General features: G+C 41.1%; 1 protein-coding gene across 1 annotated transcript; it reads left to right on the top strand.

Moving 5' to 3' along the window:
* The first annotated feature begins 19,401 nt into the window (after nucleotides 1-19,401).
* LOC145351506 (histamine H2 receptor-like) lies at nucleotides 19,402-48,972 on the top strand. Its single transcript, XM_080201105.1, has 3 exons — nucleotides 19,402-19,411; nucleotides 19,599-20,715; nucleotides 48,556-48,972. The coding sequence occupies exons 2-3, from the start codon at nucleotides 19,601-19,603 to the stop codon at nucleotides 48,710-48,712; spliced, it is 1,272 nt and encodes a 423-aa protein (XP_080057231.1). The 5' UTR covers nucleotides 19,402-19,411; nucleotides 19,599-19,600; the 3' UTR covers nucleotides 48,713-48,972.
* The last annotated feature ends 23,117 nt before the right edge of the window (nucleotides 48,973-72,089 follow it).

Below are 72,089 nucleotides of genomic sequence, written 5' to 3'. Positions count from 1 at the left end.
CCAGTCTGAAAAACAACCCTCTACTACCCTTCTCTCTTCTATCGGCAAGCCAATTTTGTTTCCAATTGGCTAGTTCTCTCTGGATCCCAAGTGATCCACCTTACCAACGAGTCTTCAATGCGGTACCTTGTCAAAGACCTTGCTAAAGTCAATGTAAACAACATCTACCACATTGCCCTCATCTATTTTCTTGCTCACCCATTCAAAAATGATCAAATTTGTAAGACACAATTTCCCATGCACAGAGCAGTGCTGACTTTCCATAATCAGTCCTTGCCTTTTCAAATGCATGTAGATCCTGTCTTTTTAAATCCCCTCCAACAACTTACCCACCACTGACATTAGGCTCGCCAATCTGAAGTCCCCTGGATTTACCTTGCTGTCTTTCTTAAATAATGGCACATTTGTCACCCTCCAGTCATCCAAAAACCTCACCTGTGGCTGTCGATGATAAAAATATCTCCGTCGGGGGCTCCAAAACTTCTTCATTAGCTTCCCACAGTGTCTTGGGATACTCTTGATCAGGTCCCAGGGATTTATCAACCGTTATGCATTTTAAGACCTCCAGCATTTCCTCCTCTGTAACATGGATGCTTTTCAAGATATCCCTATTTACTTCCCTGAGTTCCCTAGCTTCCACATCTTTCTCCATGGTAATTACTGATGACAAGTATTCATTTAGGATCTCACCCATCTCCTGTGGCTTCACACATGGACAACCTTGTTGATCATTAAGAGGCCTTATTCTCCCCCTCGTTACTCTTTTGCCCTTGATTTGATTTGATTTATTATTGTCACATGTATTAACATACAATGAAAAGTATTGTTTCTTGTGTGTTATACAGATAAAACATACTGTTCATAGTGAAGGAAACAAGAGAGTGCAGAATGTAGAGTCACAATCATAGCTAGGGTGCAGAGAAAGATCAACTTAATGCAAGGTAAGTCCATTCAAAAGTTTGACAGCAGCAGGGAAGAAGTTGTTCTTGAGACGGTTGGTACATGACCTCAGACTTTTGTATTTTTTGTTCTGAAAGAAGAAGGTGGAAGAGAGAATGTCTGGGGTGTGTGGGGTCCTTAATTATGCTGGCTGCTTTGCCGAGGCAGTGGGAAGTGTAGACAGAGTCAATGGATGGGAGGCTGGTTTATATATTTGGAGAATTCCTTTGGATTCTCTTTTATCTGCCAAAGCTATCTCACATCCCCTTTTTGCACTCTGATTTCCCTTTTAAATCTATTCCTCCACCCTCTATACTCCACAAGGGATTCATTTGGCCCCTGACAAATGGTTCCTTCTTTTTAGAGAGCCTCAATACCTCTAGTCATTCAGTGTTCCCTACTCCTGCCAGCCCTGCCCTTCATGCTAACAAGAACATGTTGGCCCTGAACTCTCGTTAGCTCGCTTTTGAAATCCCCTGACTTGCCAGGCATTCCTTAATGGCTTTTGAATTTGTCGCAATACAAATATTCAACCATTTTGAAGCTGCAGTTTCAAGTAACTGAGATTTAGTCCCAGTCCTTTTAAAATTCAATCAGTGGTTTCCAGTCAGTAAATTCATTGTCATTTTTTCTAAACCATGGCTGCATGGTAATGTTTCTACCCTGAAGTCTTCTTCTTCAAATCAATATACAATGGTTTTCTTTCAGTGGTGCATTCTCAGTGAACCTCATTTCTTGTAGCTATTTCATTGTTCAGCTGATCAAGTTCCATGTCAATCACAGCTGGATTATTGATCAGTTGCAAGATGTCTGTCAGTCCTGTGCATATGTCCCCGATGTTTGTGCTCGCCAATCTCAGAATTGGCATCTTCTTTCCTTTTGTGTGCCAGGTGCAATGGATTTGATCTACTTCTTGAGCAGGGACTCTAAGCTCTAAGCACCCATTGAAGCAGCTGGGCCATAGCTGATCAGCACTTTGCCAGTCAAGGACTTGACCTGTGGCGCATGATGGTCCCTCCTACCATCAGAGAGAGCTCCCGGCACTTGCTCCCTACACCACTCGAGTTGGATTTATCACTTGTAACTGATGTCACCAATGCTGTGCTAACTTTCTACTCTGGAACTGGAGTTCATTTCCAGAGTGCATGCTGAGAAAAAACTTTATGGGAGCCTGCCCAATCGTCAGATGCCCCTTTCCAACGGAGTCCAAGCGAATGGAAAACACTAAGGAGGGGATTTTCTCCCTCTCCGTGGCATGTTTGGCAGCAGTGAGAGGCAGCATGCTGCTTTCTGGCAGTGGGATCTTATGGTCCCACTATTGTCCTGTTGACTTCACCCCTTGCCACTGGGAAACCTACTGTAAAGCCATAAGGTCCTGCTGGTGTGGACAGCAGCAAAATTTCAGCATATCTTTGGCACCAGCTGGGCTGCAGGAGTTGCCAGAAAGGTGACATATTTAGGCATCCATCTGCCTTTGGGCTCCAATCCAGCGTGAAAAGGTCTATTGACATAGAAATTGACAATAAGAGTTCCATGACCACCACTGGCAGTGCTATCTTCACTCTGCTCTGAAGCTGCTGACCTGGGTCAAGGAGATTGTAATGTTCTCTGACTGCCTCCTTGGTGAAGCACAGCCAAAACACAAAATCCCAGGCTGACATGCAGATAGTATTGCCCTCTGAAAATCCAAGATTGGTTATGACCTCCTACTGAGAGGCTTCCTCTGGAAAGGACTTGTTTTCTCTCCTGCCTTTACTGCCCGCTGTGATGCTGCACCCCAGGGAAAACAGAAAATATAACCCCTGGGGGTTAGTGGAGTAACTGACATGCTCAGAGACTTTACCAAAACATGTAATTCTTTCCAAAAGTCTTGTACCACTCCCTTCTGACGTACTGAACGTTTGCCAATTTATCCAACAGCACGGTGCTTCAACTAACACTGCAGCAACGAAAGGAAAGCCAAAAGCACCTTGCCTGAAACATGAATGGCCCTGTCTTTAAATAGTGCTAATAAGGGTGCCTTGTGTAACTGAATATATGTTCAGTTCTAGTTGGTTTAAGGTAATACATTAACAGGAATGGTGAGATCCAAAATGGCATATTAGCTGCAGTGTTCCCTTTCAACTTGTTGTTCCCTACAGCTTTTCTTTAAGTGTGAATCCCCTTTAAATGTTATTGACTGGCCACAAAATGGTGTGATCTATCACAGGACATGCCTTTCATGTTGCTTGCCAGGAACATTGGCCAAGGCTTAAGTCTGCGTTATACACTGAGTGATATCACGATCTGCGTACTCTGCATGCTCTGGCACAACACAGGACAGTTGTGCTATCACCTCTGGCAATCAGCACTAGCTAACTAATGTGGTCGTGTTTCTCAGAGACAAACCGTAGCAGGAGAAGAGCAATATTTCATCTAAAATAGAAAGAGAAAATGTTGGAAATGCTCAGCAGGTCAGACAGCATCTGCAGCAGACAGTAGAGCAAGGTCACTGAGCTGAAACATTCACTGCTTTTCTCTAAAGAGATGTTGTTCGGCATCTATTCTTATTTCAGATTCCCAGCAACTGCATCTGCTTTAGTTGTAGCAATATTTCACCACTGAATTTACAACATTCTCATGAAGGGTGAAGATGTTATGTAGGCTGACCAAGGTATGTGATCAATCATTCCAGTTATTGGCTTCTAATGGTATTACCATACCCAAAACAAAATAAAATATTTATTAAGTATAACAGTAACTCCCACTTCTAAACAAGTGCATCCCCATCCATATTTCCTATGAATTTGCCTGAAGGTGAGAAAACTATACCCTCCCTACAAGAGTTTGCATTCCATCATAGGCCATCCTTGTAATATATACATGACTTCCTGGTACATATGGTGTATACTTGACATTTGTGGTGGCCAATAATTCAACTTCCATTAAAGGTATAGAATGATTCAATTAACCATTTTGTATGAATTTCAAATACAAATCATCCATGTGCTCAAAGCATTTTGAACATTTGTCAAAGTAAACACTAATACTTATTAAAACATTGTTAAAATAATTTATATTATTAATCACTAAAGTTTAAAGCCTCTGCAGTCAAATATCTATTAAGTAATTCCCTTGTCCGGGTCTTTTATTAAACTTGTTAAAAACATGTATCATCCATTTACATCTTCTATACCTCTAGCCTAACTAATCACTTATAATTAAATTAATATGCATTAATTATCAATACTCATGCATTAATGTTCCTAAGAGTCCAATCTGCTGTCAGTTGCTCCTGATCTCCAATCAATTGCTCCTATTTATAATAGCTTAGTTTGTATTAGTAATAGTTTTTAAATCCTTTCAAATAATTAATATTCCACTCAATTTAACCACAGAACCAGCATTGAACCCTACAGTGCAGAAGGAGGCCATTCAGCCCATCAAATCTGCACTGACCACAATGCCGCCCAGGTCCTATCCCCATAACCCGATGAATTTACCCTAGCTAGTCCCCCTGACACGAAGGGGCAATTTAACATGGCCAATCCACCTAACCTGCTCATCTTTGGACTGTGGGAGGAAACCCACGCAGACGTGGGAAAAACATGCAAACTCCACAGTGACCCAAGCTGGGAATCAAACCCAGGTCCCTGGCACTGTGAGGCAGCACTGCTAGCCACTGTGTCACCATGCTGCCTATTGAATCCCTGCAGTGCAAAGAAAGGCCATCTGGCTTGTTGTTGAGTCTCTATTGACCCTCCGAAAGAGCTTCCCACCCAAGTCCTCCCCCCTACCCTGCTCCTGTAACCCCACACATTTACCATGGTGAATCCATCTAATCTGCACATTTTTGGATTATGGGAGGAAACTAGAACAGCCAGAGGAAATCCACGCAGACACAGGCTAAATATGCAAACTCCACATTTGCACATTGGGTCAACGAAGGATCAATTTGTAATAATCTAACAGTATATATGAATATATTATAAAAGTAGTCAAAATAATTAATTTTAAAGAGTTACGTATTAAAATGGAATTACACTTTTCTATTTTGAAGTTTTATTTCATGATAAACACATTTAACAATAATTCATCTCTGTCCAGAAGAATGTTTTCCATTACTTAAAATGGTAATACTCTGTCAGAAGGATCATTCTAACAGTTTTGATCAAAATCTGTAGAATTTGTATCATTATTTATATTTTCTTTGAAATTTGACAGGGATGAATGGTACATCCATTTTCAACATGCTAGCAACAAGTAATACATTTTCATCTCAGTAGCACCTGGACTGTTTTTCATTATTTCATAACATTGAAGAAGAGAGTATACAATATTGATGCAAGACAGTTGCCATGAGTGTAATTCATCTGTAACTTGATTTTAAAGCCCTTTAATCATTTAAAAAATTAGATAAAACCTATCTTATTGCATTTGTTTTCGTGATTTCCAATAAAGTCTGCACATTGATCTAAAGTGTGGCTGATGTTTTACTTTTATTTTACTTGAGAAATGACACATAGTAAGTCATAATTTTAATCACAAAGCGTGGGATTTCCTTCCTGATGGGCATGGTTCTCTCTTTAGCAATTATGAACAGTTATCAACCTGAAATGTTGGATCTCTCTCCCTCTCTCGCCCCAGATTCTGCTTGACTTGCTGAGTGTGGCTCTGTTTTTATGTTTCTACTTCAGATTTCCAACAGATACAACTACAGTGATCTCATTTTCAAACTGAGATATCTGTTCCAAATTACATTGAAAATTGTAACAAGGCAATTCAATTTTTGTTAAGGATTTTCTATAAGTAAGCAAATCATAGAATCATAGAATCCCTGGAGTGCAGACTTGGCCCATAGAGTCTGCACCAACAACAATTTCACCCAGTCCCTATTCCCGTAACATTATGTATTTACCCTGCTAATCCCCCTGACACTAAGGGGCAATTTTAGTGAAGCCAATCCATCTAACTTGCACATCTTTGGAGTGGGGGGAAAACCCACACAAACATGGGGAGAACATGCAAACTCCACACAGATAGTAACCCGAGGCAGGAATTGAACCACATTGCTGGGTAGATGCCAGCGTTACTGTACTAGAACAACTTGGTTAGGGGCATGGCAAGTTCTGGAGTGCAGATCTTCAGGACTATTACCAGAAGTTTGCCAGAGCCCAAAGCCTTTGTGTCTGGTGTCTTCAGCATTTTCTTGATATTATGTGGAGTGAATCAAATTAGCTGAAGACTGACATCCATAATGCTGGGGTCCACTGGAGTAGGCCATGATGGATCATCCACTTGGCATTTCTGGCTGAAGATTGTTGCAAATGCTTCAGCCTTGTCTTTTGCATACACAGGCTGGGTCCTCCATTGTTGAGGATTGGGATATTTGTGGAGCCTCCTCCTCTGGTTAGTTATTGAATTGAATGATGAGTCCAATTGTCGATAGGTTGTAGCAGGGCTGCAGAGCTTTGATCTGATCTAGTAGTTGTGGAATTGCTTAGCTGTGTTTATCACAAGCTGCTCCCAGTGTTTGGTATGCATGTCACCTTGTGTTGTAGCTTCAAGGTCCACTGAGTTTAAATTCCGCAGTTTGCCATGGTGGGATATGAACCCCAGAGCATTACTCTGGATCTCTGGGTAACTAGTCCAGCGACAATACCATTGTGCCACAGCCTCTCCCATGTTTGCATGAGTTGCAATTTTACAACTGAATAGTTTCCTGCATGCACGTTGTAGCAAGATATTTTCTTTATGAACACGTCTATTTGCTTAGTTTTGTTCTTATCCCATACTCAATGTGCAGAAGCTCTTGAAAAGAATCCTAATTTAAAAGTCATAACACGATAGCTAAAAGAACTGAATATTTTAGGAATGTAGAAACAGGAAGCAGGAGCCGAAGTAGACCATTCAGCCCGTCAATCCTGATCTACCATTCAGCTACAGCCTGATTGATATTCAATGCCATTTTCCTGCACTGTCCCCATATCCCCTTGACATTTTTAATAACTAGAAATCTATCCATTTCTGGCTTGAAGATACTCAGTGACTGAGCCTCCGCAGTCCTCTGGAGTTGAGCATTCCAAACATTTACCACCCTCTGAGTGAAATAATCCTTCCTCATCAGAGTCTTAAATGGCCTTTCTCTTATTCTGAGACTGTGTCCCCTGGTTCTCGACTCGCTAGCAAGGGAAAAAGTCCTTCCTGCATTCACCTTGTCGAGCCCTGTAAGAATTTTGTATGTTTCCATGAGATTACCTCTCATTCTTCCATGACATAGCACATTTCACAATCATAGGGCATCCAATGCATTTTACAAGCAGTGCAGTCACTTTTAGAATGTTGTTTTGCAGGTGCAGCAGGTAATTAAGAAGGTAAATGGAATTTTGTCCTTCATTGCTAGAGCGATGAAGTTTAAATTTGGTAGAAATAATAGTAGGAGGGATTATTATTTAAAGGGAGAAAAGCTGCAGCATGCTATGGTGCAGAGGGACCTGGGGGTCCTTGTGCACGAGTCGCAAAAACCCAGTCTGCAGGTGCAGCAGGTGATCAAGAAGGCGAATAGAATGTTGGCCTTTATAGCGAGGGGGATAGAATATAAAAGCAGGGAGGTCTTGCTGCAACTGTACAGGGCACTGGTGAGGCTGCAGCTGGAGTACTGTGTGCAGTTTTGGTCGACGCACTTGTGGAAGGATATTTTGGCCTTGGAGGGAGTGCAGAGAAGGTTCACTAGTCTGATACTGGAGATAAGGGGGTTAGCCTATGAAGAGAGACTAAATAGACTGGATCTGTACTCGTTGGAGTTTAGAAGGCTGAGGGGGGATCTTATAGAGACGTATAAAATAATGAAGGGGATAGATAGGGTGGAGGTAGAGAGATTCTTCCCGCTTAGAAAGCATAGCAGGACTAGAGGGCACAGCCTCAAGATAAGTTGGGGGGGCAGTTTAGATCAGAGTTGAGGAGGAACTTCTTCACTCAAAGGGTGGTGAATCTCTGGAATTCTCTGCCTGTTGAAGTGGTGGAGGCTACCTCACTAAATATATTTAACTCATGGGTAGATAGGTTTCTGATAGACAGGGGAATTAAGGGTTTTGGGGAGAAAGCGGGAAAGTGGAACTAATCCACTTCAGATCAGCCATGATCTTATTGAATGGCTAGATGGCCTACTCCTGCTCCTATTTCTTATGTTCTTATGTTCTTAAAAACAGTGAGGTCATGTTGCAGCTGTATAAGATGATGGTGAAGCCACGCCTAGAGTACTGTGTACGGTTTTGGTCTCCTTACTTGAGAAAGGATATGCTGGCACTGCAGGTGGGGTGGCGGGGTAGTGGGGTGGGGGAGGTGGGGAGCAAAGGAGATTCACTGGGTTGATTCTGGAGTTGAGAGGGTTGGCTTATGAGGAGAGATTGATAGACTGGGGCTATACTTATTGGAATTCTGGAGAATGAGGGGAGATCTTATTGAAACATAAAAGAATATGAAGGGAATAGGTAAGATAGAAGCAAGGATGTTGTTTCCACTGGCAGGTGAAACTAGAACTAGGCGGCATAGCCTTAAAATAAGGAGAAGCAGGTTTAGGACTGAGTTGAAGAGGAACTTCTTCACCCAAAGGGTTGTGAATCTGTGGAATTCTCTGCTGTTGAGGCTACTCCATTGAACGTTTTTAAGGCAAGGCTGGATAAATTTTTGAACAGTTAAGGAATTAAGGGTTATGGTGAGTGGGTGGGTAAGTGGAGCTGAGTCAATTAAAAAAATCAACCATGATCTTATTGAATGGCAGAGCAGGCTCAAGGGGCCAGATGGCCTACTCCTACTCATAGTTCATATGCTCTTATGTATATTTTTCTCTTCGGTAGAGGGATCAATGACTATTGGACATAGACAAGGTAAGGGGTACTAGACCCCTGACAACACACACTGCCCATACTGTTCACAAACCCCCAGAAACACACACTTCCCATACCTTCCCACAGACCCCCAGTAACACACTCCCCATTCCCTCCCTCAGATCCCCAGAAACACACGCTCTTCATATTCCGCCCCCCCCAACAGATCCCAGAATGGCAACATAGCCCACCCCTCCCCTCCCCCACCCACACCCAGAAATGCAGTAGTGGCCACAGACAAGTCCTCAGGCTGCAGCACTGCCACTTCAGAGAGTTTTGAGCCCATTCCCCACCTGTGTCTGTGCATGCTGCTGCCAGCACTAGGATCCAGAGTCAGCACTCTGACCCAGATCTGTTCTGGGAGTCTGAGGTTGGACCCCATGAACAACAACCCTCCACGACCCTCCACACACTCACAGACCCCACCCAAGCCAAAATGCAACATGGCTGCCACAAAACAACCTTCCCTGAGCAGCGCGGAGCAGTTTGAAAGAAGAGACTTACCTCCTCCCTCACCCACACTGATCAAGCACCTGAATGTGACTTTTAGAGAAGAAGTGCTTTCCTGACCCATCCAGCTGCAGTGAACAAGGTGGTTAAGGCAGGTGAACTGGGGTGGTTGGGAGTGAAGTTCACTAATTACATTGTGATGAATGCAAAAAATACAAATTGAAGTTTTACCAGTTTTGAGTGGGCTAATTTTTTTTCCTCAGTAAAATGGGAATGGGTGCAAAAACAGGCATCAGGCCCAATTTTAGGACATTTTCCCACTGCAAAACAGGCAAGATGAGGTCATAAAATACCATCCATTGTATATTCCATAACAGCAAAAACATTATCCCTCTTTTTAATGATTCAAAGTTCTTTTCACACTTTCCCTCTTAGTCAAGAGCTATAACCTTGAATTCTCCTAATGTGCTCAGGGTTCATTCTCAGATTCCTAGAACTTTTTTTGCTCTTATTCCTAACCCACAAGCTTGATCTAAACAGATCCAAGAGTAAGAACGCTGATTTGCCTGCTGGTTAAGGACTATTGAGGATTATTACACTACAGTAAATCCCACTTTCAGAGACTCAAGCACGGACATATCTAAGATGAAACTCCCATTTCAGTGCCCAGGGAGTGCTGCAATGTCAGAGGCACCATTATTTGGATAAGATGTTAAACCAAAGTCCTATCTGCCTTCCCAGGTGAACTGTTTCTTCAGTGCTGGAATATCAAACCCTGCAACTTCCATTCAGGAAATGCAACATGGCTTCTGACATTTCTAATACACTAGGTTTGAATAGAGTATGGGAATGTTTCCCAGTGCCTATTCAGATTCAAAATTAAAATGGTATCATGTTACTATTTTGAACAAAAAGACTACGTGAGATCTCCCTGGTGTCTTGCCCAATATCCATTGATAACTTGTGCTGCCCACAAGTTATCTGTCATCCTCCACACATTTCAATGACTACACTTTAAAAGCACTTCGCTAGTTATAAAACACTTTAGGCAGGCGCCATATGAATGCTATTTTCTTTATAATGGGGCAAGCTTGGGCCAGTTGACCTTTTTCCCATATGCACATTGTTGAAATGCTCATATGATTTTCCTATACACCTAACACACAGAGGATATCTGCCCCTTGTCTTTTAAGAATTAAGTAAAAAGTCTGACAACACCAGGTTTTAGTCCAACCTATTTATTTGATAATATACTCACAAGCTTTCGGGGTTAGTCCCTTCGTCAGGTGAATGGTCCCTGACGAAGGGACTAACCCCGAAAGCTTGTGAGTATATTATCAAATAAATAGGTTGGACTAAAACCTGGTGTTGTCAGACTTTTTACTGTGTTTACGCCAGTCCAACGCCGGCATACCCACATCATGACTACTTTTAAGAATTAACCCATAGAGGTATGGGAGCAATGTGGCACTAAAAACATGAAACTAAGATTGTCACTGGGAAAACTTAACCCATATTATATTCAACTTTGTAGTTTAAAATCATCAGAAAAGCACGGTGAATTTCTTGAATAAAACGGTCTAGAGTGCATGATGCTGTAACTGCTAAGGAAACGAGCCGAGCAATTTTCTGGAAAGGACTTGAAGAAATCACACTCAAAGTTGCAAATCGACTCCAAAGATGTCAAAAGGTCATTTGAAATCAAATAAAAGAATCTCGTCTGCTGTGGGTAGGTGGAACTGACATCAGTAGTATGCACGGTGTTGTAGTTCTTGTGGACAAGAACAGAAGTACAAATGTAATGAAATAGAAGCGAGGGAAATCAGAGACTTCAGACAGAGAAACCGCTTTGTCAGATATACTGTCCCCGAGGATCAATAGGGGAGTAGGACATGCCAGAAAAGGGGCAGTATAAGCTTACATTCAATAATCGTGAAGATTTATGGATTTTGTTCACGTTCTAAACTATTGTACAGTAAATATGCAGATGTATCCAGTAAAATATTAAAAATCAGAGGTGAGCACACCCTGTACATGGCTAGTATTAAATTATCTACTCAATATAATTGTAGTACTGCTTAATTCCCCTTGTACAAGAGGCTGTCCCAGGTGTACCCAAAAACAAACAGCATCTTTCACATACACTTATGTTAGCAGAAGGACAAACGCGGACGCCTTATTTGAGGAACGCACATGCGTACAGCTCCCTGTCAGAGCCACTTGGAAGTAGCGAAAGGGATTGACAGCAGAGTCCGAAGTTCAGCAGTGATTACACCAAGCAAGGGAAATACTCCCGGCGCTCTGTCCCATGTGAGTTGCTGCCGTCCCGTCAACACCAGGAATCCAGGTAAGGTATTCCCCGCAGTTTATTATAACTTCTGTCATCCTGACTGTCCCGCGAACATTCCGCCAATTTGACCGGGATATTCGGGGAATATATTATATACACCTCTGAACGATAAGTAAATAAATAACAACTTATACTTGGAACCAGAGTCTTTCGGTTGCTTGGAGCGTGGGTTCCAGTCCCAGCTCATTTCTTATGGCAGTTCATTTTCAGCCTAGCCTGTCTTTGTAAGTTTTTTAACAAGTCTCACAACTCCAGGTTAAAGTCCAACAGGTATATTTGGTAGTAAACGCCACTATTTGTAAGTTTTGCCAGCCCTTGGCGAGGCAGGAGGGAAGCTTTTCACACTTGCTACACAATCTCTTAAAATCTTCAATTTGAGGTGGACCTCTTGGGGAGTGAGGGAGAGAAAGAGAGAAACAACAAGAACTTTAGATTTATGCTTCTCACCAGGAAAGTTTTCAGATCTAACCGAATCCCCTGCCAAACGCTGCTGATGGTTGGATATGTTGTGCGCCTGTTGGACACCGCCGAATGTGTTTGAGTCAAGGTGTAATAATGAAGCTTGAATGAATCAGTTAGGTTCTGAGCAGAACATTCGGGTTTTGCTGTGTTGTGTAGTTGAGAGTTTTGGAGCCCTTGCACCCCTGGTTGTTGAGAATGCCATTTTTCCTGCTTTTCCAGCCCCGATTGGAAAGGGCGACCTCCTGTCTACCTGCTCAAACCTATAACACACTCGACATGTTTGCAGGATCCTGCAACCTGGATCTATGATCCACACGTGGAAGAAGTCCCCGCTTAGACAACCTGCCAGCAGCTCAGCCAGAGGCTGGAGGCATGTTATGTTATAACTCAGTTGACTCGTTGGAATTACAGGAAATAAAGTGGCAGCAAATAAATGGGCCATTCAGGTGGATCAGTTTCTCCAGCGCAGCGATAATCCTATGTCCCAATCCCCGTTCTTCCGAATAATACCCCATCCCACCCTCTTTTTCCCCCAAAATGCCTTTCTAACATATTCTTCTAGATTGTCCTGCTCTGTGCTTCTATCTCCAACCCCTAGAAGTATATTTAACCTCCTGTGGTCAGGAGGTTGCAGAAGCTTTTAGTTTATTTGCTGCAACTTTATTTCCTGTAACACCAATGGGTCAACTGAGGTACAACATAACATGCCTCCAGCCTCTGGCTGAATGGCCTCCTTTGGAAATCTATGATTCTATTTCCTCGATCATGAAAGGTGTTATACAAATGCCGCTGGTTTGAAACTTCCTCAGTCACTGCTCTCATTCACTATATTGTATCATACTTCAATGTGAAACATCTGAATCAGTTCACCCCATAATCTCCCCTTTTCCAATACAGGCAGACTAATTCATTGAATATACATTGAAATTTTCTGTTTCTTTGTTACAGGTTTCCAACACTTGCTTTTTTGCTTCTTATGTTGACTGATCAGCAATGATAATACAATTCAATCTAGTCAGTGTGCTGACAGAGTGCTGGACATTCCTGCTGCCATTCAACTACTTTTTCCTCCCACCGAACCACAAGACCACTGGAGTTTATTCTACTTTGCCAAATTTTCATGATTCTAATTAGCTAAACACTATCCAACTTTCAGTTCTTCTCACACGCCAATGTCCAGTGCGCAGATCTCTGGAATATACATTCTCTATGTCCTGGGTACACAGCTCTGGAATGTACAATCTCAGTGTCCAGTGTACATGCTTATGGAATGCACACTCCCAGTGTCCAGTGCACACACCTCTGTAATGTGCATTCCCAATGTCCAGTGTACACACCTCTGGAATGTACGCTCTCAGTTACTGGATTGTCTTGGAATGTTCTCCTTTGCAAAAATATGCCAGAAAAGATGGCACGGTGGCACAGTGGTTAGCACTGCTGTCTCACACTCCAGAGACCCGGGTTCAACTCTGGCCTCAGGTCACTGTCTGTGTGGAGTTTGCACATTCTCCCCATGTGTGTGTGGGTTTCCTCCAGGTGCTCTGGTTTTCTCCCACAGTCCAAAGATGTGCAGATTAGGTTGATTGGATATGTCAAATTGCCCCTTAGTGTCAGGGGGACCAGCAGTGTAAATACGTGAAGTTACAGGGATAGAGCTTGGGTGGGATTGTGGTCAGTGTAGACTCAATGGTCTGAATAGCCTCCTTCTGCTCAGTAGGGATTCTATGAAATACAATTTGTTGTTATGTCCATTTTGATTTTTCCCCATATTGCTTCTGCCCTTTCACCAATTCCTGATACTCACAATAGCACAGAACATCATCCCAAGTCTTTTCCTGTGCACTTGGACTGTAATATTTGTTTATTTCTGAGGATGGGTTTAAGCCTGAACAACTGATTTTTGTTTCCTCAACAAATTCTGCCTGACCAGCTGAGTGTCTCTCGTGTTTTCTAATTTTAGATTTCCAGTTTCTGCAACCTTTTGCTTTTTTGCCCATATATGGATTTTCTTCGTCCAGAAGGTATCATGGTCAGGTTCCGCGCTTTGTAAAATGTAACTTCTCATCAGGCTGGAGTTAAAAATAAACCAATGTGAACTGAAATCAGCATGAGTCACACTCTATCACTGCAACCTCTTTGACCCCTAAAATTTACACTCAATTTTGCATTTCTCCAACTCTGACACTGATTTTCTTTGCCCCACTGTTAGTGGCTATGCGTTCAGCAGCCTGAGCTGAAGCTCTGGAATTCACCCTTAAACTTCCTTTACAACGGAGTTGAGGAGGAACTTCTTCACTCAAAGGGTGGTGAATCTCTGGAATTCTCTGCCCATTGAAGTGGTGGAGGCTGCCTCGCTAAATATTTTTAAGACGCGGGTTGATAGGTTTTTGATAGGCAAGGGGATTAAGGGTTATGGGGAGAGGGCGGGAATGTGGAACTGAGACACGACAGATCAGCCATGATCTTATTGAATTGTGGGGCAGGCTCGAGGGGCTAGATGGCCTACTCCTGCTCCTATTTCTTATGTTCCTATGTTCGTATGTTCCTCCCTCTCTTTCCTCCATTATAGCTATGCTTAAAACCCAGTCTTTAGCTGTCCAATCTCTGTATATGGCTCCATATCAAATTTTGCCTGATAATACTCCTGTGAAGTGTCTTTGAGACATTTTATTACAATTAAACATGGTATATAAATGCAAGTTGTTATTGTTACTGTTGTTGAGATGGCCTTCCAGAGGGATTTTCCAAGATGTAGCTTCACTGCAAAGTCAATTTGGGAGCCATCAGAGTGAAACTTCCACATTTTATTTCGATCCACACCTACCCATGTAAAACTCACACTTAAATGACAGTTAAATGCAGTTAAATGAGTAAAACAAACATTTACAAAGACTGTCTACTTTGAAATTAAGCTGTAACCTCACGGTATATTACCTTTCCAAGATCTAACATCTTTGTTAATGATTAGTCAAGAACTTAATACCAGAATGGCCAAGCCTTCAAAAGCCAGAAAAAGAAAAGGCAAATGGATTGAGAGAAACGTGCTTCAAATCCACAGAGCAAACTTTTGTTTTGTGTCTTGTACACTATCCTTTACCAGGGTGCCTCTTAGGAATGATTTCCCAATCAGATCTCCTTGGATAAGAACAGCACAAACAGATTCACTGGTCTGTCGACCACAGGCCCACAATCTTTCTGTTTCCATTCATTTAAACTAATGGATAAAAAAATAAGGGTTTGTGGCCCTGCACTTCCATAACCAGCAGTCCATGTGAGCTCTGCTCCTTGTTGGGAACGTTGAGGAAATCCAAAGAATTAATGTGCATTTTGTGTCATCTTCTCAAGCTGTTCTTCATTGTTTTAGAGTTTATTGCCCTGACTTGGTCAGTAGTGGTGTTACTGTGCTACTGTAGGTGATGGACATTGCAGTCTGCCACCTAGACTATATTGCCACCCTCAGTGCTTCCTCTAGAGGACAGTTAAGGCTAGACCAGATAAGTGAGCCCGAAGCACTCATTTCTTTCCATTCTGCTGCTGTGGGATTCGAAACTGGATCCCCAAATCATTACTCTAGTTCTGAACTACTAAAGGTAAGTTCGCCATTGTCCCAGATGACCATCGGCTGCAATTGGTGGTGATTTTACCTGAGGATCACCGCACTGCAGGTTAGGGGCAAGGTTGAGAGAGCTGGGCCCTCAAGTTATGAGACGTAACTTCAGCTGATATGGAAATTGAACCTACGCTGTTGGTATTATTCTGTATCACTAACCAGCTGTCCATCCAACTGAGCAAAACTGACCCTTAGACAAATGACATTACCACTTCACCATCATCTACCCCACTGTTAATGACCTTGTATCAGAACTGGTGCATATCGTACTTTGGTTGTTCGAGGTCTGGACTAAAAATGACACTGATTATTATCATCTTGAATGTAATTGTTGCACTTGCATTGTGAAATATGAAAATATGATTATGAACTCTCCAGAGCATAAAATAAACATATTACACAGCCTTCACTGTAAACTAAAATGAGATATCACAAATATAAGCAGAAAAGGCTGGAAACTCTCAACAATAAGAAGTCTCACAGCACCAGATTAAAGTCCAAGAAATGCCACTAGTTTTTTGCTATCACATAAACCTGTTGGACTTTAACCTGGTGCTGTGAGACTTCTTACTGTGTTTGCCTCAGTCCAATGCCGGCAACTCCACATCATCAACTCTCAGCAAGTCAGGGAGTATCTGTAGAGAAAGCATTGACTTTGCAGGTAGTTGATCTTTTATCAAAACAGGGAACTGCTAATTGAGATAAAATATTGTAACTGACATATGTATATTAAAATTAATATAATAAGTCCAAAGATGTGCAGGTTAGGGAGATTGGCCGCAATAAACTGCCCCTTAGTGTCTAAAGATGTCTAGGTTAGTAGAATGAGTGGAGTAAAAACATGGAGTTATGGGGACAGGGCCTGGGTGGGATGCTGTTTTGGAGAGTCGGTGCAGACTTGATGAGTTGAATGGCTTCCTTCCACATTGTAGGGATTCTATGATTTCTATGATAACAGTAACATTTGGGGTGGGGAAAGGGGACAAAGTTGGTATAATGTTGGTTTTCCCTTGAAAAAGTACAGTAGATTAATTTATAAAAACAAATCATTTTATGGAAAGACGAAACCCGACTTTAGGGAACTGAAATGCAAATGAATTCAAATCCTGTTTGTACTGTCCAACTAGTAAGTATGAAGTAGACATTTTCAAATTGACACTCTAAGATGGGCAAGGTTCAAAGTTTCTCGTCAGATCATTGTGGTGCAGAGGAGGGGTCCAAATTTCTAATGTGCCCACAGTGGCTGAGGTTCCCTACCCAGCGTGTGAAGTCAGAGCATCACCTTTATCTTTCAAGCTTAGGGAATATGCAATCCTTTCGTGCTTTTTGGTTGGGTGGAGGAGATATGTTCGTTTCACTGGAAACATTCAACTGGCAAATAAAAGCATAAGTTTATTGGAAAGTGTTACCTTGGTGATAGTCTGATTTGTACTTTATCTAATCATCTGGAAACCAATACAAAGAATCTCTATTGATAAACTACTGCAGACAGTAATGCATTGCAGTAACTTAACTTGTGGCCTGTCTGACATTTGACTGTTTGTGCACCCCTACACGTTATGTGGTTGCTGGTTTGTATCTAATAAGGTACCAAGCTTGTTTTTTTAAATTAATGTTACAAAGTTGTGTTACTGATACGCAGTATTTTCTTTCTGTGTATTTATTGTGCCTTTGTAGCTCCACCTCAAAAACCCAACAGTCAAACTTAAAGGAATGAGATGCTGGTTTACCAGCAGTGACTCAGCATGTGTATTACCAGAAGAAAAAAACCACAGACCTGAATTAAGTGTTACTTTAATACCTTTAGCAAACAGATGAGCAGAATGATACAGGCATCATTCTGTCCCACTCAAAGAACAAAGAACAAAGAGCAATACAGCACAGAAACAGACCCTTCGGCCCTCCAAGCCTGTGTCACTCATGCGCCCAACTAGATCATTTGTCTGAATCCCTCTATTTCCAGTCTGTTCATGTGGCTATCTGGATAAGTCTTAAACGATCTCACCATGTCCGCCTCAACCATCTTGTTTGGCAGTGCATTCCAGGCCCCCACCACCCTCTGTGTAAAATATGTCCCCCTGACATCTGTGTTGAACCTTGCCCCCCCTCACCTTGAACTTGTGACCCCTTGTGTTCATCACCTCTGACCTGGGAAAAAGCTTCCCACTGTTCACCCTATCTATGCCCTTCACAACTTTATACACCTCTATTAGGTCGTCCTTCAATCTCCATCTTTCCAGGGAGAACAACCCCAGTTTACCCAATCTCTCCTCATAGCTAAGACCCTCCATACCAGGCAATATCCTGGTAGACCTTTTATGTACTCTCTCAAAAACCTCCATGTCCTTCTGGTAATGTGGCGACCAGAACTGGACGCAGTATTCCAAATGTGGCCTAACCAACATTCTATATAGCTGCAACATCACATGCCAACTTTTATACTCTATGCCCCGTCCAATAAAGGCAAGCATGCCATATGCCTTCTTCACCACTCTCTCCACCTGTGCTGCCACCTTTAAGGATCTGTGAACTTGCACACCCAGGCCCTCTATGTCTATACTCCTAATGGTTCTGCGATTTATTGTATAGCTCCCCCCTACGTTAGATCTACCGAAATGCTTCACTTTGCATTTATCTGGATTAAATTCCATCTGCTGTCTCTCCGCCCAATTTTCCAGCCTATCTATATCGTGCTGTATTTCTGACAATGTTCATCACTATCCGCAACTCCAGCAATCTTCATGTCATCCACAAACTTATTGATCACAGCTACATCATCTTCCAAATCATTTATATATATCACAAACAGCAGAGGTCCCAAACTCCCAAGATAATGAAGCTTTGAGTCAGCTATATTTCCTTGCTGAATGTACATCTTGAAAAATTTATTGCAGTTCATTGATACCTAGCCAAACAATCCTTTTTTTTTAATTAATCATGGGACTTGGTACATCACTGGCTAGCCAGCATTTATTGCCCATCCCTAGTTGCCCTTGGAAGGCAGTTGAGAGTCAACCGCATTTCTGTGGTTCTGGAGTCACATGTAGACCAGACAGATAAGGACGGCAGATTTGCTTCCCTGAAGGACATTAGTGAACCCAAATCCTAAATGTATACTATTTAAATTGACTCGATAGAACTCATAGTATTTGATGGCATCAAACCAATACCACCCATTTGGATAATGAAGCTAGAAAGATGGAAAAACTAAATGTGAGTTAACTCAAACTCTCAACCAATAAATGGAATGGTAAATCTGATGTAACACATACTAAGAAAATTCAGCCTGGTGCTCATAATCATCAACTTACATTCTCTGAGAAAGACAATAAGTTGGAGAGATAGACCTATTCATTGGAAGTAAGATTGTGATTCAGTCCAATATGAAAAAAAACAGAAAATGCTGGAAATATTCAACAGATCTAAAATTTTGGGAGAGAGAAATAGAGTTAACAATTCAGATTGAACAACTTCCGTGAGAAAGGTTTTGCCAGTTGCTGCCAGGTCGGCCGAGTATTTCCAGGATTTTCTGCCGTTAATTCTGGATTGCCAGCTTTTGTGTTAGCAGAGGTCCAAAATGAAGCTGACATTCACTGTGCCACTTCTATTGCAGCTGTCTCCATTACCATGGCTACATCCACAAATTGACAGTGCTGAATTTGCCTCACTACACGCAGGATGGATGGAAGTGAAAAAGTTGTGCTCACCATACACACATGGAGCTGCCAGGTGCTTGTAAGTCATGTATGTATTTATGGCGATGATGATGATGAGGATTTTAACTGACCTATCAACATGCTCTTGAATAAACATGGATTTCCCTTCTTTCCGAACTTGTGACTTAAGAAATATTAAATTTTAAACACTTCACTTCATTGTCCAGTACAATTTTGACCATCACTTTCTACTTCCAACATTGAAGAGATGGAGAGGAGCCAGAATGTCACCATTGATTCTGAGCACAGGACAGTGTTCTCCACAGTTCTGATTGCACTAGTGTTAGGATTGATTGTAATAATAACCATCTTCGGGAATTTGCTGGTGTGCTTAGTGGTGGGGTTGAACCGTAAACTCCAGAACCACACAAACTATTTCATTGTATCCCTGGCGGTCACTGATCTACTGCTGGGTTTGCTGGTCTTGCCTTTCTCAGCCATCTCAGAACTACTTGAATCAGAATGGCCATTTGGGGATACCTTTTGTAACATCTATACCAGCTTGGATGTCATGTTGTCTACAGCTTCCATCCTTAATTTGTTTGTAATCAGCTTGGACCGTTACTACGCAGTGACAGCCCCACTGAGGTACAGCATGCTTGTCACTCCCAGCAGAGTTGCCATCTTCCTCAGTCTGATCTGGTGCATTTCTATCATGGTTTCATTCATACCCATCAACTTGGGCTGGAATACCAAAGATCTGTCAGTGCAAAGCTTGGCCAACACCAATCAATGCCACTTGGAACTTAACAAAGTCTACGCCCTCGTGGATGCTTTCATCACCTTCTATATCCCTTTAGTCATCATGTGCCTGACTTATTATAGAATATTCAAAATTGCAAGGGAGCAGGCCAAGAGAATCAACAATGTCACTGGATGCACAGCACTGAACCCATCGCTGCCGACTGTGAAGGAGCATAAAGCAACAGTAACACTAGCGACAGTGATGGGGGTCTTTATCATTTGCTGGTTCCCTTATTTTACAGTGTTTACCCATGAAGGGATTTCAGGGCATCATTCCGACAAGACTGTTTTTGCTGTGGTCCTGTGGTTGGGTTATGTCAACTCTGCCTTGAACCCCATTCTTTATGCTGCCCTCAACCGGGATTTCCGCAAGGCATACCAAAAGCTACTGCGATGCACAAAGAGGAAATTGTATCACAGAGACTCACCTGGCAACCCCCTGACCTGTCAGCCACTACACAGCTCGGAGGCGAGGTCTGAACAGTGCCAACAGCTGGAACAAGACTCAGAAGACAATGAATTTAATTCAGAAGACAGGAATGGCGAAAATACTCCTTCCTGTAAAGAAGCCTCAGAAAGGTAACCCTCTCATTTCTTTATACTTTCAGTAGATAAAGCACTTGGTTTCTTTTCAGCTTTCAATGTCCACAAGTTTTGCTAACGTAAAGCATTCCATGAATGTGCCAATTTATTAATGCCAAACGTAAAACAGAACAACACCATTTAAGTGTTGAAGTACTCTCTTCTTCACCTAGCTCAACTGTGTGACCTTGATCCCAAAAGAGAAAATGCTGGAACATCTCAGCAGGTCTGGCAGCTTCTGTAAGGAGAGAAAGAGCTGACAAAGGATTATCTGGACTCGAAATGTCAGCTCTTTTCTCTCCTTACAGAAGCTGCCAGACCTGCTGAGATGTTCCAGCATTTTCTCTTTTGGTTTCAGATTCCAGCATCTGCAGTAATTTGCTTTTATCCAGTGTATGAGCTTGGTATTGTTTTCTCAAGAGTGGTAAGAATATTTAGCGGAGGGGTTTGGTTTCTCATACACACATTGACCTGCATAATATTGGAACAAACAGAATGCTTATGATGACAATTGTTAAAGAGTCCAGGTAACATGACCACGATTTATTATTACCATCCATTCCACATGTAAAGATGAAATTACTGCTTCTGTAGCCAAAATTTTTCCTTTGTCACTGTTGTAAAAGTAACTCCAAATAATTAAAAATAACTAAGTTTGACAATTATGACATTTAATTTAACGATAGTCCATGGATTCCGACAAAAAACACAATCAATAGTGAACAATGTCCTATGTGCAATTGGTACAAATACAATAATAGTTGAATGGAAAAGGGGAAACTGGTCATGGTTATAAATATAAAGAAAAAATAATCTTCCTGATAATCAGGATCCTACTGCACAGAAGGAGGCCATTGTGTCTGTGCTGGCTCTTGGTAGAGTTATCCTATTAACCTTGCCTGCTGCTGTTTTCTTATAGCTCTGCAATTTTTTGTTGACTTTAACTATTTATCTATTAGACAGTTGCTATTAGGTCTGCCTCCACCACCCTTACAGAGAGTGCATTCCAGATAATGAAAACTCACTGCAGAAGGAAGTTTTGGGTTCTTTCCCTGTGGTGTAACTGTTCTATCACAAGCGTCTGCTCTGGGTTGGGGTGGAGGCGCTAGGTTTAGAAGTTATATTTCATTAGGTTTAGGTCATATATTAATGTTCTACTTGTTTGTATAAGCAGTTTTATATCATTGGTGTAGATGAATGGCTGGGATTTAGTGCAGGACACAGCATAAAAATTTAAGGATGTAACTAAGCAGGTGGACAGAATAATAGTGCACATACAGTGCAAAGAACCAATATGTTGTGACAGACCAACAGCAGAAGTTCCTGGCTTTGACCTCCTTTGAACAAGATGGCCAGCAGTCAGGGCCTGCTGAATCAGTGCAGGGCCTGGGAGATGTGGACACTTCCTTACCAGGTGAAAGAGGAGGGATGACCCCAAGTATAATTGTGGCCATGAATTCCAGGACATGGAGCATGTCACATCATGTGTCCACTAAGATCTGCTGCAGGAGATAACTCTTTTCTTCACAACATTTCAGAATGCCCCAGATGGAATAACCAAACTAGACATTTCAGTCCAAACTTTGACTGTTGTGGGTAAGTAGCAGCATGTTTTTAAAAAATGCCACATCTCTACCAGGCTCTTGATCATTTTAAGACACACTTATTAAATACCGTTAGACACTGGAGCAGAAGTAGATTACTCCGCCCATTGAGTCTGCTCTGCCATTTGATCATGGCTGATATGTTTCTCAACCCCACTCTTCCTCCTTTTCCCATAATCTTTGATCCCTTTACCAATCAAGAACCCACCTATCTCTGTCTTAAATACATTCAATAACCTGGCCTCCACAGCCTTCTGTGGCAATGAGTTTCATAGATTCATCACCCTTTGGCTGAAGAAATCCCTTCTCATCTTGATTCTAAAGGGACGTCCGTTTACTCTAGAGTTGTGCCCTCAGATCCTAGTCTCTCCTACTAATGGAGTTATCTTCTCCACATCCACTTCATCCAGGCTTTTCTGTATTCTCTAAGTTTCAGTGAGCTCTCCCCCCCCATCCTTCTAATCTCCATTGAGTATAGTCTCAGAGTCCTCAAATGCTCCTCATACGACAAGCCTTTTATTTTCAGGATCATTCATGTGAACCTCCTCTGGACCCTGTCCAAAGTCAGCACATCCTTCCTTAGACACATGGCCCAAACTTGCTCACAATATTCCAAATGTGATCTGACCAGAGCCTTATAAAGCCTCAGCTTTTGTATTCTTGTATTCTTGAATTGAATGCTAACTTTGCATTGGGCGGCAGGGTAGCGCAATGGCTGGCACTGCTGCTTCACAGCACCAGAGGCTCAGGTTCAATTCCTTGCTTGGGTCGTAACCTATGCAGAGTCTGCACGTTCTCCCTATGTCTGTGTGGGTTCCCTCTGAGTGCTCCCGTTTCCTCTCAAAATCTGAAAGATGTGCTAATTAATTGCATTGCCCATGCCAAATTCTCCCTCGGTGTTCCCGAGCAGGTGCCAGAGTGTGGTGACTAGGGGATTTTCACAGTAACTTCAACGCAGTGTTAATGTAAGCCTACTTATGACTAATAAATAAAAAATTTAACTTTAACTATTAACTCAACCTGCAAGTTAACCTTAAGAGAATCCTGAACTTAGATTCCCATGTCCCCTTGTGCTTCCAGTTTTTGAATTCTCTCCACATTTAGAAAATAGGTTACACCTCTATTCTTCTTAGCAAAGTGCATAACCTCACCGTTTCCCACATTGTATTCCACCTGCCACTTCTTTGTTCACTCTCCTAACCCGTCCTAGACTTTCTCAGCCTTCCCATCTCCTCAATACTATCTGTTCCTCCATTTATCTTTGTATCATCTGCAAACTTAGCCACAATACCCTCAGTTCCACCCTTTAGCCTTTCATGCTCTAAGGAGGAAAATGTCAATTTGTAGTAAATCATCACTGCAGCATCTTTGAGATCTTAGCATCCCGACTAAACTGGACACAATGGCCATGATTCTCCCAAAAGTCCTGAATTGGCAAGAAAACAGTTCTAAATCCTGATTGTTTTATTAGTTCAGCTTCTTACCTGAATTGATGGGTGTGGTGCATTGACCAATGTGTGAGGCTGATGGTGTAGTTGGTTGGTTATGGCATTTGGAGATTAATTTATTGACCACTATAACCAGGTCCTTAGGGCCAGACTCCTGGTATAGATCTCTGTGGCTATCTGTTCCCATTCTCTGCAAAGTGTTGGTCTGGATCACCCTTTATTCTCCGGCAGAAAGATGATCTTTTCCACCTCTTTTACTGAGCCCTCCAGCACTGCCTTCGAGGATCTCTCTGACCTGCTGCTCCATTGCTCCAGTTTATTCCCACTCAGACACTCTTCCCCAGCCTCTTCAGCAACTGTTGCAGGAAGATTGGAGCTTCCATTTTAAGAAGTGCAAGTTGGCTTTAATTGGTGCTCATGCCAGATGAATCTGGGCTCCCATGCTGAACATGCAGCCAATCAGCAGTCTGCAGCACTGGGTCGTTGGTCAGATCATGAAGATGAGCAGCATGATGTTTGCCTGCACCATTTAATTGGGTGCAGTGTTATTATGCATGCAATCCCTGCACCTGCCAATTGGCCTATCAAATTTAAAATCTCTGCTGTTTAACATTGGCTATACATTGCTATCATAGGCTTTTATCTAAAATGCATCCCACTCCATTTTAACTCATCTGTTTAAAATATTCAGCTTCAAGACTGTTCGTGATCCATGAAAGAAAAACGTGATGATGAGTACCATTTTTAGTGCCCCATGACTAGAAAGGCTAACTTAATTTTTTTTTGAGGAGATTACTGTCATTAATACATTTATGTTTTAACAAGGCTTAATATTTAACTTTGTGATTAGTCCACAAGATGGAAGCATACTGAAGATGGTTAGTTTCTGAGGTGAACTGAGGATTGGTGAAACCAAAAATAAGGAGCTGTTGTGAATAAACTATGTGACTCTGATCAACATACCACAGCTAGATACATCCACTGGAATTCCAAGGTCCATCAACCATGGAATCAGAGCGGGAAAGGGGCGGACAATGGAAATATCCGTTGACCACGGGCGGAATTTTCCAGTTTCGGCTCAAGCCAGGCTGTAAAATCCCGCCCATTGGGTTTGAGAGTCAACCCAGCTGACGCTTAGTAAAAGGCATTTAAGTTGTGAAACGAGGTTGAAAAGCCTGAAATTCTTTATTCAGGCAATTCCTGAGGTCATACGTAGGAGGAAGATCGAAAAACAGGAAAGAGGCAAACCAAATACAAAAGAACTTGAGTGTATTGGGGTGATGAATAATGGCATGACATTGAATGTAGAATGAATGGAAGGGATAAGACCAGGTAAGCTGTCGTGCTGAGGCAAGTGTAGAAGAAAATAGCATTTGCATTGTAATAAGGAGACGGTGTCACTGGACTAGTAATTCAGAGGCCCAGGTTAATAATCTGGGGATGTGGGTTTGAACTACACCATTGTAACCCGTGGAATTTAAAATTCAACTTCAGCAAATTGAAAGCTATTCTCTGTGAAATAATAATTGGTTGTAGTAAAAATCCATCTGGTTCATTAATAACCTTTTGAGAAGGAAATCTGCTGTCCTGACCTGGTCTACATATGACTCCAAGTCCATGTAATGTGGTTGATTGCCTCAACGCATCAGTCTTTCGACTCATTGCATCAGCTGCACAGTGTCAATTGTGCACTGTTTGAAAACTATGCACACAGAAGCATAAATGTATCAGGCTGGCCAACAAAGGTGCATGCTTGTACAAGTAATTATACGTTATAAGAAGGTGGCCCTATTTGATTAGAGAAGAATGCATCAACATTGGTAAAGTATTATTTTTGTTGTCCTCAGCAATGCCCACATACCAGAATTAAATAGCCGAACTTAAAATTAAGTTTAGGCCAAGTTGTGAGAAGGTATTTTAGATGCCTAAAAAGAACAAATAGAAGACACCTGTAGTTTTAAAATAAAGTCTTTAAAGGTATTAGCAACACCAATCTTGCAACACTAGAGTCATGTTAATATAACACATTCAATAGTTGATGGAGAGTAACTGAACGTCAAAATCTTTATTCAACTGCTCACTTATCCCACACTATCTTGTTGACAGGATCTGTTTTATTGTTTTTATCTGTTTGCCCTATTTTTCCTGAAGTATTTTTCAATTTTATCTGATGTTTACTAAATTTGTTTCAGTGCCATAGCAAATTCAAACCTTTTTTTCCAGCCTATGCTATGCCATTCATTTCCCTTCCTTCAGTCCCACCCAACACTCTGAATGTTATCACATCTTATGATTCTTTTCTTACAAATTAGATACAGTCTGGATTTTCTCGATTAACACTTTGGTTTCTTTTTCCTTACTTAGGGAGTGGAAACCAGGCTATCTTATAGTAGTCAGCAGTGCTGCCTAACTGCAACAGGGAACTGGTTCAATTCTGGCCTTAGGTGACCATGTGGAGTTTGCACATTTTCCCCTTGTCTGTGTGAATTTCTTCTGGGTGCTCTGGTTTCCTTCCATGGTCCAAAGACATGCAGATTAGATGAATTGGCCATGCTTAGTTGTCCCTTAGTGTTCCAAAATGTTTTGGTTAGATGGTAAATGTGTGAGGTTACAAGGATAGGGTGGGGGAAGTGACCTGGTTAAGATATTCTGTCAGAGTTGGTGCAGACCCAATGGGCCAAATGGCTTCTGCTGCACTGTGGGGGTTTCTATGATGCCATTATAGTATCAATAATAGAGTCTTTAAACACTTTACACCTTTTAATCTTCTGCGAACAAACATTGAGACATTGACAAAAGACTTCTTTAAAAAATATTGCAACCACTTAAGATGTCAATCAAGCAAAGTCAATAGTTGTCTTCAGCTAGGAAAACAGAACCCTATTCAGATATTCCTTTTACTAAAATGGGTTTTCAACCAAGCATAATAGCTTCGCTGTGACCTTACCCGCACAACGGAAACTGGCTAGATCAGGGGCGCAGGGTGCCGGCTTGCTGCTTGCGCCCTTGTCCCATGCCAGATAAAAATGGGGGTGCTGAGAATGATGGTGCCAATCCCAGAATTTGGATAATGACTCCAGAGTATTTCAGACTCCATGAAAATCCAGGACTTTATCTGAAGTAAGAAGAACTGACGCACATGGGGTCAAATTCATAAATTGCACATTTAGGACTAATATTAGGAAATTTTGCTTCACTCAAAGAAATCAATATATAGGATGAATTTGCAGGTAGAAAAGTGGAGGCCAAACCATGGAATAATTTAAGGGATAATGAAAAGGTATTGTACGTGTGCTCTTTCTAAAGGCGGCTTCTTGGCTTGACATTTGCTGATGTTTCATCGTGAGTCATTTTGTTGTCAGTTTTTTTCTCTCATTGGTGATTTGTCATTGCCTTCCGCTCTCAGGGTGAGGAAGCAGTTCAGTTGATTTCAGCCAAAACAGGAATCGTCAGTGTTATTTTAACAAAATGCTAGCCACCTAAGCCAACCGGCACCAATTAGGAAGCTATATGTTTAACAGTTAGTGAACTTAAGATGCTTTCAGTATGGATAAAGTAAGTTCTCTAGTTTGTAACTAAGCTGTAAGGCTCTTTTGCAATTATCTATTCACATGTACGAATAAACTGGGCGTTAATTCTGTATTTAACTGGATTTGGATATCATAAGAACTATTAATTTAACCTCTGGATATCAGGAATTCATGGAATCGTAGAATCCCCACAGTGCAGAAGGAGACTATTCAGCCCTTCGAGTCTGCACTGACTCTCCGACAGAGCATCTTATCTAAGCCCACCACCCATTGCACCACCCTATCCCCGTAATCCCATGCATTTAACCTGCTAATCTAGCTCACCTACAAAACTTTGGACACTAAGAGACAATTTAGCATGGCTAATGCACCTTACCCGCACATCTTTGGACTGTGGGAAACAAATGGATTATCTACACAAAACCCACACAGGTACTGGGAGAATGCACAAACTCCATACAGACAGTTACCCAAGGTTGGAATCGAGCGCAGGTCCCTGGCCATGTAAGGCAATAGTGCTAAGCACTGCACCACTGTGCTGCCCAATTATAGGACAAATTACAGAAACAGAGTTTCTCAAATCCCCAATAACATATTCCCCATTACAAAGTCTGCTTTAACAGTTAACATTTTTGCCTAAATGCCAAATGAGTCTTCTAGACTTCATATAAAAAAAGTCCAAGCAGAGTTAATATCCTTATTTGTTTAGTGCTGAAGCCTCTACTGATCTGTGGCGTGATACATTGGAAGGTATGTGAAAGGTTAAAGTTTCAATGCCTTACTTTTAATATAGAAAAAGATATTTTAGGCTTTTAGAAGTGGTTCATTTTTCACAAGGATCACAAGTGCAATGAGTACTATAGCATGTAAGCATTGGTTTACTTAGGCAAAAGTGAAGCCAAGCGTGCGTGTGCTCATCACATGCCACAGACCACAAAACCACTTCGGTTTGAAAGAAAACTAAATTTGAAACTTCAGCTTGTAACCTAGAGAACACACTGACAGTAATTTGCATGACCTGTAAATCTCTTCTAGGGAAATAGATGTAAGTTCTCAGAAATGAAACATACTTCCAGATCAGATTATTTCTGATTGAATTAGATGCAGTCTTGTTTTTATGCCAAAACATTAGCTATTACCTCAGAAAATCAGCTCCTGCTATACCAAAAGGCTGTCCCCACATCCCTCACCAGCTACCTTTTTACACAGCTCTAGGCTGTTTGCAGTAGGTGGTTGTAGGTCAATGGGTACCGACCCAACCTCTGGGCCAGAGGCTCTAGATTCAAGTCTTACTCTGGGATTTGACTGCTATTGAAGATGCTGCAATGTAGCCACACAAGTTGATGTCAGCCTGTAAGTCCTTCCAACATGCCCTTTAGCAGATGGTAACAGCACGAGAATTTCCTCATCTGCTATACTGCAGAAAGCAACAGCAAACCAATACACACTTCACCAAGCATAGTCATGGAACAGTCCATGGTCACCAGTGCCTTCTTAGGGAAGGATATGAGGAGGAGGGGGAAAGCCTGTGCTAAATGATAGCTGCGTTTGGACTGATGGCTGGTTGAGAATTACTATACCTACTTGTGCAAAAAAAGGGTTTCTAAGAATAAATTATTAGTCAAAAAAGTAGGGGGTTGACTTTTCTGAAAGTAATATTTTGGAAAGCTTGAAATCCGCCCTCTCCCATCATCTCAACTATCACAGATTTGCCAGGTCAGAAAGGAACTGTTCCCTCAAACACACTGCAAAAGTAGTGCAAATGAAGCATTAATATGCACAGTCACAAGGAGCTGAACAGCCATCTCCAATGCTATGCTATTCTAGGATTCTATCAACCAGGTTTGCACTTAGGGTAAGTTTGGCTTCAGTGGCGAGTGGGTGGTAAGTATAAAAAATTTTGGATTGATTTGGTCAAAAGTTGGGTGTTGACTTGTACACCATTACTTAAATGTACATTGCATTTAAATAGGGGGAAGTGGGGATCAGGCTCTTGAATTTGATGATTAACCATGATTATAATGAATGGCAGAGAAGGCTCAAAGGGCCTAATGGCCTACTCCTGCTTCTAATTTCTGTTTCTATGTAGTTCCTAACTCAATTCAGTTAGATATTGATCTAAAGAAGATTCAAAGCTGGGTTTGAACCTAGATTTGAAGGTGAAAAGGGCTAATGGCTTACTTTATTCTCAAATAAGGTCCCAGTAGATATACAAGTTACCCAGTTTGTGTTTGAACAGAATAGGGTACAAGTGGCAAAACTGCGTCTTTACAGTTTGGAGAGCGTCAATACTTGTATAAATATATATCCAATTGGCCTCCCAATTTTTATACAGTTTAATTCACAGGCAATGGGTAGGATTTTCCAGCCTTGTCTACCACTGGGATCGTCTGGTTCTCATCGAAAGGCAGTGGACTCTTGGATGGTCGGTTGCATCTCCCTTGGCTGGTCCTGTCACACCCAAGTTCAAAAATCCCAGCCACTGAGTTTTTTTCAATATTGTTTGTGGGGATTCTGTTTATTTAAAATGAATCTGCATCTTCAACTAAACTGTATTTGTATAGCACCTTCACATACAATGCAGTTCAATCATTGATTTTTGGGGGAAATGGCAGTCATTTTCTGCAGATTATATAAATATTAACACAATTAGTGAGTAAGCAGTTAATCTAAGTTTTTGATGGTGTTGGTTAACGATACTTTCTTTGAAAAAGTACTGGCATAATTTCACCTTTGAAACCCACTTGAACATGTCTGAAGGACAGTATCACCAATAATACAACACGTACAGCACTGAATGGAGTGTTATTACGTGTTACATCTTGGATTGTGTCTTGAATTCACAAGATGACTATACTGTGTTAACCTAGCTGAATGGCATTATTATACTTAAATGCATATGGTTTCCCAATGCCTAAGCATTGGGAATATGACAGCCATGGCAGTGAGCAGGAATGTTCTTCCAAACTGTTAGCCCTTCAAGTTCTATTTGAAATTCATCCTAGATTTCAGTGTTGAAATATTGGACTCAAAGAGTAACAAGAAGGAAGAGATCAATAAACTGTCCTTGAGGTTTGAACTATTGTCAAAGTTCAAAGGACATTTAGAATTAGAAATTTCTTTTGGCAATTTTGGCGGAGGAGATTTGATAGAAGCGTTCAAAGGCATGAGGAGTCTAGACAGAGTAACACAATGCAACTGTCTCTGTTGGAAGAAGGGCTGAGAACCAGCGAACACTGACTTAAGATGAAGGGCAAAAGAACCAAAGATGATATGAGGGAAAACATCCTTCTGTAGTGAATGGTTAGAACCTTGAATGTATGGTCGAGATGGTTTAGTTGTGGTTTTCAAAAGAGAAAGAGGAGAAAAAAACTTGCAAGGCGGGGGAAAAGGACTGGTGACTATGGCTATCTGAATGAGCAAGCTAACATGGGTCTGAATGGTCTCCTTCTGTGCTGTGTCCATTCTAAAATTTTATGGTTCTACAATGAACTGAATTATTAATCTTATTGAATTTATAGTGCCTTGAACTGACTCTAATTTTAGCTGCGGCAGTAAGCCATGTAATATAAACTGGATAAGCCATACGGCTTGCTAGATGGATGCATGTCAACAGGTTAGCAAAAGGCATCCTGTAATACATAGGCTTAGTACTTTAGGTGGGTAAATAATCCATTAAGTAGCGTTCATTTTGTTCACACAGAAAGATCTTAATCTCGTTCCTGATAGCAAGATGTTTTCACTTAGATTAAAAAGGGTGAGAGTGAAGGTCAGAGAGATGAATAGGAGAGGGAAAGAATGGTATGTAACATGAGGAGACTTAGGTACAGAGCGTACACCTCCTGTATTAATGGTTATACTGTTAAAAATGCATGTAGAAATGTAAGCTGCTAATTTTGATTTGATTTGATTTATTATTGTCACATGTATTAGCATACAGTGAAAAGTATTGTTTCCTGCTCGCTATACAGACAAAGCATAGCATTCATAGAGAAGGAAACAAGAGAGTGCAGAATGTAGTGTTACAGTCATAGCTAGGGTATAAAGAATGATCAACTTAATGCAAGATAGGTCCATTTTGGGAAGTAGGTTATGCATATGATGTAAACAATATGAAGGTGAGAAGCTATCATTATAATATTAGATTGAAATTGATAGGTGGTGGCCAAGTAATTCAGTGGATTGAACGCTTCATGGCCAACTATCGCATCTTCACATTTAAGAGATGCTTGTCATGCAAAAGCTTGTGTTCTTCTCCTGGGTGAATTTTGTTTGTTTTCAACCAAGCCACTAGATGGAGTTGTATACGATAGAGAGATGTTCCGGGAGGGGGAAACCAGATACATCCCCATAGAATTATGCCTCCAGCCAACTAATTGCAGAACTGCAGCAAATCCTGAAAGAAAATTATGGACAAGTTTTCAGCACAGACCATCTCAGCTGGAGGAAAAAATGGAAAGTGGTGAGTGCTATCAAAGGGACAAAAAGAAAGAATTATTTAAATCAATTATTTGCAATATTTTTCATGTATATTAGGATATTGGTGTTTGGTGTGATAGAATAAGATGGGTCTTTGTTCACTTCTAGCTTTTTTTTTCATTTTATCAATATCATGTGGAGGGTACCCCTGCACCAATTGCCCTAACTTAGGGGTATTTGTCACGTATAAGCCTGAAACATGAATATTGATAAGTTCATTGACAATTTGCACCGGTATAGCGGAGTCCAAGTTTCACTCATTTGATATCCATACATGGAGGGGTTGATTCCTCATATGACGCCATTCATCGATAAGGCAGTGGTTGAAGTTGACTCATTGTTTACCCACTGTACTTTGTTGAAGGTTTGAACTACTTTTTGTGATTACGCTTCATTGAAGTATTTTTAGTCAACTTGCCATGTACTTGGAGAGATCAGTGATCCTGGGGGAGTCGGGGTGGGAGTAGGAGGGAAAGGTTAGTGGCTGCTCTGTGGAGTTAACCCAGCAGTATTTAATTATGGTGGTGATGAGGAACATGCGGTTTTGGCAGGAGGGTTGCAGAGGCAATACAAAATATTTTTATAAACATTTACCTGAAGCATTTTGCACAACACATGTCCTGCTTTTTGTGATGTGGGTATGCCGGCGTTGGACTGGCGTAAACACAGTAAAAAGTCTGACAACACCAGGTTTTAGTCCAACCTATTTATTTGATAATATACTCGCAAGCTTTCGGGTTAGCCCCTTCGTCAGGTGAATGTCACCTGACGAAGGGGCTAACCCGAAAGCTTGCAAGTATATTATCAAATAAATAGGTTGGACTAAAACCTGGTGCTGTCAGACTTTTTACTGCTTTTTGTGTACAGGACTTCTACCTGGACAATTTTCCATATTCCCGGATAGATGTCAGTGTTGTAACAGTACTGAACAGTAAAATTAAATCGGGATACTGTGTGCATCATTGGACACTGATTATCCTAGGCTAATGAGGCTTTTACCTGCTCTAATTGGAAGTGCAAAGTAATAATACTGTTCTAGTATTGTGGTAGTAGATTTTGGTGAAACTGTAGGCAGTACAATGTTATTGGTGTTACCATTAGAGTGCTCCAAAGAAAAACTGGAACAAGGATGAGATAAATGAATACTTTCCTATGGCAACAAGATAATTTTTTGTACTGTCACAGTACAAAAAAGGGCTCTTTGAAGGTTTAAGGCTGTATTAATGTTTTCCCCCATTAGCTATCTACTCTAATATTACTTTCTTACTCACTGTTCATAACCCTTTTAATGAAATTCAAAAACTGTTTCAATTCCCTTTAAAATGTGCCTATGGACTCAACTTCTCTATTTTAGAGAATTTCATGTTCGAATGACCTGCATGTGATTATGATAAGTGTACACATCCTTGTTAATAACTTGATGATCAATTCAAACAATCTATCATTATTTTTATCTTAGCAGTAACTGGCAGAGCACATCAACATTTCATTGTAGAAACCGCCTACATGGATTATGTGGGTGTCACTGGCTACACCAATATTTATAGCCCATCCTTAATTGTCCTTCAGAAGGTGAGTTGCCTTCTTGAACTGTTGCAGTCCATGTGGTATAAGTGCACTCACACAATGCTATTGGGTACAGGATTCCTAGTCCCTGACCTGCTCTTGTAGCCACAGTATTTATATGGCTAGTCCAGTGCAGTTTCTGGTCAATGGTAACATCAGGATGTTGATAGTGGGGGTTTCAGTAATAGTAATGCCATTGAATGTCAAGGGGTGAAGATTGGATTCTCTGTTGTTATAGGTGATCATTGCCTTGTATGGTGCAAATGTTACTTGCCACTTGTCAGCTTAAGCCTGGATATTGTCCAGGTCTAGCTGCATTTGAAAAAAGACTGCTTCAGTATTTGAGGAGTCACGAATATTGTGAGTCACTGAATATTGTGTAATCACCAGCGAACATCCCCACTTCTGACATTATGGTGGAAGGAAAGTCATTTATGAAGCAGCTGAACATGGTCAGGTCTAGGAAATTACCTGTACAGTGATGTCCTGGAACTGAGATGATTGACCTCCAACAATCACAATCATTTTCCTTTGTACTAAGTGTGACTCAAATCAGTGGAGAGTTTTCTCTCTGACCCACATTGACTCCATTTTTGCTCGGACTCCTGGATGCCACACTCAGTCAAAAGCTGTCTTGAATTCAAAGACAGTCACTCTCATCTCACCTCTGTCATTCAGCTCCTTTAACCATGTTTGAACCAAGGTTGTAATGAAGTCAGGACCCTGAGTGACAAACTGAGTGTCCGTGAGCAGGTTATTGATAAGCTGCTTGACAACATTATTGATGACCTCGTCCATTACTTTAGTGATGATCAAGGGTTGACTGACAGACCAGTAATTACCCAGGTTGGATTTGACCTGTTTTTTGTACACAGGACATCTACCTGGACAAATTCCTGAGTAGATGCCAGTGTTGTAAAGGTACTGAAACAGCTTGGCTGGGGCTGCGGCAATTTCTGGAACACATGTCCCAGTGCTATTGCCAGAATACTGCCAGGGCCCATTGCCAGTGCCTTCAGCAGTTTCTTTCACATGAAATGAATTGAATTTGCTGAAGACTAACAGCTGTGAGGTTGTGGACTCCTGGAAGAGGCCGAGATGGATCAGCTACTTGACATTTCTTACAGAAGATTGTTGCAAATGCTTCAGGCTTACCTTCTGCACTGATGTACTGGGCTCCTCCATCATTGAAGACAGAAATGTTTGTTGAGCCTCTTCCTCTAGTGTGTTGCTTAATTGTCCATTCACAACTGGATGTGACAGGACTGCAAAGCTTAGACCTGATCCATTGCTGTGGAATCACTTAGCTCCATCTGCTGCTAATGCTGTTTGGCACAAAAATAGTCCTGTGTTGTAGCTTTACCAAGTTGGCAACTCATTTTGGGATTCCTGGTGTTATTAATCATTGAACAGGAGTTGATCCCCTGTCTAGCTGATAATGGTGGGGCATATGCCAGACCATGAGGATTCAGACAACGGTTGACTATAATTCTGCTGCTGGCCACAGCGCTTCATTGTTGCCCCATCTAGAGTTGCTAATTCTATTCAAAACTTATCCCAGTTAGCACGCTGGAAGTGCCACACAACATAACAGAAGGTATCCTCAATGAGAAGATGGGACCTTATATCTGCAAGGACTGTGCAGTGATCAGTGCTACCAATACTTTCATGAGCATCACAACATCTATGGCAGGCAGGTTGTTTTCCCCTTGTTAGTTCCCTTGCCACCGGCCACAGAGCCAGTCTAGCAGCTATGCCTTGAGGTCCCCCACCCAGAGCACTGCTTCCTCCAAGTGATGCTCAACACGGATGAGTACTGATTCATCAGTTGAGGAGCAGCAGTGAGTGGTAATCAGGGGATTTCCTTGCCCTCTGATTAGCAAAGGGTCGCCCCCTTCTTCTGAAGAATGCATTTTAAAAAGATTGCCCACAGCTGCCTGACTGCCCAAACCAAATATTTTATGGTGTGGGCAATGTACTATCAGTTATTTGACTTGCTAACAAGCCTAATCAACCCTTTGATTGTCTATTTAAGTATGGTGAATGGGCTCCCTCACCCTGTATTATAGGGGTGAGCTCACCTGACGAAGGAGCAGCGCTCTAAAAGCTAATGGCATCTGCTACCAAATAAACCTGTTGGACTTTAACTTGATGTTGTGAGACTACTTACTGTATAGGGGTAAGCTCAGGGATGGTTGGGAAAGCGGTGAGCCTGCAGAAAACACACCCATGGGGCCAATTAAAAAGTAGCCCTAGTCTACATTGAGTTAGTTGATTGCAGTCAGTACCTGAGTAAGGATGGTAGACCTGACCTCAGTATTCTATGTTTGGAGTAGGGGAAAAAAATCTGCTAGTTTCTCCTTTTGACTGTGAGATTGCATGTCCAATTTATATGGTTGTAAAGTATTTGGAGCCAGTTTCATTTAAAGAATTTAGCCCCATGAAAATTTGTTTGCATATAATGCAACTTAAACATTTAGAATTTTTTAATTGAAAATGTTTCTATTTTTTAAGCCTTAGACAAAAATATTTAGTCATGATTTTGAAATTTGTCCAGTCTAAAGAAGACAAAATTTTTTATTAAAAACATGTGATCATAATTTGTTTACAGGACGAAAGCTCTAAAAATGCATCGTTAGAAATTAAAAAAACACAAATTATTTGTACAGCAGCTGTAAATGATGCTGTGAATCTGAGGTAGCAGGCTCAATTTGCAATGGGGAGTTAGGAACCAGACACAGAGAAACATGCCCAGTACTGATGCCCCACCTGAGCTGTGTCACTATAATGGCATGATTTTTTTAAGTGGCCTAACTGATCAGGAGGAGAAATTAATGCTCAGATAGAGATTCTGAGCAATTCCAGCAGCAAATGTGAGCCTGACTCCAGCGGCAAATGCATTTGGCAGTCATATTGAATGCTGCTGCTGCCATACCACTCTGAGTAAGCAACTCCTTGGAAGTGGAGGGAGGAGGACAAATTCCTTGCAAGGCAAGTTAGACTCACAGACTTGTTTAAAGGATCACAAGAAATAATGTTGATTGGGCCCCACAACGAACCCAACAATTGGGCACTGACATGCACAAGACCGGTCGGGCTCGCTAAGGAGAGTGTGACAACCACAATGTGTAGGAAAGATCTAGTGAGCAAGAATGTGATAAAGCCTACTTAATTGACCTACATTTTCTCAACCAATTATATTAAAAGATAGGGGAAATAAACAGGAAAAGATTGAGAAAAGTTCATTTATTAATCAGTGTCACGAGTAGGCTTACGTTAATACTGCAATGTGCTGGGACGTTTGCTGTTTGTAATCTATATAAATAATTTGCAGAAAAATATAACTGATTTGATTAGTAAGTTTGCGGATGACAGAAAGGTTGGTGGATTTGCAGTTAGCAATGAGGACCATCAGAAGAGACAGCAGGATATAGATCGGTTGGAGACTTGGGCAGAGAAATGGCAGATGGAGTTGATTCTGGACAAATGTGAGATAATTCCTTTAGGAAGGTCTAATACAGATAGGAAATATATAGTAGATGGCAGAACCTTTAAGCGTATTGATAGACAGAAGGATCTGGTGTGCAGGTACATGTCACTGAAAGTGGCAACACAGGTGGAGAAGGTAGTCAAGAAGACATACGGCATGCATCAGCCGGGGCATTGAGTTAAAATTGACAAGTCATGTTGCAACTCTATAGAATCTTAGTCAGGTCGCACTTGGAATATGGTGTTCAATTCTAGTCATCACACTACCAGAAAAATATGGAGGTTTTGGAGAGGGTACAGAAAAGATTTACCAGGATGTTTCCAGGGCATTAGCTATGAGGAGAGGTTGGAGAAGCTTGATTTGTTCTCACTGGAATGATGGAGGTTAAGAGGCATTCTGATAGAAGTCTACAAGGTTATGAGGGCATGGACAGGGTGGATAGTCAGAAGCTTTTTTCCAGGGTGGAAGAGTCAATTACTAGGGGGTACAGGTTTAAGGTGCGAGGAGCAAGGTTTACAGAAGATGTACAAGGCAAATCTTTTACACAGAGGGTGGTGGGTGCCTGGAACTCGCTGCTGGGGAGGTAGTGGAAGCAGTCATGATAGTGACTTTTAAGGGCATCTTGATAAATACATGAGTAGGATGGGAATAAAGGGATATGGTTCCCAGAAGGGTAGGGGGTTTTTATTCAGTCAGGCAGCATGGTCAGTTCAGGCGTGGAGGGCCAAAGGGCCCAGTCGTGTGCTGTAATTTTCTTTGTTCTTTGAAGTTACTGCGAAAAATCCCCTAGAACATGAATTAAACAAAATGAATCCAATGATATATCAGGTATGGAACAAAGTAAAGCAAGGAAGAGAAACGAGTTTATAGAATAAAAGAGACATTTTAAAAATTTTCCTGAAAAATTCAAATCCTGAAGGGATAAACCTCACACTTGTCGTAATTTTCATTGGCAGAGTTGCTGATTAGCAAAAAGTATCAATTAACATGTCATTAAAAGGATGATATACATTACTAATTAATAGCCCACATATCTGTGAATGCTTTATTTCATATCTACTGCCCAAATGCAGCAAACTTACGACATTTGATACATACAGTGATGAGACAGGTAATGAGACAGACCCTGCCTGTGATGCTAATGAAGGAGTAATGCAGCACAGAAAGCAACCATTGGATAGTCAAAGTTAATCACGCTTCTGCTTCTTGCCTGAAATCGCTGTACCATTATCCACAAATATCAGAGAGCACAATCAACCTTGCCATTATTTAGAAAACTAATTCTGGCTCATTTTAAGTCTTCATTCTCAATCCTTTAAGAATGATCATTGTGCAAATTTCAAGTGTTTGAGTGAAAGTGTTGGAAGATTCTTTCTTTGGTCTCTGCAGTTGCAAAATGAAATGATATCAGTTGAATCTCACAGTAAAGTCATATCATTCAGTGACATCTTAACAGAAATAGTCCATTGCTTTTCCCATGGACTAATTTCTGGATAGAATTGTTTCAGCAGGAATTGTTTGGCCTTTCATATGGTAGTTATGCATGATATTACCATCCCTATGTTCACTAGGTAGAAATAGTAAAATATTACAAGTTCAACTATAATAGGCTGGATTTTCAATCGCAGCCAACAGCAGGCATGGAGTGAGAGTGAATTTTGAAATTGTACTCCTGGAGGAGATCATCTTGAGATCCTGCCAGCTCCTTTGTGGATTTGCAAATCAAAACAGGAGGAAGGACCAGGGACTGCATCTAACACCAATTAAGAATGAAACCTGAAATAGGCAAAGCAAAATGTTTGTTGTTCAAATACTTGTAAAAACAATCACTGATCCAAATTCATAAAGTGAATCACTTTGTAAAGTGACTTACTGGCACAGCTTGTGCCCATTTAAGCATCTGTACATTTGTGTGTGTAATATATATCAGTGAAAGGGACTTTGAACAGATAAAAAAAAACTGGTATTCAATTGTGAGATATTAAATTACCAGGATAGAAAATTGAACTTTTATTTCACTTCAGAAATGTCCGTTTTTGGCAACATGAAACAAAATTGTGAACAAATTTATGTTCAAGAATGTAACCAATTCCCACAGTGCTGGTAATTTCAAGCAATAGGAATTATATAAAAAATGAGAAATAATTCTTATTGCTGGAAATCTGAAATATAGCCCAAAATGCTGCAAACACACAGCAGAAGCAGTATAATGAATATACTGCTTCAACTTTCTTTCATAATTCCATCTTTGACGGCCTGCAGCAATATAACCTTATATTAATCTTAACAAAACAGGGATAGCAGAAAAGCCGGTTTAAGAATTTCTGCGGAGCTTTACCAGATTTAACTCTTCCTCTAATCAAACTCACTTTCGCAAAATAAATTCAGCCTAATTTAAGCATCATCATTAGCACCAGGTAGCCCCCCAGCCTGATCTCAACAAAGTCAGTTTTGTCCAAAGTTACATTTATTTAGCGACACTGATGATGAGAGGACCAGTAAAGTTGTCAAAGGAAGTGTAAAGAAATAGATTTTGGTAGCAGCAACGTTTTAAAGACTGCTGATTTGCTAATAAAAGAAAAGTGATCACTTGTAACCATAAAGTTTGCATGAGCTGGGCAGATACCATGTAATAAACATGTCAGATTTTAGACGGAGCATTTACTTTTAACTGAGGGCACTGAAATACTGTACTAACAATGCAAGAAAGATCAATATTTCATTACTTTGTGTTTGTTGTAAATCTGGACTTCTATGTGCAAACCATGCATTAATTATTAATCACATTAAGATCATCATTTACTAGTATAGATTATTAGTGGTTGACCACATTTGAGTTTGCAATGAAAGTATCTGCACAGTAAGTATCTAATGTATTATAAACTTTATCAATAATTAATTTGAAATCTAATATAGATATAAATTGGCACGTATAGTAGCAACACGTTTAAAAGTCTTAAATCGCCACCCAAACTGATTCTGCTTCTGATTCTAGACAATTTTGGTTGTACAATCTAGGGGCAAAATGTGTAGTGAATCGAATGTTATATGAATGGATAATACATTTTGTTTTTTGTTCCTCTGAAAGCATTGAAGTACGTGTTGGATAATTGTAATAGAATAAGGAAAGAAAGGGAAAAAGAACCTTCATTCATATATCTTTCATAAATTCAATTTTGAATTCAAGTCTTTATTGTCTTGTATAAGAATCGACTTTCAACAACCAACTGAAATTTTTTCTCAAATTCTTATGAAATTAGATTGAATGAATTTTTCAAGCAGAGACTTGGGATGGGATGGGATAAAAAAAATGTCAGAAATGCGCAACAGGTCTGACAGTGTCTGTAGAGGGAGAAACAGCTAACATCTCAGATAGATGGTGCCTCAGCAGTTGTCATTTGGATGCTAACACGTTCCAAGACAAACAGGGGTGGCAGCAAAACTGGAAAGAGAGGTATCAGAGCTATAGGAAAGTCAGCAAGAATGCCAGGAGAGGCAACAATAGGAAAGTGAGAAAGAACGGTAGGAGAGGCAGTGACAGGAATTTTAGAGAGAATGACAATGACAGGAATGTCAGAGAGGCAATGCAACTAACAGATAGGTTTGGCAGCAAATAAAGGGAGAAAATAACACCTGAATTAGGTATCAAAAATGCATTAACCTACAATTTTAATAAGAAGGTATTGGAAACCTAGTGTATGACTGGAAAGCAGAGGAATCAACAGGCATGTGGAAGTCTTTTCACAATTACATAAGATCCAGTGACCAGTGAATGAAGATTACTATAAAGCGAAAAAGAACAAGAACTGACCCTATACGTACCAGATGAGACAGAAACAGGAACACCATTTTAGTACATCTAACTTCCAGTTATATCAGATTTTTATCTGTTCATGTAGCCCCAGTAATGAGCTACGATTGGGATTCAAGACTGCAATTTTTCGGCTGAGATTTGTTTGTGCTACAGTAATTGCAGCAGTCACAATAAACATTCAACACTGAGCCATGTGCAGGTTGCATATTGCAAGGTAAAATCAATTTTTCATACAGTAGAAATAGATGGAAGAAATACATATCAGTATTTTAACTCAAATTATATTAGAGCTTTAAACAAGTATGTTATTTATCCTTTCAAATGTGTGATAGATGCATTTTGCTACTATTATTTAGAGCAGGATTTCTGGTAACACGGTGGGTAGCTTAAATCAGGAAATTTGCTAGCTTGGCCTGTTTCTGAGCTGTAATTTTCTATGGTTCTATTTTTTTTTCTATGGTTCTATAACCAGGCCAGAGCATGGCTTCTGACTGAGTTAAGAATTTAGGATTGAACTTCTGTCCAGAGGGCACTTCACGCATTGAAATCTCAATCAGGGTGGCACGGTGGCCAGCACTGTGAGGTTAGCGTAAAGGAAAGACTTACATTTCTAGAACACCCTGCCTCTCAGCACCAGGGACCCGAGTTTGATCCTGGCCTTCAGTCACTGTCTGTGTGGAATTTGCACGTTCTCCACATGTCTGCATGGGTTTCCTCCGGGTGCTCCAGTTTCCTCCCACTGTCCACAAATGTGCAGGTTAGGTGGATTGACCATGCTAAATTGCCTGTAGTGTCAGAGGGACTAGCTAGAGTAAATGCATGGGGTTATGGGGATAGTGCCTGGGTGGGATTGTGGTTGGTGCAGACTCGATGGGCTGAATGGTCTCCTTCTGCGCTGTACGGTTCTATGGTTTAATTTTAATGATAAGGGTTGAGGAATAAATCCTGGCTGAAATGCTGTGGAGACCTTCGCTACTTTTTTTGAAACAGCCCCTCTGCACCTCAGAAGTTGTATATTTTATTTGACTGACAAAAACTATTAAGGTGCAACCTGTCTCCCAAATGTCCTTTATATAATTCCATGCTTCCCTGCGACAGAGATATTTTTAAATTTTCTCCCCCCACCCACTCTTCAAAAGTTCTCACGAATTGCAATATACCCATCCACTGTTTTGACCAATAACTTGCCCCTGCACCCACCATCTGGAGATTGCTGTCAAATTAATGAAACTCATCCAAAGCTTTAAATCATTCAGTTGGACTCAGAATCCCATCCTGACATAATTGTAGCTTTTGAAACTCAGTCAAGCATTCATGACATAATAATAAAGAACAAAGAACAACACAGCACAGGAAACAGGCCCTTCGGCCCAACAAGCCCGCGCCACCATTTTAACATTGTGAGTGCCCTCTTCTACCTATGACCTTTGTCTACGCCTACTGGACTCCACAATAAAGGAACCATAACCAGATTGAGGGAAGACTAATGTAGGGACAATTTGTTAACATGAATCAGCCTAAGAGCACGTTTTTGGGGTGTGGGAGGAAACCAGAGCACCTGGAGAAAACCCACGCAAGCACGGGGAGAATATGCAAACTCCCACAGACACTGGCCCAAATCCATGTATCTGCACAGCAAACAGTGATAGTCACTGAGCTGTCAAGTTGCCCGTCAGCTGGTCCAGTTTAAGCGTACACTAACGACGTGAAGAACTAGGCAACTCTCGAAGCAACATCCAAGAGCAGCCCTCGCACGACCCATCGCGTTTATGCCCCTTGTTGGACAACAAGGCGGACTGAATCACCTGTGGATTAAAAGAAAAGACATCAATAAACATGCACAACTTATACCGACATTCACAGAATCCCCAGAAGCTCAGGAGTAGGGCAAGTGAGCCATAAAATATGTTGGAAGGTCCATAGGAATCAATTGATTCCCAGGAACGTCCCAAGGCTCTTGATCTTTATTTAGAACAATCTCCTGTATCCCTCCATCTCTAGTCCTCTCGTGTGCCTAAGTAAACCTTAAACAACTCTAGTGTGCCTGCCTCCACCACCCTACTTGGCAGTGCATTCCAGGCCCCTACAACCCTCTGTGTGAAAAACCTCCCTCTAACATCCGAATTATACCTCGCCCCCCCTCACCCTAAGCCCGTGGCCCCTCGTAATTTTTGGATCCAAACTTGGAAAAAGCTTACCATTGTTCACTCTATCTATACCCTTCATAATCCTATACACCTCTATTAGATCTCCCCTCATTCCCCGTCTTTCTAAGGAGAACAGCCTCAATTTGCCCGATCTCTCCTCATAGCTCAGTCCTATAAGCCATGAGAATGTCAATCAAGGTCTCTGTTGAGACGGCACAAATAGATGGTAATTTTTTTTCAAACCTACATCAGGTGACCTATAAATCAAAGTAATCCAGTAAAGGGTTATGTATTAATTCACGCTGACAGCTTAAACTGGCTCATGTTTAAAGAGTAGGGAATATTAAAAAAACACTTACACTTTAGATCATCAAACTTAAACAGACCTTATCCTCCCTTCAAGTGTCTTCATATCTACTCTACACTACAGTTTAAGGCCCTCAACAAGCACAATGGGATCTGTTTGATCTCAGCATTGCATTCAGTTTACCCTTCTGACTTTGAATGTTCCTTCTGTGTGAATCAGGCCTTGCTCCCATCCACTTGCCTACAAAAATAATCCTGTTTGAAATGAGAGCAGGACCTCTGCATCTGGGTCCAGCTGCCATTTTTAAATGTCTCCAGACACAGCCCAATTCTGCAAAAATCCATCCATTAGCCTTCTGCCAACAAAATTTGGGAGCAATTTGCTTAATGTACTTTTTTTTTAAACTTAGGCTTCTCAAGCTAAAGATAGCTTACAGCCGTAATTTTCTGATGGGATTCTTGACTGTTAATTGTACCCATGCTGCCACAAATAACAGACAGTAAATTCTTAAAATCAATAAACAATCAGGTTAAACTGAACAGGCATACAGGGAATAATTTGCAAAATAGTAAGTGTTTTTCAACTATTTAATTGACTGTATATTCTCTGAGCAGTGTCAGTTGGCAGTAATCAGTTCATTTCATAGCACGATATAGAGAGCGATCTGAAGGAATGATTCAATATTCCATTGAACAACCATGGGAGAAACCCACTAGAAACATAGGATATACTCCAAATAGCAAAACCAATTAAAAGGCACAGTTCTCTGTTTCATTATCCTGGATATTCAGTGAAATTGATCTCACAGCTAGAGACAAAATTCTTTGACCTCACCTGTGGCTGGGATTCTCCGGTTCCGTGATAGTGAATGGTGATTTGGCTGAGCGCCAAATTCTTTGTTTTAGCTGGCAATGATGGCAGGGTATTGGAGCATTCCAGCCAGAATAAACTCCTGAATATATGAGGAATTGTAGTGATAGAAAAGAGCCAAAACATAAGGAGCCAGCCAACCTAACCTCGATGGTCAGCTTATTATTGGGAAAAAATTCTGGGGTACAGCAATAATCATTATTTAGAAAGATAGGGATTCATCAAGGACATTAAGGGAAGCAATGAGAGCACTGTGTGCAGATTTGGCCCCTTTACCTTAGGAAGAATATTATTTCCGTAGAGGGAGTGTTCCAGTATGGTGAGATTGTCCTTTGAAGAGGGATTGGGGAAAGTAGGCCTGTATTCTCTAAAGTTTTGAAGAATGAGAAGTGATGTCATTGAAACCTTCAAGGTACTTAAAGCGTCAGACAGTGTAGATGTGGGTGAGATGTTTCTCCTGGTTGGGGAGTCTAAAGCCAGAGAACACAATTTCAAAATAAAGGAGAAACCATTGAGGTCTGAGATGAAGAGAATTCTTTTCTTCACTGTTGTGAGTCTTTAGAATTCTGTTCCACAGTGGACTGTGAAAGCTCAGTCATTGAATATGTTTAATGCAGAGATTGACAGTTTGCTAAATACCAATAAGATAAAGAGGGGATAGTGTGGGGAAAAGGCATTGGGGCTGTGATCGTACTGAATGTTGGCGTAGGTGTGACGGGCAGAGTGGCCTACTTCTGCTTTTATCTTCTTGTGTTTCCATAGGAGCTCTGGATAGTTTAACATCAGCATTCTCCTCACTTAGAGTAGAAAACACAGACTAAAAGCAATGGGGACAATGAATGCAGGGAAGTGTGAAGTGAAAATAATTCAATCCTCACAATTTGCATCCTGTCTATAGTTTCTGTGGATGTAGACACAAGACTTCCCCTACACATACATTGCACCAAGTTTGGTTTTACAATGTATACAGAGTATAATTAGGGTTGCCAACTCTGGATGGAGATATTCCTGGAGGCTTCATCACATGACTTCCTTCCTCCATCTGCATCATCCACAATCTCCCAGCATTGGTCATCTAGCTCGCGAATCTTAATGGGGCTCTGTCTTCTGTCAGACGGACAAAAAGCAGAATCTTCATTGCCCAATTGGATGGTCCATAACTGCCATTCAAAAAGCCAATTCTCCCATCTCCAAGATAATAATAGTACATAAGCAGAAGTGTTCAAAAGTAATAAAACATTTTTTTATTACCCTTTGATTTTTCTTCAAGATTGTTAAAAACAGTAATCCAGAGATGTAATTCCTAGAAACTTCAGGCCAGTCCAAGGTCAAAATGTTACCATCGTTCACATTGGCAGGATTTTCCCATCCTGCTGCAGTGAATGGAGAATTGTCTGGATGCAAAATTCTCTGACCTCACTACAAGGGGAGCATGGCATGCACAGCCGCTAATGTTGTGTCCCTCAAGTTTTGACTTCCCTACATTCAAGAGGAGTGAAACACAGATTTAAGAAATAGTCCCCAAGTTCTCGTCCCGAGTAAGATAATGATGTCCTAGGAGAAGATGTGATGAGTTTTTAAGCCCAGATTTAGGGCTAAAACTAGCATTGTGGACTGTTTGTCTAAGAATCCAATGGTTTCCATAATGAGCAATCAATATAGAACACCAGTCCTACACCCTGGTTCAAAGATCAATATCTCTCTCTTTATCGTTGACTGGAGGCGTCTCAGATCAATTCTTGTGCCTAATTATAGGTGCCACACCTTAGAAAGGATGTCAAGGCCACCAAAAGGATGAGAAGAGGGAATTTACTGGAACGGCATTCTGGAGTTATTCAGAGACTGGAGAAACTGGGATTAATTTCTTTAAAATAGAGAAGGTCAAGGGAAGATTGAATAGAGGTGTTCAGAATTATGAGAGCTCAGATGGAGTAGATAGGAAGAAACTGTCCCTGTCAGCAAGAGGATCAATAACTAAATGATGCGGATTTAAAATAATCGGCAAAAGAACAAGCGTTAAAAAAAAGCTTTTTGTTTAAATATCTTTTTTTAACTAACCTGGAATGCATTGACTGACAGGGTGATGGAAGCAGATTTGATAACTTTATAATGGGAAATAGATATAAAGGAAAAGTGTGCAGGGTTGTGGGGGAGAAGCTGAGAGAACCAGACAAGAAACTCTTTCGAAGAGCTGGCACATGTATAGTGGCCAAGTGACCTCCTTCTGCACTATAACAATTTATGATTTATAGGTCATATCTGACTGCTCTTGAATGAATTTTTTGATGAGGTAACAAGGAGGTAACAAGGAGGTCAGTGACTGTTGCTGGCTAGATGCAGCCCACGCACATGTCAGTAAGGGTGTCTGCAAAGTAAAAGTCCATGGGGTCCAAGGGGAATTGGCAAGTTGGATCCAAAATTGGCTTGTGGCAGAAGCATATGAACATCTGAAAGCAAGGATATTTTTGTGACTAGAACAATTCCAATTAATTCAGTGGGAGTCAGTAATAGATCTCCTGTTTTTTTGTGGTAGCTATCAATGATTTAAACTTAAATGTGGCAAATGGAATTCAAATTGAAGAGGCGTGAAATAATTTGTTTGGGAGGAGTGCAATGACTAAATTGAGAAGTGCCGAGGAACAGAAATAGCTTAGGTGATCATTACAGGAAGGATTTGATTGCAGTAAGAAGAATACAGAGGAGATTTATGAGTTGCCAGGACTGGAAAGGTTTTGCCATGAAGAAAGACTGGATAGGACTTTTTTTGTGAGCAGAGAAGGCTGAGAGGAAACTTAATTAAGTTGTATAATTTCATGAAAAGCCTAGATAGTGTCATTAGGAAGGACCTATCTCCATTAAAGAGAGATGAATAGCAGAGGGCATAGATTTAAAGTAATGGATAAAAAGATTAGAGAGGAGATAAGAATCAGTCTTTTCTTCCAGCAGGTGGTAGGATCTGGAACTCACTGCCTGCATAGTGGCAGAAATCCTCATTACATTTAAAAAAAGTACTGGATATGTACTTCAAGTGCCGTAAGTGGCAAGGCTACATACCAAGATCTAGAAACTAAAATTGTGCTGGATTGCTGTTCTTTTTGTTAACAGAGGCAGATGGGCTGAATACCCTGCCCTCTGTTCTTTTAGCTGCTTTGCTTCTCATTGACCACAACAAACATGTGCATTCAAAATCACCCAGCCATTTGGTACATCTGTCCAAAGTGGAATTCTTTCCATCATTACCAAACTGATAATTTGGTTCAAATTATCAGTAATTCTGGCTTCTTGAAAATAATACACTGAAAAAAAAGTCTTCACATTTATCTTTGAAAGAAACACAGACGGACTTAACTCATGCAATACCTAAGGGTTGCCTAGATGTAAGCATTAAAATTTGTTTTGTGGTACCTTTTGTGCAACATACACCATCAAGTTCTTGAGAAACTCTTGGTAGAATATTACTTTTAGGCAGACTAAAATTGAAATATCACACTTTTTATGAAAGCAAAACATCTGTATGTCAATCTAATTCTTTCCTGTCATATTGATTTGAAAAAAAAATGACGTGCACAACAATACAGTATTTTCCAAGCTTCTCTATAATGCAACACATCACTTTTTGATGTTAAACTTATTCCACAGATGAAATCTAGTTGGAGAAAAGAGTAGTCAGCATAGTAAGTTAAACAGCAATTTTATAAGGGGTACTCAGTTATCATTACTAACTTGGCACTGGGATTGTTTCAAAAGAATGTCATTAGTACTCTGTCAAAATATTTCTGCATTCGTACCAACAAACAGAACTGTACTAGCGATAGAAAATTAGCGCTAGTTAGGCAATGTAAGGACCCTTTTAATGATACAATTTATGGTCCTGTGTTATCTCTCGGCCCTAGTTGAGTGATATTCTCACTACTGCAGGTAGTAAATTATTCCTGAAAGCTATAACATTTTAAATTATAATTTTTGCTTTCTTACTTTTCTTTTTTATTTTTTCTTTCGCTCTCTCCTAATCCAATCTTTCCTTCTCTTTATCTCTCTATTTGTATCTACTTTGACTGTAATTCATTCTATTTCATTCTCTAACATTTGTCTGTTTCTTTACTAATCCTGAAATTGGATTAGGGGTTAAGGAAATGGACAGTTGCTTCTGTTTTTCACCGAGTTCTGAGATTCCCTTCTGGTCTTGCTGTGCCGCTATCAACTTGCACTTCCAGTTATTGGTGGTGCAACTTTTTTTTGGCTCAAAGGGTGAGGAAATGTTGTAACTAACCATATTCTGGGAAATTCCAGGCCAGCATAATTAATTGTTGACTGCTTGCATAAAGCAAAGCAGTGCTGGTAAGCAGCATAAGTCACTGATGTCACAATCTCCTACAGTTTCAATGCCATGATATTGATAAGCATCACAAATGCGTATGGCTATGATGTGAGTGTGCAGGAAATTCAGGACTATATGCTAATGTTATGTCAGTATCACCTCTTGTATTTGTTTGATTTCATGTTTTTGTTTCATTGTTATTTAATGCACATCGCTGAAAGATATATTGTATCCTTTACCATTGCATCCCATTTGTTTCCTCAGAAGTCATGTCATTTCCTGTGGAAGGTCAGCAGAAATGATCTCTTACTGCAGAGACTTGTGGCTGACAAAGGTCAGGCTGATGAAAGACTTGTGGAGTCCTGAATTTGAAGAGATGGAGGTGGAACCAATGACACCCCAAAGGATTGTTGGACCTTGAGCACTGATCTACCATGTCTTTAATTTACACTGTTTTTTTTATAGACAATGAATGTGCAATATTGATTAGCCTACTAAAAACCACCTTGATGCAATTGTTCTGTAATGTGTGTTTTGGAAGTTGTTTGTTTAAAAAAAGGTGGAAGTTTTAAAGTTTACATGTGAAACCAAAAGTTATTCCTTAAACCTGCTTTCATATTATGTTGCTCCAATTGAATTATTGCTGATATTGATATTTATAACTGATGTGGTTGACATATCAAAAGCATCTGATGAACCAGAATAAACTATTTATCAGCATATAACTTTTATCAGTATTTGTATCTTTGGGCAATTTCTTTAATTCGATCTAACTGTGCAATAAATTTTCTGTTCACTCTGAAGGCATAAGACCATAAGATATAGGAGCAGAAGTATGTCATTCAGCCTATTGAGTCTGCTCTTCCATCCAATGATCATGATTGATCTGATATGATAATTCTCAACTCTGCTATCCTGTCTTATCCCCATAACTGTTGATTCCCTAACCAATTAAAACTCTGTCTCTATCAGCCTTGAACATACTAAATGGCCCAGCCTCTGCAGCTCTCTGCGGTAAAGAATTCCTTAGATTCACTATCCTCTGATAGAAGAAAGTCCTTCTCATTTCTGTCTTAAATTGGGAGGCCCCCTTAATCTGAGATTATGCCCTATGGTCCTAGACTCTCTCACAAGGGGAAACAACCTCCCAGCATTTGCCTTGTCAAGCCCCCTGAAAATCCTATATGCCTCAATAAGGTTGCCTCTCGTCTTTTCTAAATTCCAATGAGTACAGGCCCAACCTACTTAACTTCTCTTCATAAGAAAATCCTTCCATACTGGGATTAAACTGAACATCCGCTGGTCTGCCTCCAACGTCAGCATATCTTTCATTAGATAAGGAGAACAAAAGTGTTCACAGTATTTCAGGTGTGGTCTAACTAGTGCCTTGTATAGTTTTAACAAGACTTTCCTATTCTTGTATCCATTCTCTTTGACATAAAGGCCAACATTCTATTTGCCTTCCTTACGACCTGCTGAACTTGCATGCTAGCAATCTTATTGAGGCATATAGGATTTTCAGGGAGCTTGACAAGGCAAATGCTGAGAGGTAGTGGGAGAGTCAAGGACCAGAGGGCATAATCTCAGAGTCACCCATTTAAGACAGAGATGAGGAGGAATTTCTTCCCTTAGAGGATACTGAATCTAAAGAATTCTTTACCGTGACTTATACACTCAAACTTTCAAATCCTTCTGTACTGCAGCTTTCCGCTGTCTTTCTCTATTTAAGTAATATTCAACTCTTTATTCTTCCTACCAAAGTGTATAACTTCACATTTTCCTACATTATATTCCATTTGCCAAGTTTTTATCCACTCACGTAACCATGCACTTAGCATGAACTCAAAATGGTGGAAAAACTAATAAGATTTTTCTTACTTCTCTTTTTCTGTATCTATATGAGTTGACCCAATTAAGGTATACTGGAATCGTCGAGTTATAAAAGTGAATCACAACGCCATGAGCCAGATTGTGTGCTAATAAAACAGCTGCAATACTGCTATGAACACATCCCAAATGGAACCAATATTAACTATCACTGTGTCCTTGTGTACAGAGGTACTGTTTCATTTGTAATATAGAAAACTGCACAAAATCAGGATACAATGCAAGGAAATCGAGAATGAAATAACAACTGACATCTGATGCACTAAACAAAAATTTAAAAAAAGGTGAAAGTGACAGTGAAAGTCTAGTGCCAAGATGAAGAATGATACAGGCCCATTCATGTCATTCAGAGCAATTATGTGGAACTTGGAGCTCCATTGGAAAAAATATACAAAAGCCTGAGGATATGTATCAACAGACTCAACACCACCTTCTTCCAACCTGCCATCAGTCTTTTGAATGCACTTACCTCGTATTAAGTTGATCTTTCTCTACATCTTAGCTCTGACTGTAATACTACATTCTACACTCTCTCCTTTCCTTCTCTATGTACAGTACGCTTTGTGTAGCATGCAAGAAACAATGCTTTTCACGATATACTGTTATACATAATCTAAACACCTTCCAAGCATTCCACTTTTATGAGACTAACAAGGACAGTAATTCAATTATTTTTTTATTTGACACTTCTAGTATCAATCAAACATAAATTGTTGCAACTCATTAACTCTTGACTGAATTTTAACCCTAACTGAACATCAACTTTAATTCTTAAACTGCACTTTAACTGAACACAATTTTAACTTAACGTCAACTTTAACTATTTAACTGAAAATAGATAGTACCTAGTTTAGGAAACCCTTGAGCAAAAAATATCCTCAATGTAGAATCTATCTTCTTGTCCTCTGAAGAATCTTTCAGGGTACACTTCTTGTGATAATTGGCCTCTTTGAGTTATGCTGCCAAACAAAGGATTCAAATGTTGTTTTATCCACTATTCTTCACTCACTCCCAGAAATTTCTCTGTCATCCAGCCAACTACGTAACCAGAAATTGATCGCATGGCTCAAGCAGTCAATGAAATTACACTTGAATGACACCATTACCCTCAGCCCATTTGACATATACCGTTCATAACAGCCACATAAATCAGAGATGCAGTGTCTGGGTTAATGTAAACAACTTCCCTTATCTGGCCAATACAGGAAGCTTCCGATCACAGCTCCCAAACCAGAGCCTTTTTACAACTTGCATCTGGTTTAAATCTCGAAATCGACCAAAAATCCCAGCATGCTTAGCTCTCAGCCAGAATAGCCATTTTAATGCCACTATTGTCATTATTGTTGTTAAATTATTGTTGTAGCCATTCTTTCTTCATCCACAGGTGACAATAATAAATCAAGTTGTATCAAAAGCTTAGGCAGTTTGCCATAAGGGCAGGAAAATCAACAGGCAAATTATTACAGAACACTCTCCAAACATATAAATGAAGAGTCAGGTGCCTTGGCCTTGAGCAGGTTGATAGATGTCTCTATGAACCAGATAATCATATGTGGTCTTAAGAAGCAAAGGGTATTATTTTGGGGAAAGTACGCAGTCAATGGGTGCTGTGCCAATAATGTATGTCTGTTTGAATGTCTTTTTAGCTCGTAATGCTGAGCCTAATTGTTGATTACCATAATTTGAACATACCTGGGACACTAAAACAGACCTTGGCAATGCTGTTGGAAGCATTTTTGATGAAGCAGGATGCAAGAGCTCTACAAATCTACTTCCCATGTGGCGAAGGCTGATTGACACACAGCAACCAGAATGTTCATATCAGTCAGGAACAAAGCAGGAGAGTGCACAGCTTTTCAGATGTAGTGGTGGAGGAGGTCAAGAGGCAGAGGGAAGTCCTGAACCCAGGGCGCAGAAGGAGACCTCTTGTACACCTCTTGCTATTTGCCCAACTTTGCCATTGAAAGCAAAGTATCACTTGGTGCATTAAAATATATTCTTCCACTATAATTTAAGACCTTTTCACAATAAAACATAATGTAAAGAATCCTCGTCCCATTCCTCCTGCAGACAAGCAAGGTGTTCATGACAAATCTCTTCCTTTCTCTTCATGACTCCTAGAGGGGGCCAATAAATTGGAATAGAACAACAATTATGCTTTCTAGACCAAGTCCTCGGGGAATTTCAAATTTTGGCAAAGTCATTAAAAAATGCCCCAGAATGTCTCTCAGTGTGCTAAACAGTAAACTGAGTATGCGTTAAATCCTCAGCTATGACTGGTTTACTCCTGTGATTGCTGTTGGGAGAGGATGCTGGGTGAAGCACTAGGTCCATGAAAATGCCACCTAGCCTCTTTAATGAGTGTTGGCAATCAGCCCCTTGCCAAACTCTGGCAGCCATTCCATACATGTGCTTCAAGCTGACATCTCAGTTTGAAATTCCAGCTTAGCTACCTTAGAGGTCTTCTTAACACCTAAATAAGCTAGTGAAACATTCATCCGTACACTTTTATTAATGCTGCTCAGGTGTAATCTGGCAAAGAACACTGTCCACTCATTATACAGTAACAAATTGCTTTCATTTAGTATCTTTAAGTATAGAACTGATTATGTTTCTGGAAAAAAGACCGAAGAATATATAACATATTCTGACAATGGGGGATGGAGGATGAAAATGGTCTTCTCAAGGAATTGCTGTGTACAACCTTCCTGATGGTAGACTTTTCAGAGGAGAGTGATACTATTCTGTGTTTCTTATGTGTACATTCTATCACCAGTACATTTTGCAGTCACAGTGATTAGTAATGGAGGAGGTGAATATACACTCAAAGGTATAAATTGTGCTAACTACTTTGTCCTGAATGGTGTTTGTAATAATGGACTTCCAGACACTTAATTTGTGAAACAAAGAAAGGATTTATTTAGTGATGTCTGCTGCTAATTCTAGACTACCCTTGCTTAACAGGACTCTTTCCCCCAGGGTGATTCCCCACTCAGAACCCTGATTGGGGAATCCCATTCATGCAATTTTATTTTCCCCCCACACCCTCAACGGAGGTTGAGGGGGGACATGATAGAGGTATATAAGATACAGAAGGGAATAGATAGAGTCAATAGTGAGAGACTGCTCCCTAGACTGGGTACAAATACGAGAGGTCATGATTTAAGGGTGAGGGGGGAGAGGTATAATTTGGATGTGAGAGGAGGGTTCTTTACGCAAAGAGTTGTGGGAGTATGGAACGCGCTACCGAGGAGGGTGGTGGAGGCAGGAACGTTGGACTTGTTTAAGGTTCAGTTAGACAGACACATGAGTGAAACGAGGATGGAGGGTTATAGTAGGGGCTATTAAATAAGGTCAGAACCTCGGGAGACACCGGAAAAGCAGACTTGTAAGTTAACGTTTTTGTCTTTTTATTCCGCAGGTGGAGGTCCACCTCATTGTCAAACGAGGGGCATGCACACGGTGGGTCGTGCGTGGGCTGCTCTTGGAGGTTCCGGGAGTGGCCTAGTACTTCGTGTCGGTGTGTGTGCTTGATCGTGGACCGGTAGACAGGCGCCGCAACAGCTCGGTGACTAGCACTGCTAGCTGTGCAGATACATGGATTTGGGCCTGTGTCTGTGGGAGTTTGTGCATTCTCCCTGTGGTTGCGTGGGTTTCCTCCGGGCGCTCCGGTTTCCTCCCACACCCCAAAGATGTGCTCTTAGGCTGATTGGTTTACTAAATTGACACTATTCTCCCCTGAATCTGGCTAAGTTAGGGGTTCCACTCGTAGACACGCAGGGTAGAATAGGTGTAGGGTGATGCGGCAGCACGGGCTCGTTGGGCCGAAGGGCCTGTTTCCCGTGCTGGGTTGTTCTTTGCTCTTTATTTGTTCTTTGTACCCCCACCCGGGGAGAGCATGAAATTCTGGCCCATGTCACCCAGGCCTTTTACTCACATCTCTGAAACATTGTTCATCCTCAGGCCAATTGCTTTTGAAACTATATTCAATGCATTTGTTATCCCTAACCTTAACTCTTCCAATGCCCTTTTGCCCTACCTTGTGCTCATCTGAAGTTCTGATGCCTGTGGCCTAAATTGCACCAATTCACCCATCACCAATATTGGCTGCTGGTCCAAAACAACATAATTTTAAAATTATTTTTCAAATTCCTCCATGGCCTGACCCCTCCCCATCTCTGCAATTGCCTTCAGCCTTCTAAAATCTCAGTGCTTTTCCAATTCTGGCACACAGAACAGGCAGATTGCTGAACAGGGCAGACCAAGAGGGAGGAAATGGTCTCATACTGCAATTGTTTTTAAACAGCATAAGGTTCTGCCAATGCAGTGCTATACTCATGGGCCAATGTAACTGAAAGGTTGCTGATTTTCGATGGAAAAAACAGAGGACGGTCCTGGAGGAAGATGTGGAGCACCCTCAGGACAAGAAACCAAAAGAGAAAATGTTGGAAAATCTCAGCAGGTTTGGCAGCATCTGCAAAGGGAGAAAAGAGCTGATGTTTTGAGTCCAGGTGACCCTTTGTCAAAGCTTTCAAGGGACCTGGGAGGATAAGAGGACATTGTCAGCTTTGACAAAGGGTCATCTAGACTCAAAACATTAGCTCTTTTCTCTCCTTAGATGCTGCAGACTTAGAAACATAGAAACATAGAAAAGTACAGCACAGAACAGGCCCTTCGGCCCTCGATGTTGTGTCGAATTATGTCCAAACCCAAGATCAAGCTATCCCACTCCCTATCATTCTGGTGTGCTCCATGTGCCTATTCAGTAACAGCTTGAGAGTTCCTAAATGTCTGACTCCACTATCACAGCAGGCAGTGCATTCCACACCCCAACCCATTCTCTGAGTAAAGAATCTACCTCGCACGTCCTCCCTATATCTCCCATCATGAACCTTAAAGTTATGCCCCCTAGTAACAGCTACATCCACTCGAGGAAATAGTCTCTATACATCCACTCTATCCCCCTCATCATCTTATAAACCCCTATTAAGTTGCCTCTCATCGTCCTCCACTCTAAAGAGAAAAGCCCCAGCTCCCTCAGCCTTTCGTCATAAGACCTACCCTCCAAACCAGGCAGCATCCTGGTAAATCTCCTCTGCATTCTCTCCAATGCTTCCACATCCTTCTTATAGTAAGGTGACCAGAATTGCACAGAATATTCCAAATGTGGTCTCACCAAGGTCCGGTATAGTTGCAGCATAACCCTATGGCTTTTAAACTCAAATGCCCTGCTGAGATTTTCCAGCATTTTCTCTTTTGATTTCCAATTCCAGCATCCACAGTATTTTGCTTTTATTCAGGACAAGTAACTCAGGCTTTGGACTGCACCACCTCAAATGGGCGGCAGCTGTCTGGACTGGTTAGCTGACAGGCAAGAGCATAGGCAGAGTGGAATCGTGGAGGACCTGAAGATGGATAAAGACTAATGCTCGCTGGAGCCATTGCCACTGCCCTTAAAGTGATGCCTTAGAAACCTTAGCAATGTGCCAGAGGACAAATTGCTGAAGTGTTGTGACATCCTGAAACCCCCTTGAAATTTGGTACCATGATGGTAGCTGTTTGAGCTTGCTTGGAGCAAGCTGTGTTTGTATGACTTTAGTCTGAGCTTCTACTGCAGCATCCAGGCATTGGCTGGTTGCTGCTTTTCTTGCAATGGAAATGGAGGCATCAACCACCAGACGGTGCTTCATGTTTGGGTCCACAAGTATGCCAATGGAATTGACCACCAGTTCTATTGTGGATGAGCTCCAAGCTCTGAGTAAAACCCTGTGCAAAATCGGTGCTAGATTCTTCCATGCACTTTGACATTAGGTGCAGGCTTTATTTGCAGGATTTGCACATACCAATCATTCTTCCTCTATAGTCCATTCCTTCAGACTTCTCATCTTCTCATCAGAGTCATTGCGCTCCTCTGCTATATTTGAACATAAGAACATAAGAACATAAGAAATAGGAGCAGGAGTAGGCCATCTGGCCCTTCGAGCCTGCCCCGCCATTCAATAAGATCATGGCTGATCTGTCGTGGCTCAGTTCCACTTTCCCGCCCTCTCCCCATAACCCTTAATCCCCTCTCTTATCAAAAACCCATCAACCCGCTTCTTAAAAATATTTAGCGAGGCAGCCTCCACCACTTCAACGGGCAGAGAATTCCAGAGATTCACCACCCTTTGAGTGAAGAAGTTCCTCCTCAACTCCGTTCTGAACCGCCCCCCCTTTATCTTGAGGCTGTGCCCCCTAGTCCTACTGTCTTTTTTGAGCGGGAAGAGTCTTTCCACCTCTATCCTATCCATCCCATTCATCATCTTATACGTCTCAATGAGATCTCCCCTCATTCTTCTAAACTCTAACGAGTACAAGCCTAGTTTATTCAGCCTCTCCTCATAGCTCAACCCCCTCAACTCCGGTATCAGCCTAGTAAACCTCCTCTGCACTCCCTCCAAGGCCAAAATATCCTTGCGCAGGTGCGGCGCCCAAAACTGCACACAGTACTCCAGCTGCGGCCTCACCAATGCCCTATACAGCTGCAGCAAGACCTCCCTACTTTTATATTCAATCCCCCTCGCTATGAAGGCCAGCATCCCATTCGCCTTCCTGACCACCTGCTGCACCTGCAGGCTGGGTTTTTGCGACTCATGCACAAGGACCCCGAGGTCCCTCTGCACCGTCGCCTGCTGCTGCCTGGCTGCAGCTCCCTAATGCCCGTGTGTCACTATGTGCAGACCCTTCCCCTAAGCTATCCTATAAAGTATGCACAATGTCAGTTAGTGATGAGTGCAAATATGAGATTCAGTCATCACTGCCTTCTTCCTCTTCCACCACTGCCTGGCCAGGGTGCTGTTCTTGAGTACCTGAAAGGAGAAAGACAAAAAGGGTAGGATTGTGATATATGGAAGATGAGAAAGCAAGAAATGAATTCTTACACTACCGGAAGCTTCTAAATCAAAAGAGATTGTGGGATGTTGCAGGGGTAGGGTTGGCGTTAAATGTGAGAAGGAGGGGTGGATAAGAGGATATTGTCATCTTTGATGGCTTGATGGCTACACTAGCCATGGCCTCAGTAATCTCCTCCATGAGTGTAAAAATGTGCAGCCATGCTTGTCTCCCACCAGTTCACACTGCTGCCTCCAGCTGTGTGCCGCTTGTCAAGCAAGAGAGAGAAATGTTTGTTAGTGAGACGGGTGTAATCTATTTGGGTCATGACTGAATATCTGGCAGTGTGTGAAAGCCTCAGATGCGAGTGTAAGATTTTATAACAGTTCTGGGTGTATGATGTAAAGTGAAGCAATGAATGTTAGTATGACATCTGATTGATAACAACAATTGGTAGATGCATGTGGTGCTTTCAGTATAGGGGGCTGTGTTGTAGTTTGTGAGAATTTGACTATGCATTCACTGACCTCACAACTATTGTAGCATCATTGAACTTTTTGCTGAACTGCATTTAGGTCCATGAGACTTGACTTCTGGCATTGGCCACCATGGCTGGTCCCACTGCTTTCTGTGAAAGTACCTGGGATGTTATGCTGGCTCTTTGTGATGGAGCCTATCTCCATTGTATTGTAACTCCTTGACCAAGACCTCTGGTTCAGCACTGGAAAATCTTGGCACACCCTGTCACTCCTATGATTCTTGTGCTTTTTTTCAAGATCAAAATCCATTCCTGAATCTGTTTCAGTCACAATGCACCTTTCCTTTAAATCATGCTGGCTGGTCTTAACGTGTGCTAGTCTTTAAAGATTCTGGGGCCCCTGCTGCGACCTGTCACCACTCAATAGCACTGCATGCTGCAATCCTGTAAATTAGCAGACTGAACAAAGTTGGCATGCTGTTTGCATCCGAATCAATAGGGGCAGGTTAATTCCACATTTTGATCCCTGCAGGTTTTGGGGGCTGCTGAATTTAGCCTCGAAAATCTTGAGCAGGGAAGAAAAAGAATCATTCTCCATGACCCACATCCTGCTACACAATAGAAGCCATTTAAAATGAACGTATCAACAGAGTCAGTGGGAACCTATTTAAGTCTTCAACGTGACACAGTTGCTTTGTGAAAAGTAGCGGTTGTGAGTGGAATCTTGCACTGTGAATGCTTCCTGTAGAAACCACTTAGTCTAGATTTCTCTCCGACTGTATAAACAGCACCATCTGTTTGTTCACCATTGGTGGTCACTGCACAGTTTTGGCATTCAATCCACTAACTGATCAAAGAGAAACTAAATCTACCCAGATCTGTAAGTGCTTATCGAAAATGATAATTTAAGTTTTGATCTGTCAGTTCTGAGTGGAGAACATAACATTAACAGATTGTTTATGAAGCTAAATCCCTTTCACCAATACAAGTGGTCACTTTTGTGAACTTTATTTAAATTGAATGGAGTTTATGTTAACAGAAATAAGTCTCAATTATATGACAGCATTATTTCCCTTGTTATATTCAAGCTTGTACCATCATTAAACACTTTCAAAAAGCATGCCAAACATATTTGGGAATGTAAACTAAATACTGCCAAATCCAAAGTTTAATGTCCACATGCATATTGGGATAACATTTTAAAGATAAAAGAATACTTATTTTTTCAATGTTCACTTGATAGGGTTGTTAAGAAACTCGAGCACTTGTCTTTAGTTTGTAGTCTGGGAACTCCAGTTCCTAATGAACCACAAACCTCTTGCTCATGTGCTGGTTAGAAATTGGCTACACATACACAGTTTTGTTTTAAACGTTCCTTAGGCCAGGGACCAGACCTGTGTGCCTACGCTGGAGGGACGAGAGAGATCAGTACAAAAGGGGCAGGTCAGATGAACAGAGCACCATCATCTTGTAGGTGTTCCATGAAGCAGGATGTGGGAGGGGGAGGATCCTAAAAGGTAATCCCAGGTTAGGGACAAAGCCTGGGACAGACATAGGTCTCATGAAGTAAAATTATAGGAAAGGAGCAGGATAAAGGCTCTGAATTCAAGGAAGAGCTGCAAGGAGCAGACCTTAAGTGATTTGGGGATGAGAAAATCCCTAAAAGTCTGAGAAGGCAGCCAAAAGTTGGTGCCTCCATTGTGGGAAGCCACTGTTTTATTTTACTTTTTTTTATGTAACATTTATATAACATTTTCTACTGTATATTTTTATTACCAGTTTCACAGGGGATAAACCCTGCTGAAAGCTTATAATGTTGCATGTGCAGCACTCCTCATCACATACTCACAATGTATGATTTAGCTAATCTTGGCAGAAGACTACTAACTCGTGCACAATGCATGATCAGAGGTCCAGAGCAATCAGTATTGACGACCTTATGTGATGTGTTTAATTAACTAATGAATGTAAATGGGTGTGCCTCTTCCAGCTGTGCCTGGAGGGCCTGGATAGCTGATGGCTAATCCAATTGGTTAGCATCTCTCCAAGGCAGGACTCTGCCAAGTGAAGATGAAGATCTCCCCTGTTATCAATCAATGCTGGTTCGAGCTTTAAATGACAGCAAACTTGTCATAATGGGAGGGTGCCACACCAAATATAGTCCTGGTCCCCACTATCCAAAAAAATTCAGACCTCTATCTGCTCTTGACAACTTACTTTCTCACCATTTCTGTGTCACCAGCAAATTTAACTACTAAACATCCGATCCCTGCATGCAAGTCATTGATATAGATTGTAAATAGTTGAGACCCCAGCACTGATCCCTGCAGCACTCCACTAGTAACAACTTGCCAAGTCAAAACTGATGCATCATCCCTACTCTCTATTCCTGTTAGCTAACCAATCCTCTGTCCAGGCTAACATATTATCCCCTATACTTTGAGCTTTTATTTTGAGTAGTAAGATTTGATGTGGCACCTTATCAAATGCCTTCTGGAAATCCAAGCACTGTCCATCCACTGGACCCCCTTTATCCAGCTTGCTTGTTACTTCCTCAAACCTCTAATGAATTAGTCAAACATGATTTCCTGTTCATGTTGATTCTGCCTGACTGTATTATGATTTTGACTGAAATTGTCACTGTATAAATTGTCTTCTGTCAAATTCATTTAACCTTGATGGTCATTGAAAGCACAGGATGATTTGAGAAAAATAACCTTGAGTATCACTATACCCATCATAAATATTGCAGAGACTAATATAAAGAATCATCTTTTTAATCGATTCTTCATTAATTCAGAAAAAGAATCTTGTGAATTAATTGACAGAATCATATCCATATCCAGAAATGTTATTGGGTAGATTTTAACTATTGAGTAGCTGGCTGTCATTTTCAGTTATAGTGTTACAAGTGTTGGTCAAGTTAAAATTTATTTATTTAGTCACAGTTAAGACTTACATTAACACTGCAATGAAGTTACTGTGCAATTCCCCTAGTTGCCACACTCAGGCACCTATTGGGTCAATGCATCTAACTAGTACACCTTTCAGTCTGTGGGGAGGGACCAGACCATCCAGAGGAAAGTCACACAGACACAGGGAGAACATACAAACTCCACACAGGCAGTTACCCAAGCTGGAAATCAAACCCAGGTCCCTGACACTGTGAGGCAGCAGTGCTAACCACCGTGCCACTGTGCTGCCCTACTTTACAGGTCTGAAAGCCAGGTCTTCAGTGCCTCATGCAAATTATTCCTTTCCTGAACAGTCAACATTCCGTAATGCACTTAGTAAGCTATCTGAAAAGCTCTTCAGTTTCTTGATGCTTCCCAGTGCCTTCTCACTTCCCAGCACAGATTACACTAAATTAATAAATCAAGGACTGGCGTCTGTGTACATTCAGCCTCAGGATGAGGAGTAAATTTACATTTCTAACTAGCTGAACTTAAATTGTACAATATTTTCTCATGTTTTCCTCTTGTAATGTGGGGTAAAAATAAAAAGAAATGTAATAAACTTAAATTAAAGAAGTAATCAAATTATTAGAATGGGAATTATTCAGTATCAGGCAGGAAAGTTAATCCCAGTTATTGTCAGGAATGCTCAGTTTGAATTAGATCAAGTGCTTATTTTGTGACAGAGATGACATTTCCAGTTTTGTTCTACTGTTTGGGTTAGAAATTCTTCAGATCTCACACAGCCCATTGTTCTTGAATGTTAATCTTTTTAAAGGCATTAAATGCCTGTCACAGCCCGGCTGCCTCCAAGTCACAGAAGCAGATGTACGAAGTAAAAACAATGCAGCAAATATATGTAGTGTTACTGCACACTAAAGTGAAGAAGTATATTGTGACAGTGTTGCAGAGAAGTGGCTGAGGAACTTCAGGCTGTGTGAATTTATTATTTTGCAAAATGGCACATTGTGACAGTGAGGCAAAAAAACAGACTGAGAAACATTAGGCAAAAAAAAATATTGTTTAGTCAAACATCACCATCATTGCATGAGGACAGAATGTGTTGGAAAAACTCAGCATCTGGGAAGAGAGAAACAGAGTAATTGCTTCAAGTTGAGTATGACTCTTGTTTGGAACTCCGCCAGATCTGCTGAGTTTTCCCAGCATTTTCTGATTTTATTTAAGAATTCCAGCATCCACAGTATTTTAGGTTAGTTAGTTTATATATTAGTGTCACAAGTAGGTTTACATTAACACTACAATGAAGTTGCCGTGAAAACCCCTTAATCGCCACACTTCAGCACCTGTTCAGGCACACTGAGGGAGAATTTAGCATGGCTAATGCACTTAACCAGCATCTCTTTTAGACTGTGGGAGGAAACCGGAGCACCTGGAGGAAACCCAAGCAGACAGAGGGAGAATGAATAGACATCACACAGACAGTGATCCAAGCCAAGAATCGAACCTGGGTCCCTGGCACTGTAAGACAGCAGTAGTAACCATTGACTAACTGTACCGTATTTAACCATCATTGCAGTATTTTCATCACTTTATTTTTGGTCGCAGTCAGCCTTCCAATGTTTACAGGGAAAATGTTTAAAGTTGTGTGGGAACGTAACAAAAAGACCTGGGAGTCTCCAAAGCCTGAATAACTCATGAAACTTTGAAGTGTAAATAAGTTAATTAGATTTGCATCTGGCATAATTCACATTTACTGGCAAACATCCAGTCTATTTTAGCACTAGAACGAGAAAATGAAAAAGAATATCATCATTCATCTTGAAAATGTCAGGACTTTAAACGAATATAAGAAATTATAAACAAGTCCAATTCCATTTGAACACTTTAATATCTTACCATCAGACTATTTCATGGCTTTAAAGTAATAGGTAGAAATGCATTGTGTCTATCTTTTGTGTTCTTAACTAAATGCACCCCAACTGCGCACACCCAAAGCAAGCCTGAAACTAATGTTCACACATTTTATTTGGAAGAAAATGGAGCCATCGACTTCACTAGAAGTAGTGGTCTAAAGGTATGCCCCAGCAGGGAGGTGAGGGCAATTGCAAAGAATGTGGGGTTGACAGAATCCAATCCTCCAATTTCACAGTGTCTTTTATAAACATTTCAAGAGAAATAGAAAACTAATGTCCTGGTGATAGTTATTGTTCATTCACCTTTGTCAAGCGCTCAATGTCTGTTTTAGGCAGCTGCCTGGGATAACTGGTCAGGAAGAATGGAATCCTGGCTCAAAAGATTGTAACTCTTACTTTTTTTCCAAAAAAATTTGGAGGAACAGATTCACAGAACTGCTAATTAGTTTTAACGTCAAGAGAGAAAACATGAAAAAATTGTACTCTGACACAATACTTTACTCCCCGCTGCCCTTAATTTAACAAATACACATAGATTCTACAATAACTCAGATTACAAAGTACATCTTAAACTACAATGGTCACAATAACATAAAGTCCCTTTAAGCACACAGATTGGCTGTGGTCAAATACACACATTCTGCTCTGAACCCAAGTGAACATCTGTGGATTTCTCCTCAGAATCTCCCCAGATGATTGTCATGAGAGTTTCCAAGCTCCACTCCCAAAAAGTTACTCTTTTAAACAAATCATATCCATTCTTAACAATGAGTTCTGCATTTAGGTTTTACCACTTCCCCTTTGGGATTTCTTTGTCATCACTGTTGTACAAACTGTTCAAACTGCTTTAACGATTCATTCCTAGACTTCATTAAAATGACATCAAACATGATTTACCTCTGAAATCCACTTCCCCACTTTAAATCTGGTTACTTCAGCTGTCAAGACACCATATTGTTTCTCCTTTTGAATTACTTGAACAATACCTGAGTCTCTGTTCTGTTAACCTCAATCTTCCTGAGACATTCTTTATGTTCCAATTCCCTAGTTATCTGTGTATCTGGTTCTTTGGAAAGCCTGCTTCTTGGCAGCTTCCTGGTCCTAACTAGTCTTTCTTCTGGCAGAGTTGAGAGATGTTCATTCCTTGGTGTCCTTCTTCAACTACCAACAAATTGAAAACTAAATTCAAAATCTTTCCTACTTTACAAGGCCCCCAGTTCCTAAGCAGCCATTGCTCATTTATTAATTCTTCACACCTAAACTTTCTCTAAGAACAATGGAAACACAGTTGAAATTCAAATCAGCTTTCACACATACAAACACCATTATCCAGCATGAATCTAAGTATAGACGTGGAAAGTCTGCATAGAGATTTGGATAGGCTAAGTGAGTGGGCAAGGATCTGGCAGATGGAGCATAATGTTGGCAAATGTGAGGTTATCCACTTTGAAAAGAATAATAGTGAAATGAGCTATTATTTAAATGATGAAAAATTACAACATGCTACTGTGCAGAGGGACCTGGGGGTCCTTGTGCATGAATCACAAAAACTCAGTTTGCAGGTGCAGCAGAGATCGAGAAGGCAAATGGAATGTTGGCCTTTATCTGAGAGAGATGGAGTATAAAAGCAGGGAGGTCTTGCTGCAATTGTACAAGGCACTGGTGAGGCCGCAACTAGAGTACTGTGTGCAATTTTGGTCCCCTTATTTGAGGAAGGATATTTTAGCTTTGGAGGGAGTGCAGAGAAGGCTCACCAGGTTGATTCAGGAGATGAGGAGGTTAGCTTATGAGGAGAGATTGAGTAGACTGGGCCTGTACTCATTGGAGTTTAGAAGGCTGAGGAGAGATCTTATAGAGACATGTAAGATAATGAAGGGGCTAGACAGGGTAGAAACAGAGAGATTATTTCCACTTAGAATGGAAACAAGAACTAGAGGGCATAGCCTCAAAATAAGGGGGAGTCAATTTAGAACAGAGTTGAGGAGGAACTTTTTCTCTCAGAGGGTAGTGGATCTTTGGAATTCTCTGCCCATTGAAGCAGTGGAGGCTACCCTGTTAGATGTGTTTAAGTCACAGGTAGATAGATTTCTGATCAATAAGGGAATTAAGGGTTATGGGGAGCAGTTGGATAAGTGGAACTGAGCCACGATCAGATCAGCCATGATCTTATTGAATGGCAGGGCAAGCTCGAGGGGCTAGATGGCCTACTCCTCCTCCTATTTCTTATGTTCTTATGTTCTTATTCCAAATAAACCTGTTAGATTTTAACCTGGTGTTGTGAGGCTCCTTACTATGGTACAGAAAGCAGAAAATAGATGAGCATGGTAATTTTTTAGATGAGAGGGAAGCATGCAAAGCTGTTCCAGGTATCTGTGTTAGAAGCCTTGCTCTTTTTTGTTATATATTACCGACCTGTTCTTAGGTATCATTTCCAATTTTTCAGATGGCACGAAATTTGAAAATATGGTAAATGGACAGATTTCAGGAGGGAATTGACAGACTGGTGAAATGGAAAGATAAGTGTCAGATGCAATTTAGCATAAAGAAGGGATTCATTTAGATAGGAAGAGTGAGGGAAATAAATATAAGCAAAATGGAAAATTTTAAAGCAATATGGGAAACTGTAAGTGTCTGTACACAAGCCTTTGATGGTGGCTTGACATGTCAAAGGCTGTTTAATACGCATGGGAATCTTGGTTTTATAAATGGAAGCATAGGGTTGGATTTTCTGGCCCTTCCCATCAAGGACAAGGGAGGGAATCTATGCCTGGAGCCAGAAAAAATGGGTGAGGCATCAATATTCACTTGGTGGATGATGAGTCTGGGAAAAGATGTATAGATAGTTTGGTTCATGTTGAGATTAAAAAGAAGGAGGTATTGGGGTTGTTGAGAAACATTAAGGTAGACAAGTCCCCAAGGCCTGATCGGATGTACCCCAGAATACTGAGAGAGGCAAGGGAGGAAATTGCTGGGACCTTGAGTGAAATCTTTGTACCCTCACTGGCGACAGGGAAGGTACAGTAAAAAGTCTGACAACACCAGGTTTTAGTCCAACCTATTTATTTGATAATATACTCACAAGCTTTCGGGGTTAGCCCCTTTGTCAGGTGAATGGAGAGTTCTGGCCTCAGACAGAGCATATAAAGCACAGACAGTTTAGAGATTACTGATTAGAATGCGAATCCTTACACCTAACCTGCTGTTCAAGACCTGAAGTGGCTGATAATGTGAGTGGAAGGAGCACTGATCACAGTTTAAAGAGATGTGTATTGTCTCCAGACAGTACAGTAAGTGAGGTTTTGCAAACCCAGGCAAGTCACGGGGGTTACAGGTAGTGCGACATGAACCCAAGATCCCTGTTGAGACCGTCCTCATGTGTGCGGAACTTGGCTATCAGTCTCTGCTCAGTGACTCTGCGCTGTCGTGTGTCGTGAAGGCTGCCTTGGAGAATGCTTACCCGAAGGTCAGAGGCTGAATGCCCGTGACCACTGAAGTGTTTGCCAACAGGAAGGGAACAGTCTTGCCTGGTGACTGTCGAGCGATGTTCATTCATCCGTTGTCGTAGCGTCTGCATGGTCTCCCCAATGTACCATGCTTCGGGACATCCTTTCTTGCAACGTATCAGGTAGACAATGTTGGCTGAGTTGCAAGAGTATTTACCATGTACCTGGTGGATGGTATTCTCACGTGTGATGATGGTATCCATGTCGATGATCCGGCATGTCTTGCAGAGGTTGCTGTGGCAGGGTTGTGTGGTATTGTGGTCACTGTTCTCCTGAAGGCTGGGTAGTTTGCTGGGTAGTTTTCTGTCTGAGGCCAGAACTCTCCATTCACCTGACGAAGGGGCTAACCCCGAAAGCTTGTGAGTATATTATCAAATAAATAGGTTGGACTAAAACCTGGTGTTGTCAGACTTTTTACTGTGTTTACGCCAGTCCAACGCCGGCATACCCACATCATGACAGGGAAGGTCCCAGAGGTATGGAGGATACCAAAGTTGTTCTTTTGTTTAAGAGGGGTAGCAAAAATAATCCAGGTAATTACAGGCTGGTGAGCCTTACATCAGTAGTAGGGAAATTATTGGAGAGGATTCTTCAAGACAGGATTTATTTCCACTTGGAAATAAGTGGATATATTCGTGAGAGACAACATGGTTTTGTGAAGGGGAGGTCGTGTCTCACAAATTTGATTGAGTTTTTCGAGGAAATGAAGAAGATGATTGATGAGGGTAGGGCAATAGATGTTGTCTACATGGACTTCAGTAAGGCCTTTGACAAGGTCCCTCATGGCAGACTGACGCAGGAGGTGAAGTCACATGGGACTAGAGATGAGCAGGCAAAGTGGATACAAAACTGGCTGGCTCAAAGAAGACAGAGGGTAGCAGTGGAAAGGTGCATCTGTGAATGGAGGGTTGTGACAAGTGGCTTTTTCAGGGATCAGTGCTGGGACCTTTGCTGTTTGTAATATATATAAATAATTTGGAGGAAAATGTAACTGGCTTGATTAGTAAGTTTGCAGATGACACAAAGGTTTTGTGGATTTTTGGAGAGCGATGAGGAACATCAGGGGAAAGCTAATTAGATCGGTTGGAGTCTTGGACGAAGAGATGGCAAATGGAGGTTAATCCGGACAAATGTGAGGTAATGCATTTTGGTATGTCTAATCCAGATAGGAAATATACAGTAAATGGCAGAACCCTTCAAAGTATTGATCCACAGCCATGTCCAATATTGTGAAAGAGAATCCCACCCCCACTCTCCAGCACCCAATTGATTATTTCTAGAACTTTGGCATTATTTGAAGTTTTTTGTCGAATTTCTACTTGAAACTCTGGTGCCTGTATACATTTATACTTGCAAGACTTTTGTATAATGTCGACATTCCAATTTGGACATCTGTGCAGCAACAGAGGAATACTTTCTGCTGTGTTATGTACTAGTCAGTCAGCCCAGATTTTAGATTACACTCAGTGACATTGCCTTGGCAATGACAACGATATTTTCTGAAATCTGACATTCATTTGCTTTTCAAAGATACAAGTGATTTTTTCAGTAATAATACAGCCTTACATTATTACAGTTTTAAATCCGTGAACAACACATTTTAAAATAAACAACAATGTTAAATTTCCTTTGTTCATTTTACAATGCTGTTATTGAACTTTTGCTTGGATAGTTGGTTCACTGAATTTCTAGTTAACATTTATTGATATGTATACATTTATATTTATCAATAAATGCCATGTTTGTCTGAAGGCAGAAAGATAGGTAAATAGGGTGGTGAAAAAGGTATATGGCACACTTGCTTCTATCAATCGGAGTATAGATAACAAAAGCAAAGAGGTCATGATGGAGTTGTATAGAAATTTGGTGAGGCCAGAGCTGGAATGCTGTATACAGTTCTGGTCACCATATTATACAAAGAATGTGAAGGCACTGGAGAGCGCGCAGAGGAGATTCACCAAGATGCTGCCTAGGATGGAACATTTAGCTTATGAAGAGAGGTTAGGTAGGCTTGAGTTGTTTTCGTTGGAGCAGAGCAGGCTGAGGGGCGAACCTGATTGAGGTGTTCAAGATTATGAGGGACATGGGCAGAATGGCTAGGGAGCTGCTGTTTCCCTTTGCTGAAGGGTCAGTTACAAGGGGACACAAGTTAAAAGTGAGGGGTGGGAGGCTTAGGGGGATTTGAGGAAAAAATGTTTTTACTCAGAGGGTCTGGAATGTACTGCCTGGTAGGGTAGTGGAGGCGGGATGCCTTACATCTTTTAAAAAGTACCTGGATGAGTACTTGGCATGCCATAGCATTCAAGGCTATGGGCCAAGTGCTGGCAAGTGGGATTAGGCAGGCACTTCAGGGCATTTCATGTGTCAATGCAGACTGGATGGGACACAGGGCCTATTCTACACTGTAGTAATCTGTGAATACATACCTGTTACTATAGTGGTAGGGTAAAGCATTGTTTCTTATGGCTAACTTAGCTTCAAACACCTTTAGTACAGTTATCTGATTAAAATGCTATTTGCATCGTAAAAGATTAAAAGAAAAACACCTGCATGTTTCTCTTAATGTAATGTAAACACAAAAAGCAAGCAACTGCTATCAAATAACTTTGAATGCCTGATATTAATAGCTGATTAATTTTTTCACCTTAAGTCCTTGATTTCACCTTCTAAAGTTCGATGCCAATGAGTGTTACTGTTGGAATTTGGCTGAATTTTGCTCTTGTCAGCTTTCTGTAATAAATAACTGTTTATTTTCTTCAGCAGTCTGATTGAATGATCATTAAGAAGCTGTGCAGAGTGTTGGCAGGAATAGTGAATCTAATGTCATATCAGGTACAGAGAGCCAATTCAGGAGAGTTAAAAACACATTGCATTACAATAGGGAGATAAAAGGGACAAAAATAGAATGAAATCCCACATTTGTAAAGATTAACTGAGTGCCAGAAAGATTGGTTGGAAGTAATTAAGGTTTACCATGCTATTAAAAGGGTACTTGCACTGGAATGAGCAAGACCTAACCTTTTTTGAGTGAATTTAGTTTTAATCTATGAGTTTGTGGTAATAGAGGTCAATATAGGATTTTCACAAATTTATAACATTTAATCGGTGAGTCAGAGCCATTTTCAAGAAGTATTTAGAAGAGTAGGTGTAATAACTCCACGGAGGCGAAAGTCCCATCACCAAGTCACTTTATTTACACCATATATCTGTACATAGCCAATCCTCCAGTTGTTCCCTGCTAAATACAGGTTGGGAGGCTGACACTGCTTTAAATGGTGAGCATGAGGTGCCCTGATTTAACCACTAATTAAGGCTCATCAGGTATCCCTTTCAGGTACCAGCAAATTAAACTAACTCAAATTAACTTAAGGGCAAATTAAAAGATGCAGCTTTCCAAAAGAAGGGGGAACAGTCTGAACAAAAAAAAACAAACTCAAAAGGGAACTTAAAACATTAAATCAAAAGATGATTATCGGGATTTATAGGCACCTTGTGGTGTGGCATCAACCGCGCCCGTGGATACCGCATTCTCCCTCTCCAGGGATACCTGGCCGTGAAAGTAGCCATAGTAGAGGGGCAGACAGTCAGGGTGGATGACCCCATCAATCACCCACTACCTGGATCTATTGATGGCGCACCTCACCAGACCCAGGAGCAGGTTCAAATGGAGGTCGCCATCCTGACCTGCCCCTCTCCTCACCACTTGATTCACAGAGGGCAGATGCAGAGGACGGGGCAAAAAACAGGTGCAGAATGAATTAGTGCCTGCCAACCCAAGATAGAGATGATAGGAGGACACAGGATGGGTAAATGCTGAAGTTGGTTAGTTAGAAAGTTTGTATCAGTAGTCTGGGACTTAGATCCAGTTGTTCTAGAAGATTTTAGATCCTCTAGCACTCAACCTTCATACCCTCTCATCTCCCCACCCACTCCCATGACCCCTCATAGTCCATACCAACTCTATGTCAATTCATCCAGTATCCACGACAGGTAGACCTCAGGAACCATGTGGAAATGAAAGAAAGCTCATAAAAATCTAATGCAGCTCTCATTTTTTTTTGATTAATTCACTCTTGGGACATCAGCATTGCTGGCTGGCCAGCATTTATTGTCCATCTCTATATGCCCAAAGGCAGTTAAGATTCAACTACATTGTTGTGACTCTGGAATCATGTGAAGGCCGGACCAGGTAAGTACAGCAGACTTTCTTCCCTAAAGGGACATTAGTGAAGCAGATGGTTTTTCTGACAATCAACAATGGTTTCATGGTCATCAGTCGATTCTAAGTTCCAGATTTTTTAAATGGAATTCAGATTTCACTATCTGTCATTTGAACCCAGGTCCCCAGAACATTAGTTGAGTTTCTGGATTAATAGTCTAGTGGTAGTACCACTAAGCCACCACCTCCTCTACATAGACTATACAACAGCAACATTTTAAAGTCCCTTCAAGCGAACATTCGCTTATGAAAATACCAAACTTCTGATCATATCTCTAACTTTTTAATAGACTATTTAAATGGTCAATCAAACTGTGAACACAGAACTCCCCACTGAGATAAGTATAGCTTTTGAAATTCAGCCTATTATTAATATTGAATAACTCTCAGGAAAATATCAACAAGTAACTTTATTAAAATTGCTCAAACAGGTGCCACACTAATTGGCCTATCAATCAATATAGTCCAACACGATTTTATTTTAAAGTCCAAGTGTATAATATTGGTAACTTGGACCGTCTCACCTCCAACTAAATCAAAGCACTTGGTCTGACAGGATCATTTCCATATTAGGTTGTAGCTGTGCAAATAATCCTCAAGTTTCCACTTAATAATGAATTCAATTATTTAAACGACTGAAAGAAGACTAGCAGAATTATGGTCACCTGCATCTGTTCTTTTCCCCCATTTTTGCATTTGGACACCCCAGGTAAGTTTCAACCCTCAGACCTGCTGTTTCTCTGTCTATATTTGCAACACAGATTGAGGACATGATACTTCAGCTGACATCTTAGTCTTTTCTAAACAAACATGTACAGGTGTCATTGTGTTTTTCTTCCAATTTAAAAGGATAAATGATATTTACATTTTCTGTTAAAATAATCAGTAGCGCATTAACCCAATTACTAAATGATCTTTGCCAGTAAATGTCTACAAAACATTGATAAATGTAAGTGGATCCGTTTGAAAAGTGATATATCTTCCATTCTGGATTTAAACCTTATGGCAGGTTTAGAAAGACTCTATATATGGTACAAGGTTAAACTACAGTCAGGAAATGAATGACATCATTGGACCCTTGATAAAAGAATCAGATGAACATAACACAGGCAAGGTGAGCAAGCCGATATTTTAACCCTTTTCACAATCTATCCTCATTGGGTGCAGGGTCAAAATTAGATAGCCAGAACTCTACCGCCCCGCCTGCCCCAGATTTGGAACCAATGGGGGTGGATAACGGAAATGTCCATTGACCTCATGCAGGTATTTATGGTCTCGATCGAGCAAGGCCATAAAATCCTGCTCTTCGGGGGTGATTCTCCCAACCCGACACACTGATGTTTTAGCGCACCGAGCTGGGAGGATTGCGTCTGGGCCAATTCATGGGATTCGCACATGCGTTCCTGATGGGTGCACATCTCTGAGTGCCAGCTACCCGGCATAGTTGGGACTACGCTGGAAATTGTGGGATCAGCAGGTAAGTTATTTGAATCTTATTTTAATGTTATTTGAATGTCATTATCGGGCTCAGGACTGATAGCATCTCCCACGCTGTCAATGCAATTGCACTCCAGCAGGGTGCAGACTGACTCCCACTTTCGGGGAACTATAGGGAGACCGCGCTGGAGTGAAGGGGGGGATTGGGGGCCCCACAGAGAGTCGGGTGGTGGGGGGTGATATCCCCTGGCCATGAGTGCCCTGGCAGTGCCAGCCTGTGTCCCCGACATTGCCCAAAGAGCAAAGTGCCCATGCCTGTGGACATTTTGACACTGATCACTGGGCATTGGGCAGTGCCAAGGAAGTGGGGCCAAGGGGGAGGGCTTCAGCAGTCAGTGGGGGTGGGGGGAATTCCTGCTGCCACTGTCATTGGGATTATTTGGAGTTGGAGGGAGGCCAATGATCAGGATGGTCTGCTGGGGGTGTCTGCCTCCCGAGGGGGGAAGGCCTGCCAGGGTGGTTGGGGGGGTGGGGGGAGAATCATCACTACTGTGGGAGGGGGTGCTGGAGGATTGT

Source organism: Carcharhinus amblyrhynchos, chromosome 13 (assembly GCF_965287045.1).
Source record: "Carcharhinus amblyrhynchos chromosome 13, sCarAmb.v2.hapA, whole genome shotgun sequence".
Lineage (NCBI taxonomy): Eukaryota > Metazoa > Chordata > Chondrichthyes > Carcharhiniformes > Carcharhinidae > Carcharhinus > Carcharhinus amblyrhynchos.
This window is presented reverse-complemented; position numbering and strand designations above follow the sequence as displayed.

Coding starts and splice junctions, on each gene's coding strand:
- LOC145351506 (XM_080201105.1), top strand. CDS start 19,601: ATGGAGAGGAGCCAGAATGTCACCATTGATTCTGAGCACAGGACAGTG. Junction 20,716..48,555: donor TGTAAAGAAGCCTCAGAAAG/GTAACCCTCTCA, acceptor TTGTTTCCTCAG/AAGTCATGTCATTTCCTGTG.